General features: G+C 46.1%; 1 protein-coding gene across 1 annotated transcript; it reads left to right on the forward strand.

Annotated features, from left to right (window-relative positions):
- Positions 1–9,765: 9,765 nt before the first annotated feature.
- On the forward strand, positions 9,766–31,996 carry ERH (ERH mRNA splicing and mitosis factor). The gene is made up of 4 exons (XM_086937042.1): positions 9,766–9,861; positions 18,602–18,689; positions 28,511–28,631; positions 31,459–31,996. Exons 1-4 carry the CDS (start codon positions 9,859–9,861, stop codon positions 31,559–31,561), a joined length of 315 nt encoding a protein of 104 aa, XP_086793168.1. The 5' UTR covers positions 9,766–9,858; the 3' UTR covers positions 31,562–31,996.
- Positions 31,997–72,089: the final 40,093 nt, after the last annotated feature.

Consider the following 72,089-nt stretch of genomic DNA (forward strand, 5'->3'; position numbering starts at 1 on the left):
CTGTCCGCGCTGAGGCGGGAGCAGGCACTGCACTATGCCTCGCGCCCCTCCTCTCTCCATCTGCACCACGGAGTCCCCTCAGGCCCGGCTCCACTTACCGGGCGACTTCTTCTGCACTCGCGGTGGGGGCAGGCACCGGCAATGTGCCTCGCGCCCCCGCCGCATATCTCCGCCTCTCTCCTCAAATGCCGCCGGGCTCCCTCAGCTCACGGGAGCCCGGCCGACCTGCGGCCATGCAGCGCCATCTTCTCTCCTCTCCCCGGGCCCGGCGGTGATCCCGGCCATCTTCAAAACACGCCCGGGAGCCAGCCAATGACAGCGCGGCTCCCGGGACCAGCCCCTGGGAGATGCCGAGCCGTCAGCCAATCAGGGCGCGGCCTCGGCGATGACGCGGCGGCGCTGGGCCAATCCCAGCGCGGCGTTACTGGAGGGGCTCATCTCGCTGGGCCAATAGGAGCGCGGCGGCTTCGATCTTCGCTACTGCAGCTCCTGGTCCTCGTCCTGGCCCCGGGCAGTGGCAATCACGGCGTGGGCAGCCAAAGTCAGCCAAAATTAACGATAAGCGAGGTGGGCACTCGCCAGGGCGGCCAAAGCGCTCCTCAGCGCTATAATCCAAATACAGCTCTCTATAGCGCCAGAAAACAGGCAGAGCGCTCCCAGGTGCTCCGGGGGAAGCACAGCGCTTCCTGCAGGCAAATGCAGCTCCTCCATGGTGCAACGAGGTCCCAGAGATTCCAAGGGGCAAGCAAAGTCCCCCCCCCTCAGTCCAGCAAGGCAGAGGGGTCCCCCAGGAGTCCAGGAATGTCCATCAGAGGTCCAGGAGCAGGGCAGGACCCAGGGATTCCCCTGAGCCCCAGCAGCAGCATGCCCCTGGCAGATTCAAGTCAGAAACAAGAACATTTTGGAAGGGGATACAACCCCTTCTTATACAGTGCAAAACCTTTGAAGTCCTTTGAAGTCCTTTGAAGCAGGCAGTGTGAGAACCAGCTGGACTGGTTTAGAGGGAAGTCCCCTTCAGTATCAGGGACAGAGGTGTCAGTCACCCAGCGGGAGGTGGAGCCAGCTTTGTAGTTACACAGGAACAGCCCTTCACTATCAGGTGCCATCTCCTCCCACTTCCCTGGCAGCAGATGCTGCCTTTCATCCATGGGCTGACTTCAGACAACCTCCTGGGCTCTCCAGCCCCTGTCATCCTCAAACCAGACAGTCAATCCACAAGCAGGCCCATGCACTCTGGGCCAGGCTCACCAGCCAATCACACGCTAGCACCAACTTACACAAATATTCCAACTTCCAAAAGTAGTACTTCTAGACTAGACACAGTCATGCTGCATACATCATTTTGCAGCATTCATTCTCACGAGTTCTCTCATACCAAACTCGCCCCTGCACTCCCCACGCATCAGGAACTACCATGGGCATACATATTCCCCATTCATTCCTATGGGAGGGCAGGTCACTCACCATTCATCCACAGAGAGCTCAAGCACTTTACACTGTACCACAGTGAAAAAGTGCGCAGAGGCCTAAAATCACCAACACCAGGTTCCATAAATAGGCTAGGAAAACGCAAAAAGTCTAGGGGGGAACCTGCTTAATGGGCCGGGTCCAACAGCTCTCACTTCCTGCTTCAAACCGACCACCGACCCCTTCGCTGGCTCATGCAGATGAGAGGCGAAAACCCATAGTTGCTAAGGTGGTCCATTTCCCTACAGGGGATGGACTTTAGGGTGGAACATCGGCCCGGAGCTGACCACGCCAATGCTGATGGTCTCTCCCGGTTTTTCCGCCTTAGTGACGAGAACTCCCTAGAGGTTGGGTAGCTCTCCCCACTTTCAGCTGGGGGGGACGCATGTTAGACCTGTCAGCCCTAGGGTGGTCTTTCCCTGTGATTTTTTGCCCTTGCCTCATTTTTTCCACCAACTTTCTGTTGGCTTTAGCACTCTGGGCACCCTCCCATTGCTAATCAATGCCAGGGTGCAGGTGCTCTCTTCCCCCAACATGGCTGCCACTGACCCCTGCTACTGCAGCGTGGTCTGTATAGGCGCACTCTAGTAGCCAGGAGCTGGCTGGAACCCTTAAACAATGTTGCCAGCCTGCCCCTAGCTAGAATAAGGGAAGCTCCTGGAACCTTCCAGAACAGGGGAGGTGACACCAACTGCCACTGCCAACTGCCAACTGCCAACTGACGCTATATAAGGAAAGGGAGGGAAAATTTCTAGTCAGTTGGGGCATCACTGACCTGGGGAACCCACGCAGGAGTTTTAGGCGGGAAGGCCTAATTAGGAACCTATGCTACTGGGAGTGACAGGATTTAGGTGCTGCCTCTTAAGCTGGGTGAGGTGTCCTAAGCTAGACCCCTGATCTGGCCCAGTGGTAGGGAACCCCAGGGTCCATCTGCAGTGACTGAGGAAAAACTCTTCAAGCCTTCAACTCATCCCCCCCCCCCCTTCCACTTCAAGAAACAACCATCTAAGGGCGCAGAACCATCCAAGCGCCAAGGAAACTGCTTTCCTGTGACCAGAGACTGCTGGGGGATCGACCAGGTACTGGACTGTGCTGCCCTGCGCACCTCCATGCCTCACTTGTCTCCCCCCATGACTGAACTGTTTGCCTACCCTTCTGCCAGCACTGTCTGCTGTTTATTTGGCCACGCGCTGTATACTGTGGCCCTGCACAGCGCCGAGAAGCATCTCCCCCAAAGCGCTGGGCTGCCCTGCACCAAGCGCTCTCCTGAGCCATCTGATTTGCCCCCCGAGCGAGCGCTGCAGTGCCTGGGCCCTGCCTTCACGAGACGCTAGCATCCCCCCACTCACCGCCACGGCCCGGAGCCGTCTGTGCCCCCCTGAGGCATCAAGGAATCTCCTCAGAGGACGCAGGAACTCCCCCCTCAGCGGCCCCCATATGCCAGGAGAGGGCCGCCGGAAACCCTGAGAGGCCGCGCTGGGCCAGAAATTATCCTCGTTCGACTGTCCCGGTGCTCTGGTGAAGGGACGCGCCATTGATCCCCCCTCGGCGGCCCCCGGTGTCAGGAGAGGGCCGCCGCATCGTAATCACTAGGCCGCACTAGGCCTGAAGCCTCCCCCTGCCTGCAGCACGTGACGGGGGACTCCGGCCTCGTCATTGGCCACGCCCCCGCCAAGCCGCGCAGCCATTGGCTGCCCAGAACGAGCCTTCTGCCTCGAGGCCCGGCACCCGGGGAAGCGCCGACTCTTCGTGGAGCCCTGGAGCCCCCCTCCGACCGGCCGCCCCCGAGCGCCGCTGCCCCACAGCTGTCCGCTCTCCCAGCGCCGGGCCGAGTGAGGCTATGGGAGGGACTAAGCCCCTCTCGCCTGCAGCAGCATCTTCGCAAGGTCCCCGGAGGGTCGAAAAAGAGAGGTAATCCCCTGGGGAGGAGGGCGGTAGGCCGAGTTGGCCCGAGGTCGCCCCTCCCCCGGGGTTAACTGAGACTGGGCCCTGTTGGCCCCCTGCTAATGTGCCTCAAGATTTTGGAGGATTAAACACTTTCCATTCTGCACCATATTTACAAGCCTGAAATGTTCATAGTGCACCATATTTACAAGCCTGAAATGTTCATAGTGCACCATATTTAAAAACCTGAAATGTTCATAGTGCACCATATTTAAAAGCCTGAAATGTTCATAGTGCACCATATTTACAAGCCTGAAAGGAGAGTGAGATTCACTTCACTGTACTGAATTTTCTTACAGGGGTGGACTTCTATAGTATTCTGATGATCTGATCTGGGTCGCAAAACGATCAGTATTTACAAGAAGAAAGGCTTGTGGTTGATGACTAAAGGCTGTGTTCTTTGAAGTTCTTGTTATACTGAAAAGTACTTGCTGAAATGTTTTATTACTATGTGGTACTTTAATGCAATACTATAGTCGCTTCTTGTAGGATCCTCCAGGTTATTTAATGTTGCACGGCTTAAATGAGCTGATTATTATTTTAAGGATAAGTCTTTCTGCAACTGCCTAAGGAAATGCTTACCTGAAATGCTAATGAATTACCAATGCATTGCTCTAATTGAAAGCCTATATAAAAGATCTTGATTTTTCAAATACAACTACTGGTGTGGTCTCCATTATTGCTCCACTGTGTGTTTCATTGGATTTGTGTGTTAAGTGGCTGCTTTACACGCAAGCCCCTGGCTGCCTTCCTGCTCGAGCCATGCTACCCCCTGGAGAGCTGGCGGTCCCAGTTCTTACATATGCCTTACTGGGAACAGGAGTTCGAGAACCTTGTTTACAAATTTCTGTTATTAAGCATGTGCTTTCCGAACAAGCAAGTACAAAAATAAATTGCTCAAATTAGAAGCCCATTCTGTTAAATTAATAGCAGTGTCTTGCCACGCATATGTGATTCACTATAACACACCACAACATGTATATTTGTAATGCAAATGTTAACCCCTTTACCTTTAAGGATAGATGTTTATTGATACTCATCTCAATGGTACGTATGCCACTCAACGCAGAGAAAAGAAATACTGAGCTAACCTGCCAATATTTAAACCTGTGACCATGAGATGAATCACAGAATAGTGGATGCATTACTACATTGAGCCACCAGGCCAATCTAGGAGTAGGGATTGCACTTTACTTGGACCTGGCATTGGGGCTAGCTAGTTGTTGTGGTGCACATGTTTACAAACTCATCGCTGTTCAGTGTCAGACAGTGTGCATCTGGAGACTGTTAATCTACGTCAAATTTCAAATGTGCTTTGCCTGCCTAGCTTTGACCTAAATGAGTCCCTCTCACTCTTAGTTTTCCAATGCTGCGGGGCTTAGTGCTCATGTCGTCAGCAGCAGTCGAGGGAGTCTGAGAGTCACTCAGCTGATTATTAATAAATTATGAACGTCGCTTTATCTATTTTTTGCAATTTTGGTTAGAGTCTGATACATGAATGCCGTTTAACAATTATTACCTATGCTCTGCAGCAGTTAACTTAGAGTTTCTCCCTGCTCAAATTGGTGTACTTTCTGATATATGTGTTTCCCTCGTCTTCATTGCTTGATTTTGTTTGCGAGAAAGTGTCATTCAAGGTCTTTTTTTTTGTGCATATTTTTGAAATGTCTTTGAAATGTCACTCATATTTACACTGAAATTAGGAAAATGTCACATAATGTTTAAGATTTTATAACAATGCCACTCTTCATGGTATTACCGTTACCCCTGGGCACCATTTTGTATATACATGGGTAAACATTAATGTTCTATCACTGGTTTGCTGAACGCAATAACCCTCCCTACGCTCAGCTTATTCCTTCATCCCCCCCTCTCCTCTTCCCCCTCCTCCCCACGGTTTTCGCCCCGATTTCCCCTCTTACCCATTGCATCTCTCTCCTCCCACCCTCTCCTCCAGCTATGCTGTGCTACCCCCTTTCCCCCCTTGGTATTCCTCTCCACTTCCCTCCCTCTGGCACAGCAGAACCACTCCCCTTCCTCAATTTCCCTTTCTCCCAACCCCCCTCTCTAGGCCAGATGCCCGTTCCCCTACAGCCACCTCCTATCGATGACAGGACCCCTTTGACCACCTCCCCTCTTTTCCTCCCTAACCTCCCACATTCCCATAACTCCACTCAATCCTCCCTTCTCCTTCTACCATACCGCCCGGATCCGTACCGATCTTCTCCTAAATCTGTCCTTAATTCCTTTCCTTCCTGCAACTCCAACATAGATAACTCCCCCTCCGCCTCCGACGCACCTACTCCTACTATCAACCTCCACCTTTCCCCACTTTTGAACCCTACACCCCTACTTCCCTCCTCCACGGCAACCCCTCCCTGCCCTCCCCCTCCAATGCCACCCCCTCCTGTCTCCCTACAACCACCCAACAACCTGTGCTTTACCCTATTCTCCCTGGAAAATAAGCTAGACTCCCTGATCACCTTGATTTCACGGCTTGTAAGTGCCATCTCACTTTTAAGCTCCAAGTTTCCCTCCTTTCCATTCACCCCCATTCCTGTGGATAACCCGCACCATCCCACGAGTTGCACCTCGCCCCCTCACCCCACTGTAACTAAGCCCAACCCCTCATCAGCAAAATTGGTTATCTCACACAAGCCTTCGAATACCACCCTTATTCAACCTGCACCTCCCGATAACCCTATTGTCTACTCTATTCCGACCATCTCCTCTGTCAGAACAAAGTTTCCACCTAAACCCTCCCGAGTACCCCTGTATAAATACAACATCCTAATCACCCTGCAGAGCCCAAGTACCCCTATCACCAAAACAGTCTTGACAGAGCTGCGCTGTCTGCTCCACAATTGCAGATCAGCAGTAAGACATAAACTTCAAATCTCCGATACCATCACCCTTCACAAGGTTGACATGCTCTTCCTCACTGAGACCTGGTTCAACGACACCTCACACTCTATCTTTGATCTCCTACTACCCACAGGCTATTCTATACTCAAGAAAGACAGAATCGACGGCGTTGGGGTGGTGTTGCAGTCATCTTTAGAAACTCCCTTCAACTGAAGGCTCTTCCTTTCAGCTCTTTCCGCACTTTTGAAGGCCTTTCTCTTGAGCTCCAATTGCACCATCGCTCACCCATCAGATTCCATGTCATTTACCGTCCACCGGGTAGCGACCCTTCGTTTTTGGAAGAACTCACTGACTTCATCAGCGACCAATACTCGGAAAGTGACAATCAGACCTTTGTGGGGGACTTCAATCTCCATTGGGGCTCACCGCAAGACTCCTCTACGAGCTCACTTGCCACCTTCCTCTCTGCAAACGATCTTATACAACACTGCACACAGTCAACACACTCTAAGGGCTCAATCCTGGACCTTGTTATCTCCAAAGCAGACAGGCTTTCTATCAATACCCCTATTCATGTTGACTGGTCTGACCACCTCCTCATCCCATTCTCTCTTCACCTTTCACACTCTATAACTCTTGGCCAACCTAAGAGGGCTACCTCTTGGTTCCGTGATGTTAAAAATATTGACATTGGCTCCTTCTGTGAATCATCCTTGTTATCACTTCCAAAGCTAGACCCGAACCTTGATGTTGACGAACTCACCTCCCAATGCCTCACAGTCCTTGCAGTCAAAATCAATAAGGTCGCTCCTCTCCAAAGCAAAAAGGTTAGGCCCACTCCTTCAGCACCATGGTACAACAAATCCCTCTATGAAGAAAGGAAGCAGCTAAGATACCTGGAGAAACAATGGAGGCAAGCGCCCTCCACCGATAACTTAGCCACGCTTCGCTCTGCAAGATCCAAATACCATAAGAACATCTTCCTTGGGAAAGCGTCGCACTTCAGAACCCTCCTTGACTCTGCCAAAAATAGACCCAAAAAACTATTCGATCTCATCAAGATTCCCAACCACTCTCCCCCAACCTCCAAGCTGGAGGACTCTACCAAGAAAGCAACGGACTTTGCTCTATTCTTTGATGAAAAAGTGAAATCCCTTGTGGCTCAGGTAGCTCACCCTACCCCTCCTGGGGAGCGCAAATCCTTAGCCGTTTGGCAGAACTTTGACCTCATCTCTGAAGATGCCCTCCTCAAATGCATCCTCGAAACAAAGCCCTCCAACCACTCTCTTGACCCCATCCCTAGTGCCATTGCTATCAACTTCTATTCCCATTCACTGTCCTATTGGACCACTCTGGTCAACCTCTCCCTCTGCCAAGGCTCCCTTCCTGTCTCCTTCAAAACAGGGCAGGTCACCCCTCTGCTTAAAAAACCCTCTGCTGATGCGAATGACCTCAATAACTACCGCCCCATCACTAACCTTCCCTTTCTTGCGAAGATCACAGAAAGATGTGTAGCGAAACAACTCTCTCGTTATATCAGGGACAATGATCTTCTTGACAAATGTCAGTCTGGCTTCATCCAAAACTGCAGCACTGAAACAGCCCTATTGCAAGTGATTGATGACGCGCTGAGGATACTCGACTCGGGGGGGTCCTGTCTACTTATTCTCCTTGACCTCTCTGCAGCCTTTGACACTGTCAACCACGACACTCTCCTCAACATTCTGCAACAGAGAATGGGCATGGAGGGTAATGTGCTTAAACGGTTTGCTTCCTTCCTCTCAGATAGATCCCAAATGATCAAAATAGCGAACAGCCTTTCATCTCCTCTGGCGGTAGGTCAAGGGGTTCCTCAAGGCTCTATACTTGCACCTACTTTGTTCAACCTCTACCTAGAACCCCTGGGAAATCTCCTAAGTAAATCTGGGATCAACTATCACCTCTACGCAGATGACACTCAAATCTACCTCAAAGTTGCCTCCACCCACGATCTCACTTTCCTTAGATCAACTCTCGACTCCATTCAAAACTGGATGTCAACTCACCAACTGATTCAGAATCCCTCCAAAACTGAATTCCTCCTCCTCTCCTCCTCACTTGCCCCTCCCCCGGTTCAATCTTGGATGGATCAGACAAATCTACTCAACAATAAGCATATCATTGTTGAAAGCGCAAAATCCCTTGGTGTCTTACTCGACAAGAATCTCAATCTAATCCCTCACATCAATTCCATTGCAAAGTCTGCACGATACCAACTGCGACTTCTTTGGGGAATTCGTCGCTTTTTTCCAGAGCATGACCTTAAAACACTGGTGCAATCGCTGGTCCTCTCCAGACTGGACTACTGCAATTCTCTTCTTACTGGCCTCCCCAAATCCCACCTATCCCCCCTGAAATCGGTCCTACACTCAGCAGCCCGTTTCATCTATGGGGCTAAAAGAAGAGAGCACATCACACCGCTGCTATCCTCCCTGCGTTGGCTTCCCATCGAGGCTAGAGCTATCTACAAGACTGCCTGTATCACCCACAAAGCCTTGCACTCCTCCTCTCCTCGCTACATGTCGAATAAACTGAAACTCTCTGGAGGCTCTAGACCATCTCGGAATGCAGAAAATCTTTTGCTTGAACCCCCCACTTTCAAGAAGGAAAGATCGATGGCCCAATCCTTTTCAGGCAACGCAGTGAGAATCTGGAACTCTCTCCCGCCTCAGCTCCGGACTACCTCCTCCTCTCAGGCCTTCAAACGGGACCTTAAAGTTCTCCTCCTCCAAAGACACCTCCAAGTCTAACTCACACCCTTGCCTTCGTTTGAAGGAAGACCTCCCATTACTGGAAAGTCTTTTGGCCAGGAGTATGGTCTTCCTCCCCAGTGTGTTCTGGTAGTTTAAATGTTTAGTAATATCCCAATACCTGTGTATGGTACCCTTTTGGATCTTGCACACGTCACTTTTGTTTTATAACACACTGTTTGCTACCTCACACATTTTGTTTGTTTTAGATACTTGCACAAGTGTCTCCATTGCCTACGTAACATTTGTTCTTGTGATGGTGTCTGCCTTTTATTGCAGTATTATTCTTCGACTTGTATTTTGTACATCTTTGTAACCTGCACCCATTTTACTTTTTTCTCCTGTAATGCACCGATTGCTACCTCATGTATTTTGGTTGCTCACTAGTGTCACTTTTGATCCATGTAACTTATTGTTTGCATTTGTATTTTGTTCCTGTATATCATTATTGGTCCTTATGTGAAGCGCTCTGACACCTTCGGGTAAAGTCCGCGCTATATAAAATTGCATTAATAAATAAATAAATAAATAAATAAATAAAAATAAACGCAGGTTTGCAGCCCGGTTGCGCCATACATCTCCATTCTAGTTCAGCAATGGCCTCCTTCTTATCTTCACCGGATGCGGTGGCTGATTGGACAGCTTTCTTCTATGTCTTTCACTTGTGGCCACGGTACCCTTCTTCTCTTTCCATGTTTTCAAGGCGGGCAGTGATATCACTTCCTGTTTGGAGATCGTCGTTTCCGTTAGTGATTCTTGCGCGTCTGATACCAACGACAGCGAGCTGCGCACCATGGTGAGCGGGGCCGCGGCGGGCGGGCCGGGCGCGGGAGATGGGCCGCGGGGCAGGGGGCGCTGCGCGTGAGGCTCGCGGGACTCCTCCTGCCGCGTGAGGTGGAGGCGGTTTCCAGCACCTGGAATCTTCCAGCGTCGGGAGTGCTGCTCGCGGCTGTTCCGCGTTCTGTCTGCGGCCTAGAGTCCTCCTCCTCCGCTGGCTGGAGCACGCTTCGTGCTCCGGGGTGGATTCGATATCCAAGGCCGAGGGTGTTGTGTGTTGGAGTTCATTTCCCGGTACTCTCTACCTCCAATGCGGACTTTATCGAACGTCCGCTTTTCTAGCCCGGTGAAGGGCACGGTTAGTTAACGCTCGCTGCTGACATCTGTCGTGACTCGAGTTTGACTCCTCGTAGGGCAAGCTCGTTTTCTCTTCTCAAAGGTGTGGGTGTTGGTAATACTTAAAGTTTATAGTGGTCGGAAATGGCAGTAGAGGACGACATGGCGCTTTAAGTAGGATGCTTTACCACTCTCTGCCAGCGTAGATCTATTGACTACGGATTAGATGCCGCTCATTCCTTAGGTAGATTGTGAATCCGTCGAGCAGGGTTGGTGGGGGACCCGTGAGACTAGACCTACAGCGCATTCTTCCCACAATCTGGAGTTTTAGTGAGCTCGTGATGGGGTGTTTTCCCGAGGGAGATAGTCTATGGCAGCTGTCTTCAAAACTGAAATGGGATATAAGGGTTGCAGACCTCTGGCGGGGAGGACTGAACCTTTCACTTACATTGGAATATATTGAGAGGAAGTGGTGCTAACTCATCTGAATTTTAAGCAACATAAAAAATAGGTGAAACATTACCATTTCTCTTTGCATTTGGTCAGATCTGCATTTGCTAGTGCATTCACTTTTAATCGAGCACCTCTTGAGGGCGTTAAGGCTCCCCTTGCTAGTGCCTCTGCCAGCGCACAGTCACAATTTCTGTGACAAGGCACCCATTATCCCACATCTAGCAGATGCTTACAAGTACTTTCGAGGTACATCCTGAGATAACTGTGAAGGTAAGAGCCCACCTGCACTGTGCAGTTCTCTTCTGACTGAATTCGTGGCTTATTTGATACCCCAAGCCTAAAATTCCAATCTCCTAATTCTGTATACTCACTGCAAGTCCAGGCCTCTGTGGTCTCCCTTTACATCTTTGCCCCCACCTGTTCCAGTCCTCTGGGTCTGTAAAGGTGTGACTGCTCTACATGCGGAGGAGTCGCTGCATCCCTGTTGCATGAGATGGCATGTTGGAGTACCGTGGGATGTTTAGAGCTAGGGAAGAGTAGTACCCGGTTGCATGAGAATGTGTGAACGTGTACTACTCAGTACATGTGGCAAGTTATAGTCTAGCGTGTTCTGAGATTGTCATTGTAAGAATTAAGTTTCAACGTCTGCACTGTACTGGAGGCAAATTACACCAGAGTGAGGTATGGTGCTTCTTGTTTTTCTTTTACTGGTCTGCTCTGGGACGTATAATCATTTTGTACAAATGGGAAGATGTATCGGGTGCATAGCACTACCATAAGTGTTTGTCAGTGATTGCAATCTTATGTGTGTTTGTAAAGTTGCTATCACCTGCCAGGGTATCCCGGCGCAGAGCAGTTGTATGTGCATAGACCCTGCATATGGTCAATCAATCTGGGATTTGTGAAGCGCACTACTCGCCCTCAAGGTGCTGGGGTGGGGAAATCGTGCAGCTGTCTTACCCAAAGAGCCAGCTCTTGAGGCTCTTGAAAGCATGCATAGTGGGGGTAACATCTGATGATGAGCGGGAGTTTGTTCCAGGTCTTTCCCGCTTTGTAGGAGTGGGCTCTTCCACCCATTCTGGCTCTGTGGCGGATGCAAGGGGATTTAGCAAGGGCGAGGTCTGCAAAGTCTTCGCTTGGGTGCGTAGGAGATTTTCGCTGGGGTCTGGTGTTCTGGAGAGATTTGTAGGCGTGAGTAACTTGCAGGTCACTCTTCTTGACTGAGAGCTAGTGAAGGTCTCGTAGGTGCTGGGTGATGTGTTCTTGTAGAGGGCTGTGGGCCACCAGGTGTTGCCCCCTGTGGTGGGGGTGGGTCAGAGGACTTCTGTCTGATGAGTTGATCTTCAAACAGCTGCTGCTCATCCAGGAAGTGGAGTCTCTTATTTTTTCCAGGAAGCTGAGTCTGGTGGTGTCTGGTTCCTTTGTGAAAAAGAGTATGAGCTGGGTGTCGTCAGCATAGTATATTTTACAGTAATAGACAATAGTCACAACGGCTAACCACAGGCTCTGCACATCAATCCCTGTCACATTAAATTAGTTGTCCTGTGCATCTGCTTCGGGCAATTGCAGTTTAGCGCCACTGGCATCCAGAAAGAACAAGATACTTTGGAACGAAAGGTGCACCAGAAATGAAGTCGGGATAGCACGTTTTAGTACATTATCCTTCTTTAGTTATGATTGACATAAAGTCAGCCAACGCATTTTGTTCCTTTTGCATAAGGAACTTCATCAGGGCTTGGTTGATCTAGTAGAGTATTCACAAAGATCCTTTGTGGTTGTGGTAATTATAGTGTAGCCCGGGTAATCACCCCACAATAGAGGTCAGTCAAGTCCCGGCTTGAAATCCAGGTCCTCAGTGTTCCCTGGTTATGGCATGCTAGACAGCTACGAAGTGTAGGGTACTAGGCAGAGTCCATATTGTCTGACAATTGCGGCGAAGGTGGCCATGCAGATGTTGAAAACCGTGGGGCGGAGCGATGATTCTTAGGGTACTCTGCATCAGATCTCTATGGGGTCAAAAAGGTAGGGTGGGAGTCTGCTTCTTTGGGTTCAGCCGGTGACGAAAAGCGTATCCAGTCTAGGGTGGTTGCCTGCATCCTGGAGTCTGGAGGTTTCAAAGGCTGCAGTGAGGTCTAGTTGGATGAGGGCCGCTGTGTGGCCCTGGTCAAGGACAGTGTGATTGTAGTCTGTGGCGGCTAAGAGGGCGTTCTCAGTGCTTTGGTTGTGGCAGAATCAAGATTGGGTGGTGTCGAGGATGGAGTTGGCTTTGATGAAGTTCGTGAGCTGGATGTTGACTATATTCTCAGTTACTTTAGCTGCGTAAGGGGGAGAGAGAGATCTGTAGATTTTGAGGTCAGTTGGGTCAGCGGAGGGCTTCTTGAGGAGGGGCTTGACTTCTGTATGTTGCCAGCCACCAGGAAACGTGCCGATTTCAAAGGTGCAGTTGATGGTGCGTCCTAGTAAGGGTGCTGTGGATGCAGCGACTCCTTGGAAGATGTGTGGCGGGCAGGCTCATGAGTGAATGCTCTTCATGGTCGTGGTGGTTTCTTCTGTAGTGACTGGGGTCCAGACGCAGACGGTAGGTTGGCTGGCATTGCTAGAGGCGGGAGAGGTTTCGGAGTCTGGTATCTGTTCTTGAAGTTATCATAGAGGGCCTTGATCTTGAGATGGAAGTAGGAGCCGAGTTTATTGCAAAGGTCATGGGAGGGCATCGTGTCTGGGGCTTTGCTGGGGGGTTCGGTCAATTCCTGTCTGACGCTGAAGAGCTCCTTCGGGTTGCTAGAGTTGGTAAGGATCATGTCCTGGATAAATTCCTCTTGGTGGATCTGATGCTCTGGGTGTATACTGTCATGGCGTTCTTGTAGCAGGTCCGTTCTTACGGGGTTTTGCTGTTTCTCCAGATGTCTGCAGGTGCATCTGGATTCTCTGGGGTTGGTGGTGAACCAGGTGATTTCCGAGCTTAGTTGCGCAGTCAGTGATCCATCTGTGTACTTCGTGGGCTGTAGAGTTGACGTCGGTCAGGGCATGGGTGTGGTTGAGGGTGGAGTTCAGGTGTTCTTGGGAGACCTTGCTGCAATTCCTGCGTTGGGGCGTGGTGTCAGATTGTGTACGGAGGGTTTAGAGGAGAAGTACATGAAATGGTGGTCCGTCCAGCAAGGTTGTGTATTGTGGCTGACATGGATGTTGTTCCCTCCCTGAAGATGGGCTTGAGGGTGTGTCCTACTTTGTGGGTGGGGGTAGTGAGCTGTTTCAGTCTGATGTTGGCGAGGTTGTCCAGGAGGGTGATGGAGTTGGGTTCGCTGGAGTTGTCGAGGTGGAAATCAGGTGTCCGAGCAGTATGTAGTCTATGATGGCGTGAGGAAATGAGGTCAGTGATGGTTGCGGCGAACGCAGTTTGTGGTCCGGGAGGTTTGTAGGCGAGGGTGTCGCGTATGGTTGTTCTGGGGTTGGTCTGGATCTGGAAGTGGAGGTGTTCTGTGGCAGCCGTGGATCTTGTATCTGCGGATGATGGTAGCAATGGCGAAGGTGGCATTGGTCCAAGTTTCTGTGAGGAAGGCGCTGTCTGGTGACAGGGTGTCTAGGAGGTCCCAGATTTCTACTGCATGTCTGTGCAGAGAGCCTATGTGGAGGAGGATGCACCTCAGAGGGCTGGGTGAGCTTGCGTTGGATGGGTGGTAGCTGTGGGGGTAAGAAGGTGGTTAAAGGTGCGGTGTCGGCAGGAGAACTGGCTGTGGGTGGTGTTAGATATCGATAGCTGGCAGTTGTTTATTCCAGGGTTGAGTGTGTGGAGGGCAACAGAATCCTAGTGGTGGGAGGTCAGAGAACCAGGGTCGCTGGTCGCGTACAGGCGCACTTGGCTTGCCTTTGGTGCAGCAGTTGTCATTAAGTAGGGGACGAGGGAGGGAGCGCAGCTGGGAGGTGGGAGCAGGAACTGGCAAAGGGGGAGGGGAGCAGCAACAGGAAAACTGCAAAGAAGGGCACAATACGAGGAAAAAGGAAACTACAGGCATAAATAGACAGAGGCAAAAGCACAATGCACAAAACGGACAAAAAGGCAGAAGAGCACAAACTGGTAGAAAAGCAGGGGACAGGCAGACAGACAAGGCTGGCAGAGTGGACCAGCAGAAGAGCAAGGCTCTCCCACTGGACCACCAGGGATGAGGCGCAGGCAGGAGCCTGCGGGTGTAGGAAGGCCTCTAACACCTACCTGTGATGAGAGGTGCTGGGGGCAGTGGCACAACGACTGAGCTGTGCTAGGGGAGAGCAGAGTTCCCTGACCAGGAGGTCAGAGATCTAGCTCAACCTGTCGTGCAGCGGCTGTCATGGTGGTCGGTAATCTTATTATTCTTGTGGAATTCAAGGAGATAAGAGAAGGCTCTGATGTGGAGTGGGAGGCTGTTGCACACTTAAGAATCAATGTAAGAGATGGCCTGGCCTGATGTGGTTCTGTGTATGTATGGGATGTGTGTGAGTATAAGTCCTGGGTAGCAAAGGAGTCTGGCCTGGTTGGTGGAAGGAGATAAGACAATTGTAGGTAGGGCCTGAGTTGTGTTGTGATTGTGTGGAGTTTGAAACTAGTGCGTTTGTGTATCTGGAGCTTCCTGAGGTGCATTGTAATGCAAGTTCTGTGTGGGAGGTTGAGGATAAGTCTAGAGTTCGGAATGGTTTGTAGTCTTCCTGGGAATTGCTTGGTGATCCTGGTGTAGAGGGTGTTCCAGTAGGCTAAGTTGCTTTTGGCTAGAGCGCAAGTGACAGCTGCTGGTATTTGACTGAATTCTTGTATCTGGCCTACCTGTAGTGTATGGAGGCTTCATCTTATGATGCGGACTGGTGTTGTTCACTGAACTGTTTCTTTGTTTTTTTCCAGTGCTGTATTGCACTTTTAGTTTGGTTTTGCTGTGCTAGTAATTTTCTTTATGTGCTCATTGGGAGGCTGCTGTCATTGTGCTATCTATTGCCTGGCATGTGGTCCTGTTGGTTTGGCCACTTAGTGTGACTGGTTGTTGTGCGTGGTGGGTGCCTAGCTGCTCATTTGGGTGTGATGGGTACTTTGTCCTTGTGGGTGTTGGTTGTGGAAGAAGGTGCAAGTTAGTCTTGTTCCTGCGTCATATTGCTTTATTTCAATATCTATCCTTAATGTAAGGAAAAAAGATGTAGTCTTTTGGCAGGTCTAGGTTGTTTATTTGCGTAAAGAAATGGAACATGTCTGTACATGCTCTGGGTAAGTGGTCATGCTATAGGAAGCTCAGGGTGTGATCATACAAGGAATGTTGTCTATTTCCTGGGTGAAGCTTGGGGTGTAGAGTTATAAAATGATAATGGAGCTTTCAGGCTGTATATGTAGCTTAGTCTAACATAACTAAAAAACCTCTCTTTAGCGCAGCTATCTTCAACAACTAGCGCTATCCTCAATCCTGGAGCAGCACTGGGCCAACTGGCTTACAAAGTTCCTCGGTCATGAATTCCTTGTTAGAGCTCAGGTTGGCCTTTGGGAACTCATACTATTGAAGCAGGTTCTAAAAGGAATTCTTTTGTACTGGCCTCCACGACCAAAAACTAGATTTGCCCAAAAGACCGGCAGTCTCTTAGAAGCGTACATTCTGCTTAGTAATCTTACAATTTTGGGTGACTTTAATTTTTATATTGAGGCCGTAGTGATTCAGATACCTTTTCTCTCCGATCTACAATGTCAGTGTTGGGCGTGTCAAATAGTAGAAGGTACTGCTCATTTAGTTGGCCATACTCTTTACTGGATGTTTTCAAATTATGTTGGCGATAGGCAATAGTTCAGTTAATTCTTCATTGATGTTTTTACACCATCTTTAACAACCTAACTGCTTCGAACAATCCGCGCCAGTGCGGAACGTTCGAAGAGACGGGTAGGGCTGCGACGGCCAGCAGTCATTCGCAGCACCAGGCAGGTAGTGCTCCCCTCGGCCGACCTTAAAAACAATAGCATTTTTTATATAATTACACTGTATAAATACCAATTCATCATACTACACTAAAAAACCCAAACCCCTACTATTTACACTATAAGACACTAATCCAATTTTTCTTTTTTAAGAAACTTAGCCAGTGCACAAGCCACATCAAAGAATTCCATCCTTAAGAGAAGTTCTAGTGCCTCATTCCAACAATATTATATTTTTTTAAACAGTGGTTTTAAAATCAAGCCACGTCGCCTATGAAAATGGCGATGAAGAATTAAAACATGAAAATTGAGGTTATGAAACGGCAGTCCACATGTGCAGTTATTCTCAAGCTCAAGAAGGGTTTCAAATTTCTCAGATCTTAAATAACGCACATTTAATCCTGACTGGAACTTTATTAGTAGTATTCGTTACCGGGCATCTGGGAATGCAGATAAATACGGGAATACATTCATATTTTCCCATGAATCTAACGTATTTTGCAGAAGGTTTGTTCCTTACATATTTCAAGTCTGCCAATCTAGATTCTTTTTTACAGTCCAATTTTAATTCTGCTTTAGAGATTGAGGCTTCAGCTATTTTTAATTCTAGTTTTAAGTTACCTGCAATGTCTTCCAATTTTTTTCTTTACCTTCCTTGCCCACTGTAATTCACTTCTTTCTATTTCAGTGGCACAGCAGTCTGATGGCTCCTGCCAAAAAAAGAGCAGCAGGTCTCAGTCCTTTTTGCTTTGCCAATGCTGGTTTGTTCATGGTGCAGAACATTCTATGTTCAAATTCTGGTTTTATAGGACAATGGGTTAGCTGATCTCATAACTAAAGGTTGGTGGGGGGTATGATATGACTAGAGCCAGAGAACACTGCACCTGCCCCTTTAATGCAAGCTAAGGAGGTCTGCCACTCTTCATAATGTAAGTTGATGGGAACATGGTCCGGAGATCACTGCATGATAACCTCTCTTGGCACGTCCACCCAAAATGAGCACAGATTTGCTTAGCCCTTCTTCCCAGAGGTTGAGGAGAAAGATTAATTTCCCACGATGTGTCGAGCTTAGTTTGGGGAGATCTGCTTCCTTTCTGGGGAGGGGTGGTGTAACGGTACTGGATTACGTGGCATTTCATTGATGGCTTAGCATTTAAACCCCTTGCTGCTTATTTACTCGGTTATTTATCTCCACCTCTACATTAATATATCTTGACCTGAATTATCCCCAACCATGCGCAGTCTCTTATGAGCCATATAACATACCTTGAGCTTTACTGATTTGGCTCATTGTCAATTTCTCTCACCCATAAGGAAGGAAGATAGTTGCCAGTGTAGAGGAGAGGCCACGTAATGTGACTGCCACACTCCTCCATTCAGGAATCCTTAAGTGCTCTTTTGGAACTTCCTGGAGGGCTAACATAATTTCCTTGGGTGGATCCTACGCATAAATGGATTACGTTTTACCTCCCTAGATATGCAGTGTTGGGTACATTGGTGTCTGCCCCCATGGCTCCACCCTCTTCAGTTGCAGAGCCCTGCCAAGCCGTATCCTGCTCAGTTCATCTTTGAACATGTGGTACCCCTTCCCTAGAGCAACCTAGCCACTTGCCTATAACGTGTATGCCCTGTGAGCAGTGCCTTCCATCTCCTACGGTCCTTTTCAACTTTCTTTATTGTTGGGCACGGGCACCTGAGAGCATGTGGCATTGTGGGATAGATGTCAGTGGGCACTAGCAACAACGGTTCTTGTAGGACTCAACAAGGGCTAAGTGGTAGTTGGGATACGGATGTATCTCTTACTCTATATGGGAAGTTGGATCTTGATCTTCAATGACCAGGGCGCCGCTCAAATTGCTCTAAAACTACTATGATTTTGGCTGGTCTTCAGAAGTGTTGATTGTGCCTTTGATAATGACATGGAATTTTCTCAATGTGTGTTGTCCTTTTTGAGTGCACCTTTTTTGGGCACCTCTTTTGTATTGTACTATAATTTTCATGTGTTCATACCATTGCATCTGCTGAAATGTAATCACACTCTTTTCTTTTCGTACAGTCTCACACAATTCTTCTTGTTCAGCCCACCAAGAGGCCAGAAGGAAGAACATATGCAGACTATGAATCGGTCAATGAGTGCATGGAAGGTATGTGCTGCCCATAGGCTGTAAGAATTATAATAAATTGTGGTTTCTATTTGAACCCATTAAGGCCGCATGAGCATTTCCCTCTAGCCAAAGAATGGGTTAAACCACTTTGATATCCCAGAACCCATGTTTTAAAATTTGAGCCCAGAAGACTCTATTCTGCTTTATTAGAATGCAGAATGCCCACTTTCTTTTTTTGCTTTATCTATTCTTTTAACTATTTTGAGGCTAAGTGAGCTAATCAAACTAGGGCCTAAAGGGGTTATAAGCTTGGTCTATGGAGGTGATGGCTGTGTAGTCTTGACAGGTTTTAGCCATAGTTTTCTCTAGGCAGATGTCCTTTAGACTTCTTGAAGAGCATTGAATTTGGTATGATTTAGATAGGCTGAGACTTCTACTGTTTTGCTCGTATGTAGATGAATGCTCGGCTGTCAGACTTGAATTTGAGGATTTTAAGTGCTGTAGCATCCCAGTGCTGTGGTGGCTGCTGATATTTGAAAGTGGTGGTGCGAAAACATTGGGCATGACTTTTATATAGCGAGCGATGTGAACACAGCAAATGGTGCATTTTATAACCAATTAATGTAGCAATAAATCAAGGCTTTTTAAGCAATGGGAATGTATAGTCTTGAAATATTACACATTAAAAACTGCACCATATCTTCCTGCAGAATTTGTTCAACAGTTACTGTAATGTGTAAATTGTTTAGCATGACCACTTTAGCCCTTTAAAATGTATGCTTGCCCAGTCTCTTGCACTGCATGCAGCATTAACTTTGGAAAAATATGCTGTAACAAGACTTCAAGAAGCTCCCACAGATGCAGACTGTAACCAGTCGCATATAGAACAATGTGCCAACAGGTCTTGCAGTGAGATGAAAAATGTGGGTGCTCTCTATAAAGGAACTTGCCAAATATATTTCTGTGATTCCCATAGTGTGCCACCTGACGGGTATTTTGGTTTCTCCATGAGATGTAATTTTATCCAGATAAATGGCACAACAACTGACATACACCTAAAGCCTGTCAGTATGATTGGCTTTGTCACTGGGTGTTAGCGGTTTAAGATAAATGAGTAACAACAATGATTTCTTATTTGTGCTTTGTAAGATTTATATCTTCTTTTTCACTGCATATCTTGTCCTTCTGCACATCTTCAAGCCCCTCTTTCTTCCTCAACATCCTCTTTTCCCTGAATGCACTTCCTCGCATCTGTCACTTCACCGCCCCCAACATGCACTGCACTCCCTCAAATTTAAGCACTTTAATTTCTCTTCCTTTTGCCTTGCAAATAATTTGACATGTGTACCCCCTTCACACACGCATCCACAGAATTTCAGTTGCAAATGGAATGCACAAACAGTGTGCTCTGCAGAGAGGTCAACCCACTGACATCACTTTGTTTGGCTTCAGCCTTAGCGCTCAATCAAAGCCTCTCATAAACACCTGACCTGGCTCAAGCCTTAAAGTATGAACAGAAAAAATACAGATAAACAGCATTATTAAATAGCTAACTAATGCAAGCTTAAGTAAAGCATGAGAATTAAGAGGAACTAAATCGCTGAAATGCATTCCCTTGATGTTTTTATCATTTATTGTTTGCAGGTAAATCTGTTTTTGGCATCAGGGTTAACTTTGGGTATGAAGACATGGCAAGTTTTAATGTCATACATCGGAGAACTGGCCACTGTGAGCACATGTTCCACAGTGAGCACATATCTCTCACTTTGGGCTTGCATTGGATATTTGGATCAACTTAGCACAGGAACAAGAGCAAACCCTGCTTCTTATTTGGATCCATTTCCCAAGGGAGCAAATGCTGCAGCTCCACTTCTAAAGGCGCGAGCGATGTGCAGCCAGGGCTAAGGGTGTCACAGTGCGGAGGTTAGCGTGATGAGGGGTCTTGGCACAATATGCATTACACAGAATTAGCTTGCAAACTCTTACCATTACCGAGAATAAGGCACCGGATCAGACGTACAGGCACCCACTCATGTATGACAAAGGAGTGGGATCTACGTCTGAATGGCAGACGTCTGAAATCACACAGGGATGAAGTCTCCGTCCAAAACCGTGACCCTTATTGCTTCACTGGCCTACAGTGTGCATACAACCCTATATCACAATGGCAATGAAGGGCTTTTAAACGGAAAGCCCAGTGTTGTGTATAACGTTAGGAAAGCTGACTTACTGTCTGGCTTCCATCTCCTGCTCCGAGCGATGCAGGGCAGGCAGCTTGAAACACAGCCCATACTTAGTTACATCCATGTATTTACAGATACGATCGTACCTCTAAATAAATCCATTTTCTTAAATGTAAATGTGTAGGAATTTCAGAAGGGTGCAGCACCTGAGCCCTAATGAAGGAACCACTCCTGTCTCAGTGTTCCATTTAAGGCGTGGTTATTGCTGTCTGTTACAAATGTGTAAAATGTTTTTGTTGCAGGCGACCAAGCCAATATTGCTGTTTCCATAACGGGGAGGCATAATGCATAATAGCAGTTATTCTTGGTGGAAATATAGGCTAATTAAGTAGGTCATAAGAGGAAGGGATAGTTAGCTGGGGAACGTTAATGGAATAAAGCATGTAACTTTTAACTGAGTGAGAGGGTAGAGACTACTGTGAGGTACACGACTGGCATAAAAAGTTTACTATGTAGGTAAAGAATGTTACTTGTATCTTGACCAAGTACCAATAAGGGGATGGTGGGCTAGGGATTTGAAATGTTCTGCATTATGGCCCAAAATGCATTAATGGCATTCTTAGACCTTTCTGAGCTGTTACCTGTTCTGGTGCCTGGGTCGGCCTATTGTATCAGAATACCCTAAAGAAAGGCCACTCTGTAGTTTTTGACGAGGACCTTGATTGAGGTGAGCATGGTTCTAATTCTTTTAACTAATCCAGTGGTGCCAGAGCTGTGATTGATCTCAGATGAGAGAATTCGTTTGGCACTTCATAGCTTTGGTTCAGTTGATAAATCCAATCCATGAGATTTAGGCAGCTTCTGATTCGTTAATAGGCTTGTTAGTCCCTCCTTAGTACTGCCTTGTCTTCGTTTGTAACCTCTCATGAGGACTGGCTCTTATACTTCTGTTATTACACAGCAGGTCTTATTTAGTCTGCAAGCACTATTTTCTGTTTTAAGTTTGTCCTACTGCAGGCACAACATGCTTTCCTGCAACATTCAGCGCCCCATGCGGGTTTTCATTTTCCAAGCAGCCTTGGCCAATAGCGGCCGCTTCTTTGAAATAAAATAGGTCTTGTATTTACAAGAGTTTGAGCTATTGGAATTGTAAATGATAATGCTTTTTATGTGTTAATTATCAAAGCAGATATATAAGGACATGTCTCTTACAATGCCAATAGCTTAAACTCTTGCAAATGCGAGACTTATTGCATTCCAAATGCCCGTTTAGTGGATCAGTGACTGTGGTCGAGCATTCATGAGCGATGTTGCTACCTTTTGGCACCTTTTTAGGTCGAGGGACCGTTAAGCTGCGAAGCAGCTTCCGGTCAGGAGATCTTATGTTGTGTAGTAGGCAGTTTAGACCCGCCTCTCAGCTCCGTTAGCTTCCATTGGCTGGCTTCCTAAACAGAGGCCAGCCATTGGAAGAGAAGTGAGTCACTCCAAACAAGCCCCGTCTTTTTCGGATTCGGGGGCGTAAGTTTTGCTGTTCTTTAGCTCGTGACGTCGCCCGTCACTCAGGACAGCAAAACACGCCCCCGAATTCGAAAAATTCCGGAAGCTTGAGGCCGCCATTTTTTTTTTGTCCGTCGCCGAGTCTTCAAGTGCAGAGGAGAGCCTCCTCCTCGCAGCACCGCAGTGAAGGTGAGCAAACAGCGCTTTCAGGAGCTACTCACCTCCCCCCTTCCCTCTGCCCTCCTCCATGTCCGTCGCCGAGTCTTCAAGTGGAAGGTTGTCTATGAGAGGCCTGTTCGACAGGAACATATAGCAGGACAAACAAGGCATGTTTTCCGAATAGTTTATTATATAAATGTACAGTCCGGCGTCGATGGGTATAAAGTTTGCCTTTTTTTTTGTGCATCTTCTAATGCAGACTTGAGCTGTCAATCACGGTCACTCATTGAGTATGCAAATGTAATGGAGGGTTTGCGCACGTGCGTGCTACCCCCGTGAAGCCATGGTAGAGCCACCACTCTGTTTATTTATTTTGACCTGAGGTAGGACAGACGCACTTGCCCCTCACAGAGCACGTGCGAGGCGATACCACCCCGCTTCTTAGGTGAGGGGTGTTCAGGGCAACCCTGAAGTGAGCTGCGCTCGCCGGTGTTAGCGTGACGTAACGTAATATAACATAATGTCATATAACGTATAACATGTATATATCACATATGGCAAGAAATAATGAAACAGAACTTAGAGTACCGTACATATACATACATATAGCAAAGCGTAACGTAACGTAACATAACATGACACGGTATGCAGAGTGGACTCCTCTGGTATCTGAGAGGGTTATGATCATATGAGATGTGTGACCTCATTTCTTACAAAGCCCTCGAAAGGTAGTGGTATGGCCACACAACGTTATACACGAGCGGAAAGGCGCAGGCTCCTTCCGAGCGTCCCCTACACGTCGTGATTTATATATGATGCGGTGCCGCCGCACCCTCTGGGTTGGCAATGCACAGGGGAGCCTGGGACTGAATATTTGATTAAGGCAGGCGCGCATTAATCATTTCATACGCCTGAATATTTAAGCAAAGCAGGCTTCCAAAGGTAGTTGAGATGACGGTGCAAATAAACCACCCACGTCACACCGGCCACAGTCAAGGTGTGCGTGTCGGGAGGGGGGGTAGGAGACAGGGGGATACTGAGGGTCACATGAGAAGCAAGGAGTGGTAGAGTGGGGCACTGGCAAGAACGCTCCATGGAGGCGTGGGGGGGGGGGGGGGGGGTGTGACCACTGGTGCGCGAGGACGCCGCTGGAGTCTTGTGCGAGCGCCTCCTGCTATGCCCCTACTGAAGAATCTGATTGAATGTGGTTGAGCGGGGAGGGGCAGGGGGCTGCCGGCAGCTTCTTTTGTTCCTGGAAGCCGAGCAGGGTCACAGCCGCTTTGTAATACCGCTCGCAACGCGGTGTGCAGGGGAGAAACACCCACGACATGGCGGCTGCGCCATTGTGACCTCTGTGCAGCATAATTTATTTGGTGATGGTTGCAGAAAAAAATACATTCTGTACAAAATTACACATGCCAGTGTGCGGAAGGTGTTTATTTCCCGTAGCAATAAGCCCCAGGCACGGCTTTGCAGCGTTTTGTTCACAGCCCACACTTTGTCTTCCCAGTGTGGTGTGGGATGCACTCTGACACAGCTCGTGTGGGTGTCTGTACAGGGCTTTGAATGGTCCTGTGAGGTGTAACGCCTAGTGCTTTCCGCACAGATCTTTCTTCCTTCAAGCGTAGCAGGCCTGCACCTTTGTTCCGAGGGATTTAGGGCGGAGGATGCAGCCAGCAGCCTGGCCTGCAGCAAAGCACAAAGGGATGCGTGACCCTGCACTGGGAGACAAAACCCCGCACTGCCTGGCTCTGCCGCTCTCTGGCACAGAGCCGATGAGTCATTAGCAGCAGCGGAATCAACACCCTGCCACCCCTGCTTGTGTGCCTGTGCGTGCTGGTGTCTGCGCGTGTGTGCGTGCGCTTGTGTGGGGGCATTGAGCAGCGTGCGTTTCTTTATGTCAATGCATGTGAACGCGCGTGTGTGTTAATGAGTGCATGATCTTACTGGTGTGCGCGTGTGTGTGTGTACTTGTGTTTGTGTCTGTCCGCGACTGTGTATGCCTGTGCGAATACGTGTGTGTCAGAGTGCTCGTGTGCTTCTGAGGGGGTGAAATAAATACATTTTGTGTTTAGGTTTCACTGGTATGAGCCAGCAATGATAGATTTCCTTTCTCTGTGTTAATTTCTCACTGGGTTGTTTCCCCAACTTCTCCAGTCCTTGGTAGTTTGAGGCACTCTATCTCTTTCTATCTCACTACCTCACTCTCTCACTTTCACTACCTCACTCTCTCTCTCACTACCTCTATCACTCTCTCTAACTAACTCACTCTCACTCCCTCACACTACCTCACTCTCTCTACCTCACTACTCCACTCTATCTCACTACCTCACTATCTCATGACTCGCTCTCTCAAAACATCACTACCTCACTCTTTATCTCACTTCACTTACTCTCTAACTCACTACCTCACTCTCTCTCACTACCTCACTCTCTATCTCACTACCTCACTCTCTCACAACTTCACTTACTCTCTATCTCACTACCTCACTCTCTATCTCACAACTTCACTCACTCTCTAACTCACTACCTCACTCTCTCACTACCTCACAACCTCACTCTCTGTTTCTATCTCACTACTTCAGAACATCCCTCGCCCTCACTACCCCTCTCTTTCACTACCTCACTCTCTCGGTCTCATTACCTCACTCTCTCTCTATTTCACTACCTCACTCTCTCTCTCTCACTACCTCTCTCTCTCTCTCTCTCTCTCTCTCTCTCTCTCTCTCTCACTACCTCACTCTCTCTATCTCACTACCTCACTCTCTCTCTGCTAATGTAATAGGTCTCGCATATGCAAGCAATTAAGCTATTGCCAATATAAATGACAATGCCATTTATTTAGGGATACTAAAAAAATAAAAAATAATGAGCAATGCCAATAGCTCTACCTATAATATTGCCGAGACCATTGCATTGTAAATGCTTGTTTAAGGTTGAGCCTGAGAGTGCATGTGCCTCGCTTGCAAGGCGCTTTTGTTTACAAATTGGGCTTGTAGCCCGCCCATGGCTTACCATTTGTTAGCTGCAGTGTTCCTCTTCATTGCGGCCTACTTAATTGGCCAGTGCTGCCCAGACATCACTTCTGATCCTATTAGTGGAGCAAGTACCAATCACAGATTAATTTGACTTAATCAGTGCCCGTCTGCTGCTCCTGATGCGATTCAGGTACTATTTGGTGGTAGCATGGTTAAAATTAAAGTTTTGTTTTTTAAACGCTGGCTGTGCCATTGTTTTTTTTAAATTCTAACTTTTAGCCATGCTGCATAGACCCCTCGCTGTACAAAATGGCTTGAAGACATTAATAAAGCCAATAGCTTTTGTATGAGCGAGACCAATGTTTGCCAATGTGTCCCTTCCCCGCCTTATAGAGCCTCTTTGGAGATTGATAATTAAGCTTTTGTTGGCATCTTCAATTTAGACCGCTCTGCTTTGTGAGGAACGATTTACCAAAAATTCTGAAACTTGTCCATCACTGGTCTACTCATGGATATTAACGCCTTAATTGATTGGTCAATGAACGTCAACTTGTCTATCTAGTGCAGTGAAGGCATTAAAGTTCTAGAAGTTTGGTTACAGTGCTTCCATGATCTTGAAAGGAGTGGAAGAGAGCGTTCTTCTAAATAGAAGTTTTGGGGGGGGAGTGGGCGGAGAGCTAGAGCTGGCACTGACTAAACAATGGTGCTGTGAACTCATCCTGTGCTGTGAGATGACGCATGGTTTTGCTACAAAGTCTAGGCATGCGTCATTGGGGTATTCAGTGTCATTTCAAGCGGAGGGTTTCTTGCTTGGAGTCTTTGAGTGATGGGGTGTAGTCTTGGACATGTGCTAGAATTGTGTGCAATACCCGTTGTGTGTAGTCTGTTCTTTCTGGAATCTGTGATCCAGGGTGTTTAGATTATGTTAAAGTGGATACAGATGTACCAGAGATTTGTAGGAGTAACCTGGGTAGGTGTTCATCCAGATTATGTCTTTAATTTGAATAGTTCAGCTGTTTCAGGTCGCTATTTTAATGTGCCATAGTTTCCACCAAGGAACATATGGTAACCTTTGGTGTATTTTGTTTTCTGGTTTGTGATTTTTCCTGACATTTTTTCATATGGCCGGGCATTCTTGGCAGAGATGTCATTACAGCATGATAGTCCAATGTATTGGGAGCTAATTCTGAAGAAACGGGGCACAGTAGACTAGTTCACACTATATCCTAAAGCAAGTCTTAATTTAACGCTTGTTTGGAGATGATGCGGTATAGCAACGTGAAATCTAAGTGGCAGTTTATAAGGGTTATTAACGTTAGCTAACGTTGCAGTATCCTAGTTTGTTTTCGCGCACTACCACTCTTAAATTTCTCCTCACTGTAGTGTGGTTTGGGCAACTCTGCTGTCACTTGTGTTGGAGCAACCTAGTTTTTCCAGCAGATGCAGTGCTAAAAGTTCCTACTCCTATCACTGAGCCTGCCCCGTCCAAACTGCTTGACGTGGGCATGGAAGTGGAGAGGGTGCTTGCTTAGAAGCAGTTTAGTTGTTTTGGTTTAGACAACATACAATAAAGAGGGGACGCAGTTCTGGGATGTTTCTTCCTTAAACTTCTACTTCTCACCAAGACCCCAGCGATCCTAGGTGTGACGTTACTACAGGGTCTTCCAACTTTAAGCGGAGATCTCTTGCATGTTGTAATGCGCACATGCAGTTTGTTGAGGATAGTCGGTGGCAAAGAAGGCATTTCACACAGTTCTTTTTTTATTTTATTTGTTATTTTTAACATTCATAGAGCGCACTGTTACCTGGAGGTGTCCTGGCGCTGATGAAATGCTCCAAAAGGGTATGAACCGACGGGATTACTGTGTAAACAACCAAGACTTGATGCCTTTCATGAAGGTCATAAGATTAGTGGTATTTCTCAAGGCAAAGGGCAAGGCATTCCAGACCCTTGTGGCCCCAAACACAAAACTCCTACCCCCCTATCGCGCTTTCCTTATGTGAGGAACTATGACCAGTCGCGAACTCGATGATCTCAACTGTCTGAGGGGGTTGTACCATTGAAAATCTTTCAGACAGGCCGGTCCAACGCCAAGTATTTTCCGCAACATTTTCAAAAGAGAATAAATTGAGGTTAAGGCATTGACCTGGGGCCTAAATGTGAGTTTGTCATCTATTAGAATTCCTAAGTTCTTCACCTTTGCCACAGGAAGGGGGGGGGAACACCCATCTCTTCTGGCCACCATTGCGGGCTCAAAGTCATTACTTACGCCAAATACCATGACTTCAGTGTTAGCTGTGTTCAGCTTTAGGCAATTGTCGCCCATCCACCTACCCACCGCCATCATACATTCCTGAAATTGTAAGGACACTCCATCTTCCCTCCCTGGCAGCACTGATACCACAATTTGTGTATCGTCTGCGTAGGAGGTTAGATTATACCGAAAGATTTAATAATCTGGGCCAAGGAGGTGACATATATTGAACAGTGGGGCTTAGGGAGGAGCCCTGAGGGACCCCACATGGTAGAACAAAAGATTTTGATATGTACTCTACCATTGCCACACTCTGTTCTCTATTAGTCAGAAACTCATTCAAGAGATCTTTCCACCACAGTTTTGTGACACTTTAATTGCTTGAGGCGCCGCACCCCATAGAATTCATGCCAATTTTTACATATTGTTTTATGCTGGGGTGTAGCCTGTTCAGTGAGGTTCTGGTTTAGAAGCAGTGGATATTGCCCCAACAGCTAGACTGAAGCAGTGTTTCTTGAAAGAACCACATACTGGCCACTGTGCATGTCGTGGTTTAATCCGGCTGAATGGTTGCCCCACGCTGCATGTTCACTCTTGGTTTCAGTAAACTGGAGATTTGGGAACATTCAGCAGTGCCCAGCTTGCTGGTGTGAATACTGTTAATTGAAAGGCTACGAGAGAAGGCCACTGAGATGGCTTGTATTGGTGTGAGACTGGGGGAGTGGAGATACGTTATGTTCTGTTGCATTTTGTGTAGTTTGCTGCAATGGTTGCTTTTGTCTCCTCAGGGGTCTGCAAAATGTATGAAGAGCATTTGAAGAGAATGAACCCCAACAGCCCATCCATAACCTACGACATCAGTCAACTGTTCGACTTCATCGACGACTTGGCTGATCTCAGCTGTCTTGTGTAAGTATCCTGTTGAACAAAGAACTCTGGCCTTACTTAGCTGCCTTGTTTTGGGTTAGGGGTGCTGCAATCAATGTTACATCACTGAAGTCAAGGATTGCGACCAACCTAAGCATTACACAAAAATAATGTATAGCAAGTGACTCGCCTTTATTCAGCAGGAGAGGGTATATAGCCGGTTCTGCATTATAGAGTACACTGGTGCAAATATGTTACTAAAGCATGGTAGGGTAGTGCACTGCCATTTATAGACTTCGCATTTTCCATTAACATGGCGACTAAATTTGCGCAGACATGTAGCGCACAAAGATAATGTGGGAACATTTTGTTTCAGTGAATGTAACTTGCACATCAAGTAAAGTGTCTTGATGCTGGTAGCACCTGTTTCCATCACATTACAGTTAATTTACAAATATATACAATTAGTGGTTTAAAAAAAAATACATCCTACAGTCTTTCCTTTCACGCTATCCAGATTTTCACATAGTGCACTTAACAAAATTCTCTCACTTCAGTCAGAAATAAGTGTCCACCAATCTCAATGTTAAAAGAATGAGCAGCAGCTTGTTAGAAGGCGTAGCTTAACATCTGACCTCTTTTTGAACAGACAGAAAATGAGACCATATACGAATGCATCTTGATTTTTCATTCACCTTCTAAACCCCAGCATAGTTATTTTGAGAGTGCTGCAGCAGCCCTATTTTCCACGCCTGTCTCTGTCCGGTCAGCCATTGTTGTACACGTACAGGACAGTTCTGGCAGCTGTCAGATCAGTGCCAACACCTTTACCTTCAGTACAATGAGCTCTTTCACCATTGTGTAGCATACTTTAGTAAAACTCTCCTTCTGTACATGCATTGATAAGTTCAGTTGGTATTTATTTTTAAATAGTCTAGCTTTGCTTTTTTGTTGTTGAAAGTGCGTAAGACCAGGCTTCGTGATGCTTCCAAGGTCCATGCTTCTGAGCGAAGATGTTTGATGGGTTGGTTGAAGTGAAGCTGGTGACTGAGGTGTCCCGCATACCTCAATCACCAGCTTTGCTTCCACCAACCTGTGTTGAGTAGGACTTGAGCACGTGTGAGGTTTGAACTAGAAGAATAGGGAGCCAGCGAAGCTCTGAGGTGTGGAATGGGCTTAGCGTGGGAGGTCCAGGATAAGTCGGGAAGCAGCGCTTTGGATGATTTGAAGCCTGTGAAGATGGGTTGAGCTGCTGGCGTAGAGTGCATTGCCGTAGTCCAGTCTGCTTGATTTGGACTGGCGTGATGGTACGTCTGGTGTCCAGTGGGAGCCACTTACAGATTTTACGTAACATGAGGAGTACGTGGCAGCATGAGGTTTGGCATAGACCTGGGACTTCTGAATTATGGTATCTGTTCCTAGTGTGGTGGGTGGGGTAGGTATGGGTTCGAGTTCGGCGGGCCACAATGGCAATGCAATATTCAGCAGTTTTGTTTAATGATAATTTGCTTACTGTCAAGACGCACTTTCAAACGGTGACCACTTGGTGGCACTGTAGCCTTATATTCTTGCCCTTTTAATTTTAGATCGTGGCCAAATGAAATCTAGCATCTGGTTATTTTAAGTATTGATTGTTCTCGTGATTCATGAATTGTTCATTTACCCAGTTACCATAAATCCGTACATCCAAATACAGACTTATTCATTTAAAAAAGGAAAAAAGTACGAATGCGCTGCGTGTGTTCGAAACCGATATTTCTGTGCTAACGCGTCAGTGCCTGTAGCCGGATGTATTGTCTAGTTCGTCAATCCGCGCTTGGATAATGCCACTGTGTTCTACCGCCCTGACGCTCTGTAGAATAGTTTTAATGCACGGCCCCTACAATGAACCACCCACTGCACGCATTGTAGATTTAAACATTCAATATTTCACACGTCGTGCCGCGATCCTTAGCAAACGATAACTAACTGCCTTTCAATTGCTGATGGCTGCACCCAGTTAACCTGCTGGAAGACTATAGTGGATGTTGGTGTTGCTGTCCACTTAAAAGCACAGACTAGTGCTGCGATTTTTGAGTTTTTTTTGGGTGGAGTGGATGGGATGTCGCCTAGGAGTGAACGTATAAGGTGCTTGAATCTGCATTCCCTTCTGTTTAGATGACTACCTACTTTGCAAAAAAATAAAATCACCCACACCAGGCGAGGCTATAAAGTGTTTTGAGGGTAGAACAGTGGCCCATTGTTTTTTCTTTTCTTCTAAATATCGTGGTGTTTTTTTAATTTCTTACTGCTTGGACATCCGAGCCTATTGCAGGCAAGAAATGTTGTACCTGATAATTGTAATAATTTGCATACTTGGATAGGCCACCCTTTTCATTGCTGCTTCAGATGGGTGCTACGTTGCCCAAGTTGGCGGTTTACCTTTTTCTGATGTGAGGCAGAGTGGACCAGCAGCGATTGAACCTCTTGATCGCCAAGCTATATTGCCCCATTCGTACTGCCATGCGTTCTCCAGCTGTAACTGACATTAATTCTTTTTAGACCATGCGCCAGTCTTTCATTATTTTTTTTCAACTTGGAAGACTAGAAGAACACGCACCTGGCAGTGTGCCCTGTATAGAACCCCTTGGAAGTGAATGGTTGACTTCTATACTACTGACCTTTTTGTTAAAGTGTGCGTGCCCTCCCTCATGCCACTCTTTTCAGCACTGCACCTTCCTCTTTAGTTATCTGTATGTACCTGGATGGTTCCCCTTTCCTCTAAATGGTTGACTTCTAGGCGCCTAACCCTATGGCACGACTGTAGAGGAGTACAAACCCTCCCTCATGTCATGGTGCTTAACTCTGCACCCTCTGCTTTCTCTTCTAGTTACCGTGCGGACACCCAGACGTACCAACCATACAACAAAGACTGGATCAAAGAGAAGATCTACGTGCTCCTGCGCAGACAAGCCCAACAGGCGGGCAAATGACCTGGCGGACAGCACCACTAGCGTCCAATGGGAGGGGGGAGGCTTTGGGTGGGAGGTTGAGCCGATATGTACAGCGTGTAGTAGCCAGTTTTGTATTATAGCAGTACAGTTTCCATTTTGTTCTCGCCCACGACTGACTTTTTCTTTTTTTTTTTTTTTTAAGGGGAGGGTGATGAATGACTGTTTTTGTTCCATTTTATCTTTCTATATTTAAAAGTAAAAAAAGGGTTTAAAGTTGCAGCATGTTCCAGGTTTGTCTGAGGATTTAGAGCAGCTGGCTTTTATTTGGTTTGCCAACACCTTGCCTCTATGCCCTCACGCCTGAGTAAAGGGTATCTGTTTTGTAATTTGTCATCCTCCGAGTGCACCTCTTGAAACGTGTTGCAGAAGATGTTTTCTGGGTAAGAATAATAAAAACACCCACTTAAAACCTTACAGATGCTTTTGGTCTTTTGTTTTTTAATTATCGGTGTACAGCTTCACACAGTGAATTCATTGTCTTCCCCCTCCAAGCCATTCAACTCCTCTGGTCGCCTTCCAATCCCCCTTTTTAATTTTTTTTTATTTTTTACCACTACTACTGTCTTGGTAAGTTAAAACCCCAATGGTAAGACTTTATAACGTATCGGCCGAACGAGCAGACCTGTGGGATCCCATCAAAATCTGAACAGCCTCGTCCGGTGGCAGACAGAAAGAAGATGCTGCTTTTGCTGAACTTCATTGGTCCAGGTACTGATAAAATGTGAAGGTTCTTTTTAAGGGGTCGTGGCATTTAGTGTTTAATTTGTACTCTACAACACAGATCTCCTGTGTTGAATGTAATTCTGTTTGCTAATTTATGCTGCACTTTCCTATTGTTGCTAAAGACCTCTGTGTACTTTGCATCGAGTCTGAATCTACTTTGCATTTACCAGCCTAGTTTGTATTTTTTTTTTTTTGTAACGTCCTTGTTTGTTGTGCCTCAATTGTTTGTTGCTCAGACGAGTCTTTTAGTGGCTATTGCAATTAAGTCATGTTCTAGACTCCATTTTGGTTTGTTGGCGATCTAGTTGTTTCAAGGGAGGTGGGATTGGAGTGGAAGACTCAAGTTTATAGAGACGCTTGCAGCATGGATGCATCAAGGGCAAGCCCATCTGCGTGTGCCCAGTGCCATCCCCCATTCCAGTTTAGGGACAAATCACGTATTTGTTGCCATACCCCTTTCCAGTTTAGGGACAAATCACATATTTGTTGCCATTCCCTATTCCAGTTTAGGGACAAATCGCGTATTTGTCAGCTACTCCACCGTCTTGGAGTGAAACTCTAAATAAGCTTCCCAATTTGCGACACTTTATAATCTTTCTAAAGTTGTCGGTCCTATCTCATGCCTAAAAAAAGGAAAGTGTGCGTTTGTGATATTTTCTTGGAAATGGGCAGCTTATATCTCATGACTTTGGCCTCCCGTTTTTATCAGATTTTGTAGCTATCGAAAGCTGCTCTAACCCTTTTGCAGAGTACGGTACATGCTGGTCTAGTCGATGTGCAAATTTAGGAGTTCCTCTCTGGTCGCCACTTTGACTTTATCATGGGGAGATGTCTTTAGAGTTGGTCAAATCTGGATATTGCAGCCGCTCTCTGGTCCAGCATTAATGTCCTACTTTAGACATGCACGTCTATTATCCCCTTGGCTGCGGCGCTAATTCCGCCGCTGTGTGGGGGGTGAGCGCGGCGCCGCCAGGCTCGTGACGGAACCATGCCGTCATGAGTCACGGGCGAGCTGTGCTCATAACGGTGTGGTTCCATCACAACCCTGTCCGTCCACTCACTAATTTGCCCGGATAGGTGAGGAATCTGTGCCGCATGGGCGGAGCGGCCGCAGCATGACCGAACCACGCTGTCATGAGCACATGCCGCCTGTGGCTCTTGACGGCATGGTTCTGTCATGCGCAGCGAAGGGGTTAAAGTGGAAATGGCATACAAACATTGTTTAAATTATACTTTAACTCAGCTGTCATAAAACTTATACTTCAACACGTAAGGCTTAAGACATAAAAATCAATCCGCTCATATAAGTTAAAATATATCGGCTACAATGGGAATAGGCAGAGTGATCGTAAATGTATAAATAGCTGCCAAATCTATTCGCACAAATACTACACTGGAGCATCTCTGAATCGACGGAGTGGAGTTCTACTATAGTATAGATAGAGATCTAGATAAATATTTAGTATGAGGAAGCCACTCTCAAAAGCAAGAGGAGTAAAGTGCTACTAAGTGCAGATTAAAATGCAGATGAGTGTAAATGTGAAAGAGCCACACAGACATGGTCTTAAATTCAGGTATGTACTGACCAAGTGTAGGGTTTAGTATAACAAGCATTTGCAAAGCAACAGGTCTTGCATTCACACAAGTTTGAGCTATTGACATTGTAAATGACAATGCCTTTTATTGATTTGGTTTTTGAAACCTAAATAAAACACATTGTCATTTACAATGCCAATAGCTTAAACTTGCGTATATGTGAGACCCATTGCATTACAAATGCTTGTTTTACAATACTGCTGGCAAACCTACCTGATGCGCTGAGGTGACCATTGATGGTGGGTGATCTGGCATAGTTATCTTGTCTGAGGCGGTCACTATTACAACACTCTTATTAGTAGCCCAAGATGAATTTCACTGAACATAATTAAGTATGTCTTATAACCGAGAAAGTTGGAGACCCCTCAGCCAGACAATTATGACCCAAAGTCCTGCTTCAAATTACTAGGGCACTGACTTCTACTTATGGATATAAAGCTTGTCTTCATTCCAGCACCAAAAATGAGGAATGCCGCCCCTTTCATTTACACAGTAAATATCCCTTGCTTTTATTCATGTAAATATTGAAAACATACCTTTTTTAATCTATAGAAAGTAATCTGAGATCTAACCAATGATACTCACTCACAAGTGCTTGCCTGACAGTTCTTAACAGCGACAAGAAACTTTGGTGAATGACGTGGTCTTTATAGACCTCAACCATAACCAAGAGCCCAGAGAGGCTCAACGCCTTGTCTGTGATGTGGGTGTTTGCCATCAAGTGTTAGGACCACGAGAAGCTGCATGAATTACACCAGCCACACTGCTATTACCAGTGAAGACATTTACGTATCAAACACAAAAAAAGAGCCGTGTGGTTCTGGTGTGGAAAAGCGCTATCTTTGACCCTGACCTCGGTAATCGTGTTTTATCTGTTGTCCTTTGATACCACGGGCATGTTCACATGCACTATAAAAACTAATTATAATTACTCGTATGGAGCGGGCCGGTTGCTGCGCCTGCGGACCTACCAACATCAGGCGCTCTCTCTTTGACTAATGTCTCACTGCAAGGCATCTCTGGGCCGATGCAGGCAGCCTCATGTGCTCACTGCTTGTAACCTTATAAAACATTGCTTCCCTTGGATACACAGAAATCCGGGCCACATGATGACACTTCGAGAGTAAGAAGCGCGTGCACCAAAAGCATGTTGTGTGGAAAGTAGATTGTGTGTTTTCCAGGTCGCGACTCTTAGGATTGACACCTTTCCCAGAGGTTCAGGTTGGGGTCTGGTGCTGTGAAGCGAGCAATTACCACCTGCCTGCATGTTCGTATGGTACTGTTGTTAAAAGGAGGCCTTAATAGTATCCCCTTTTCGAGCATTAAACCAGGGCACATGCATGTAATATGGATGATGTCCTTCTTACCAGCCTTACACTGTCTGCAGCATACGTCGCTAGAAATCCTGAGCCAAGGTGCAGCATGAGCAAGGCCTGGGTTGAAGCCAAACAATGTCTCAAAGAGCCCCTTTAAGTTCGTTGCCTGTCCATCTTCTAAGTAAGGCTGAGGCTTGGGACCTTTGTATTTGCCTAAGACTGTCGAGGCATCAGATCTGAGAAGATCACTTTATCTTTTACCATAGCTTTTTTCAAAACTCCTAGCGCTTTTTTTAAATGGCTCTAGAAGCGATGTACTTTCCCACAACTGACAGAGAAACAGGTCAATTGCCTGGTCAAGGTACCGCCAGGCGGGCACATATTTGACTATTTCATGCCACAAGGCTGGTTATAGCTGGTTATTCATTAGCGATTTAATTCTCTTTCAGACCTAAACGTAGGCCCCTTTTCTTGACACTATTGGGTTTAATGAACCAAATTCTAATCTTATCTGTGCCTTGCGAATGACTTACATTTTAAAAAAAAAAAATTACTTTCAGATTACATTGTTTCTTCAACCCAGTGCCTCTCGGAGAGAGATTTTACCGTCTCAAACGTTATGCAACATTCTCTGCAATTTTTGAGGAGAAAAAATGAATACTATTCAGATGGGCTTTAGGAGTAAACCTTGAGGGGACAGATAGTTCTCAGTGCCTATTAGGACATTTCCACTCTTAAGCCTGATATGGCTGTTTTTCAAAATATTTCCATTCACCAACCAGAACGTGCTATTTTACTTTGCAAACCAGTTTCCCCTTTTAGACCAATGTCCCCGGCTGTCTTGAAGAAAGCAAGTGAAGTTATCAATCCTGTGATTAATGGTATCCTTGGCGCCTCTCTCTGTACGACTTTCATGCCGGAGTGATGGAAGCTGGCGGTGCTTACTTTTGAGCGGACCAGCAGCCAATCCGAATGTTTTAAGATTGAAGCCTCTCCTTTCTCCCTGCTAAAATGTTAGAAAAACAATAATAGTCATGCTGGATAAGAGTCAGAATGCTGTGCTTATCCTTTTACACTTTTCTGCAGCGTATGATGGTCTCTTGACCTGGTACTCATTCAGTAGCTTAGGGAGATTATCTGTGTCTGGTTTCATTTTTTTCTTGCTAGTGGGAGGCAGGTGATTTCCATTGGCCAGTTTTCCTCGAAAGAAGAGACTTTAACGTACGTGGGTCCGTAGGGCTCAACACTATTTTATACATCTCTAATCACTGACTCTTTTGACATCTCTACCACAGTGCATGCTGACGATACCTAAATGATCTTTAAGATTGACAAGAATTCTTTTGGTTCTGAACTCCATTTTAAGAACTGTTTCACTAGTATCTTCTGCTGGATGGAGCTTAATATCCTAAAGTGTAATAATGACAACCCCGATACTTTTTATTTGGTCACAAGAACATGTTTTCACCTCTGTGGTGGCCTGACAATCGCATGCCGCTGCTACCTCCTCCACCGGTATGGGTTGTTCGGAATTTAGGAGTCAAAATTTGGCTGCCTTTTTCTTCTGCTCAAGTTTTATCTTTATCGGCCACTTTCTTTTTCTTAAGTCATAAAAAATTCCTTCTAACTTCTTCCTCTGAACGCATGGAGAGCAGTGGTCCTTGCGCTTATCACCTGAAGGCCATACTACTGTAATAGCCTTTAACTCCGGATTACTAAATAATCACTGAATAAGCTTCAAGTGGTCTGCAGTCAGACTTGTTCTTAACCTCCCACACAACTCCTGGGTCTCTCAGGGACTCAGGAAATTGCACTTGCTATCTGTTCACAAGCAGATTCTCTTAAAAATCTCTGACCTTGTTTTTGGGAGTTTTTCACCTGACAAGCAGTAAGTACTTCTTTGATCGCTTTATGCACCACAGGACCTGGTTAGCTATCCCTTTTTTTAAGGCTTATAACAAGAGGAAAATATTTTGCTTTATTGGGTTACAAATCCTTGAACCAGCTTTCTAGATCATTGAGAGTTATAGGGAGTAAGCTGCTTTGCCAAGATGTCTTAAGACCTAGCTTTTTTCCTTCTTTAGGCGATTAAATGAATGACTTTGTTTTGAATTTGAGCCTTTAAAAAAAAAAAAAACTTTTTATTAACATACATCAGCTCATTAGTTGTAATCCAGAGGCAGTAATAAATATGGCATAGTAGGGACAACAGGTGAAATTAAACATTGCAGTATATCACCGGTAAATCTAGGGTGAAGGGGGATCGTCCTAGCTAATAGTGCGGGCGGTTGGCATATATCACCACAATAGGAATTCCACAAACCCCATACTCGGGCCCACTTTTTAGGGCAACCCTGAGCCACTTAGTCTTTTCCCTAAACATGGACCAGTCCAGGTCTTTTTCCCATTTATCCACTGTTGGAGGATGTGACGCTCCCCATAACTATGCGGTATCTCTTAGCCAGCATAAGCCCCAGTGTGACCCACTGTGTAAGGTAAGTGTTAAAGTCTTTTGGCTCCCAAATATTCAATAGGCATCTGTGGGCCTCCGGACCAAGCTGGGTGGTGAGCACTGGTAATGGTGTCGTGTATCTTGCGCCAATAGGGTTAAATGAGGTCGCACTCCCAAATGATGTGCATAAACATACACTCATGGCCACTTCCCCACCTACATTCCCCCGTCCACTTTACCCATCCGCACCAGCTGGGGTCCCGTCATGTACACCCTATGGAGGATTTTGAGTTGGACTAGTCGGAGACACGCTGGTATAGCCACGACCCCAGGCGAGGAAACAGCCTCTTGCCATTCCTCGTTCTCCATCTCAATTCCATCCTGTGACCACTTTTCCCCGACATATTATTGATCAGCTTTTTGTATATCAAAGAAAGATTTATCAGGCAGGTATATCTTCCAATGGCAATGATTCAGGGAGGGTAGCACCTTGTGGTAGAAGGGAGCGCAGAGCGTGCCTGATCTGCGCACATCGCAAATATTTTGCCAGCCAAGTCTAATTGTTCTTGCAAGGCGGGAATGATTTAATATCTGACTTTTCCCATAGATCACCTGTGTGTGAGATTCCAATAAGGTCCCACTTGTCGAACCCTTTGGTCTGCGATCCCAGCCAAGGCTGCTGGTGGCGGTGTGCCAGACATGTACCGAATGTTTAGTGGGGCCTGTTAGCTTGTAGTGTTGAGGTTTGGAATAAAGGGCTCTGTTATAATTCCCCCCGGATAGGATCCATCTGGCCATGGCATAGCCTGGGTCCCCCTGTCGAGCATTTGTGCCATGGTTGATGGCAGCTGGATGGGCTGCCTGGTAATATTTCTTAATGTCAGGGAGGCTGATGCCTCCATCGTACCAGTTCAGAGTTGAGCTTGTTAAAAGCGATACAGGGCTTTCCCTCCCACAACAGGTCCTGCGGAAGACTCTCTACCTCCCGAAAGTAAGATGACGGAACAGGATCCAGGGAGTTATGCAGGGCGTACAGTAACCGGGGCAAGGACATCATTTTAAAAAGGGCCTCTTTACCCAATAGGGAAAGGGAGAGACTTCCAGTTAACAATATCCTTCCTCAGCCGGGTCCAAGCTGGGAGCAAGTTTCGGGCTTTCCTAAGCGACTGGTCTAAGAAGAGAAAAATCCTGATATATTTGAAACCCTCAGTATGAATTAGTATGGGGCATCCCCTCGGGGGAACTGGTGGTTTCCCTGCTAGGACAAACAGTAAAGATATACTCCAATGAATAGAATATCCAGAAAATCTGCAGTAAACGGCCAGGATATCGAAGATGACAATCGGAGACCGTCTTGGGGAGGACAAATAAAGAAGGATATCATCTGCATAAAGTGAGATGCGGTCTTCCCACTCCGGGGACCAGCAAAGACCCCGGATCATCGTGTCTCTGCTTATCCACGCTGCCAGTGGCTCCAAGGCCAGTGCAAACAGGAGGGGGACAGTGGACATCCCTGCCTCGTCCCCCGGCTAATTTCAAAAGTGGCTGACTTCTTGTTGTTAATTACCACCTGCGCCAGAGGTCTGGCATATAGGAGCTGCACCCACTGAACGTAGTTCGGGCCAAACCCCATCTTTTCCAATACTGCCCAGAGGTAAGGCCACTCGATGGTGTCCAATGTCATGGTTGCATCGAGAGACTATTATAGCCGGCTCTTGAATGGAGGCTGCCCTGCCCAACACCCTGTGGGCCCAGCGCAGATTGAGTGCTGTGTTTCGATGAGGGATTAAACCGGACTGGTCTGGGTGAACTAAAATCCTGATCACGGTGACCAAGCGGTTAGCCAGGAGCTTATCCAGAATTTTGGCTTCTGCGTTCAGGTGAGATCGGTCTGTACGACCCACAGTCAGTTTTGGGTTTCCCATCCATGTGGATTTTGATAATGGTGGCCGTCTGTTGGTCCGGTGGAAGTAGCCCTTTGCCTCAGGACTCTTCAAATGTGGACTGGAGGTAGGGGCCCATTTGTCCGGCTGGAGCTTGTATAGTTTGATCGGGAGACTGCCCGGCCAGATGGCCTACCCAGATTTTAGGGATCTGACTGACTTCGCTATCTCATCGTTGGAAATGTCACTTTCCAGAAATTTACAGTCATCAACCGGGAGCTTGGGCAGCACTATGTCTGCCAGCAGTTCCCGGGAGCCCTCTAGGGAGTAGGGAGCCACAGAAGCATAGACCGCGCGGAAGTGATCAGCAAACCTGTCCACAATGCTTTGCAGGTCCGTGAGAGGTTCGCCCCCCTTGCTCGGACTTCAGGTACTAATCTGCTTGCCCATTCTTTTATATCCAGCCATGCGAGCAATTTCCCCACCTTATCCCCTAGGTCGTTTGGCTATCCTTGCGTGGCTTTCCCCAGGGTTTTAGCCTGTTCTGTCGCTAATGCCCTATATTCTTGTTGTCGGAGCTGAAGATAGTGGAGTTTATCTGGTGAGACCGCCAATTCCAAGTCAGTCTCCAGTCTACGGATCTCAGCCTCAATGTCAGCAATTTCTTTCTGATTTTCCCTCTTTGTGCCGGTGATCAGAGATGAGGCCTGACCCCGGACCGCTGTCTTCAAGGCCTCCCATAGTTTCTGAGCAGAGGTCACTGAACCAACGTTATCAGTAAAGTAGTTGTCTATTGCTGCGAGCAGTTCCTTGCGGATTTTAGGATTACTCAGGTACCGAGGATTAATAGGGGCCACCCTCCCCACCTGTCTATAATCGAACTATTTGGAGCCAAAGCGGTTAATGGTCTGATACCCCTGGCCAGGTGTTTTATCTCGTGGATGTGTGAAACCTGTGATGCAGGAACTAAAAAGTAATCTATGCGCTATAGGCTCCCGTGGGCCCCCGAGTGGAAGGTGTGTTGCAGTGTGCTTGGGTGATAGGTGCGCCACCAGCCCCATGGTATCCAGGAATTCAGGAAGCCAACATGCCGATGTACCCACCGCCCGGGGGGATGGCGATCCAGCTTCCCCGAAACCACCGAATTCAGGTCGCCCCCCCCAGTTTCAACAGGCCCTCTGGCTTAGCAAGCAAGATAGCCCAAAGGTACCTGAAGGTAGTGGCCTGCAGGCCAAGTGGCATGTAGACTGATAGGAGTGTGATGGGATGCCCCTCCCATGTGCCTGAGACCCCAATGTATCATCCTCGGTCATCTGCCCAAGTAGCCTGCATCACCAGAGGGAAGGATTTTCTCATTATGATTCCCACTCCTCGCGAGCTGGAGGTGAACCCTGCATGGGCCAACCTGGTATATCCCCCTTAATGCATGGCCTTGCCAGCACATATTGCCAATTAGGTGAGTTTCTTGTAACAATGCAAAATCAGGGGCCTGACGCTTGATATATTGGAGGACCACTCTATGCTTAATTGTATCCCTCAACCCATTGACATTCTAGCTTGGGATTCTAATCCCTTTGTCCCAGTGTGTCGCCATGGTAAATTAGTGTCTCTTCATCCTCCAGAAAGTTGCGATATACGTTGCGGATTCAATCAAATCAAAAAAACAAACCAAGAACCCCCCCCAGTTGCGATATACGTTGCGGATTCAATCAAATCAAAAAAACAAACCAAGAACCCCCCCCCTCCCCCCTCACTCACACACACACACACACACACACACACACACACACACACACACACACACACACACACACACACACCCCCTGCTGTCCTACACTCTGGGCTTTGAACTGCCCATCTGAACACTTGCCTGTTGTCCTTGTATAGAACTAAAAGTAGAAGAAAGAGGGGTGGAGCGCCCAGTTACCCCGTCCCCAGCAGATTCAAGTGCGCTTCCCTGAAATAGGTAGATACGCTAAGCCTATGGGAGTTCACCACTGTCATAGATCAGCACCGATGCCATGCCCCCTCCCACCCAATCACAACTCTGCCACAGACGCTGTGTACCCAGTTCGAGTTCAGCTGCAAGTCTGACCTCCCCTTCAGGAAGGCTGATCGACTTCTCCCTCCCTATCGTTTTGGTTGTTCGGGCTTCCAGCTCCCCTGTGCTCCATCCAGTCTGCCACTGCTTTCGGAATCTCAAAGGACCAGGCCCTTCCCTCCGCCTTGACCCGGAGACGTGCTGGAAACACCACTTAATATTTCAGGCCCTTCTCTCTTAAATCTTCACCGCAAGAAACAACCTTTGCTGCCTTTGTACCCTCTGCGTGAAGTCTGGTAAGAAGGTTATGTCAGCATTTTCGTAGTGAAGGGTAGCCCCCCCCCCCCATCTTGGCGTTCTGGAGGACGACATCTGTCTCAGAAGTTCAGGACTCTGGCCAACATCTGCCTCGGGGGAGCGCCCAGTTTGGGACGGCCGCCCGGGACCCTGTGTGCCCTCTCAATGACAAAGAACTTACTGAGACCTTTGGGTTGCAGATGTTTCAGGATGAGATCCTCCACAAAGATGTTCGGGGACTGGCCCTCCGCCTTCTCCGGAATTCCCAAAATGCGCAGGTTGTTGCGCCGAAGGCCCCCTTTGTAGTCCAGCTTTAATTCTGTGAATTTATGGAAGGATTAGAGTTCATTGACTTCCCCCTGGAGCTGTGCGACATCCCCAACAAGACTGGTGGCAGTGATTTCAACTTGCTTGACTTTGTCATTCAGTTTAGCCAGATCAGCCCTGATGAGGTTCACATCAATCTCCATAGTGTCAATCTTATGCTCCAGGGAGGCTTTGACGCCAGTTATGGCATCCATGACATCTTTCAGAGATAATTCTTGCTCCTCTTCCCCCGGGCCACCGATTGAGAGGAGTCTCTCGACTGTCGATGCGGTTACTTGTCCTTGGGTATTGTGTAGCAGTCAAGCTTGTTGGTCTGTGCCGAAGGTTTTACTGCGGTCCATTGCATAATTAACTTTTGGTGCCGACCACACCCAGGGTCTATCGAGGCAAGAGGCTGCTGCACACTTCAACTCCTCACTATCTGTGACCCCAGGGGTATGCTAACCCAAAGTTCTAGATGCAGTGTACACCAGATCAGTCTCCATCCCTCCACGAGATGCCATCTGCAGCTCAGTGCACGACAATGCAGTGAAAAACAGTACTCCGATTCAGGATCCCCCCGGCCCAGACAGACCCTCCTATAGGATTAACCAGGGCGCCCAGCCCTAACACAGAGCAACCCGCCTGGGGGGGCCCCGCTTACCTCCTCTAGAAGTTTCACAGCGCCTCTGGAGTAGCCCACCAAGCCACTCTACTCCCTCAGCTCCCGCCAGCACTGTGGGCCACGGCTTCTACACGGGGAGTAGGCCTCAAATCTACCTCGAGCAGTGGAGCGCCCAGAACCACGGCCCTTGATCTCTGTAGTGAGCTGGGGGAGGGGGGGCGGTGGCAAAGCGCAGAGGCACGCCTCCAAATAGCAAAGACCCCCGACGGCCCAGGCCCTCCTTGCTGGGTAATGGCAGCATTCAATTGCAGGACTCTCGAGCGGGCGTCCAACCTTGGTGCATCAAACTGTAAGGGGAGATGGCGTGTTCCCGTCCCGCCGGTGATGCCGCCTGAGGCCCGCAGTGAAGTGTCATCCCGGCCGCGCCACCTCACCGGCCTTCGATCGCACTGGGGACCCCGGCTCCAGCAGGCCCCAGTCTATCGAGCTCCGCAATTGCAGGTCCAGACGTCGGTCACGAGCGGGGAAGGCTGGGTTGGGTGCCGCTATACCTCCGATTCACGAAATGACAGTCAAAGGCCGTATGAAGGGTCAGGATAGATGTGGGGAAGCTCAGGGTGACAGAGCTTCACACTACGCGGTCATCACAGTTCGATGCGTGGACACGCCCCCGAATTTGAGCCTTTTTGCCTTTGTTAATATTTCTTGAGTTGAGGTGTTGGCAGGTGGCTTGTTTTAGAAAGTGAGTGGTCTTCCAGCAGTGTGTAGCACCTCAAGTTTCTCTGCACTGTACCAGATGAGCACCCTGCTATCTGGGAGGCATGTCTGCTCTAATATAGACATAATTATTTTTTATTTTTGTAAATATATTTTTATTCCAACACAGAGGTATTCAATAATCAGGATACAAAGGCAAACAGGTGCTCACTTATCAACAACATACTCTGGTCGCACCCAAGTGCACGTTACATACCCGTAGCCAGCAGTTATGGTGTACTGTTCTTCAAAATAATAGCACCAATTGCCACCCAGATGATTGATCTGTAAACATATTAGTAACGGCCAGTAAGCTATGAGATACATGGGAGCAGTACCTGAGCTGCACGCTGTAAGAATACCAAACGAGCCTTACCCCTCTCATCCCTCCTCAGTGTGTCACACAGAGCCAAATTTATGATAACAGCAGGTTGTAGCACAAAGGACCACTATACAGATATGCTGATGGGCATATCGGGGAGTTCTGCAGCGTCAGGGGTAGATGTAATCAGGGATACAAAGGTACAGACCGGTATTGGATATACAGAAGTCAGGGTGAAACAGCCGATCTCCAGCCGTTGGGTCCACATCCAGATCAGCATCCAGGGCGATCAGCAAGACTACTAGTGCTTCCCAAGCCCTTGCGGCCTTCAAAGCTTTCTCGCTATTAGCTCAGCTAGCAAGCTGTAATCAAACTGTGCCCTCACATTCCACCCGTTTGAGGAGGTCCGCTTACCATCTCGAAACATGTACTAGTGATCTTGTTCTTAGATGTGTGGAGTAAGCAGTGCAGCTGACCAAGGCCTATTGTGGGTTCTATCTCCCTCTCAGTAATGTCGCACAGTAGCGTAACCACCTCCTCCCAATACTTCCCAAGCTGGGGGGGCAGTCCCACATCATGTGATGGAAAACTGCACCCTCCATGTTGCACCGCGGGCACATCGCTGTATCTGTGCCGAAGTATTGGTTAATTTTTACTGGGATGAGGTACGCCCTATGCAGTATAAAAAAGTGCACTAGCCGGACCTGGCCATTTCGAAAGCTTTTCGACGCTCGTTCAGCTCAGCCTACACCTTCTTAGGGATCGCTTGACCCAAGTCCTCCTCCCACTTCTGCCGCAGTGACTGAGGCAGGGCCTCGTGCGTCATACTGCTTAAAGGTTCTTGCCGCTAGTACTACGTTCTAGCAAGCCATGTAGGTTTGCGGTTCAGACAACTCTTCTCTCCAATGCTTTTGGATGGCCGCGCTGAGTGGAGCAGAAAGTCTCTGCGGGGCAGGTCGGATCTGTCCTGCAATACATCAAAGGGAAGTAGGGTGCCATCCTCATACAGGTCCGCTCAAGTAGACACACTTCCCCCTCCCTCCAGTCGGTCAGTGCAGACCAGTTTGCCTCTGTGTGGTAGAGCAGCACACATGGCCAAAGGGATCTCGGGGGCATAGGGACGCATGATTTGCGCTCTGACTCCGGTTCCAACAAAGCCAAAACGTCAGTGACTCGTTAGTGAATGACTTGAGCCGCAGTGGCAACTGTAAAATAATTCGAGGGAGTACCTGTCCAGGGGCCCTCCCACCATCCCGCTCATCCGGTCCTCGAAATTCCAGCGCTCCTGCTTGGGTAAGCCACTGTAATTGGGCCACCAAATAGTATGTCTCAAAGTCTGGCACTGTCAGCCTTCGGTCTCCATTTTAAGCTCCGTCCTCAGTCTGCCAGCAGCCCAAAAATCGATTGAAGCTGTTAAAATATTGACGCAGGTATCCAGACTGGCAGGGTTCGAATATAATACAGTAGCCTGGGAAGGGCCACTCGGCCGGCCACCGAGAGGCAAGGTCTCTCAAAATTCCAGATCGCTTTTAAGTGCCCCCGTTTTAAACCAAGCGGGGGAATGTTTGTGCAACAATGCCGTCCAAGCTACAAACGTATCTCCCAAGCCAAAACTGCACTTTACTTGAAATAAATAGGGTCATTCTAGACCGTTGAATGCTTTCTCTATCAACTGATAAAAAGGCAGCGGAGGCCGACGGATAGGAGTCAGCCTCTACTATATGAATCAGGCGCCTCACATTGATGGCCGTGTTCCTTGTCAGGATGAATCCCGCCTGATCCCTGTGTTATAAATGGACCATGTTTGGGAGCAGCCGGGCCGCTAGGATCGGACTTAACATCTTATCAGTAGTAAGCTTGGACAGCGGGCGATAAGCGGTCCTGTCCGAAGGCGGTTTCCCTGGCTTAAGCAATGAAATAGCTTCGCGAGTTGTGACCGGCAGTTGCCCCCTGCGCTTCGCCTCATTATATAGAATCACTAACTTAGGAGCGAAGAGATCAATGTAGGTCAGATAAAACTCAATCAGCAGGCCATCTGCCCCAGGGGTCTTTTTCTGCACCATATTTTTGAACTTCTCCTACTGGTATATCTTGGCCTAGCAGCTCCACCTGTGCACAGTAGTATGCCCAGTTAAAGGCTCCCTGCTCCTTTTCTCCGCTGTCAAAGTCCCAATTCCAGCTTTCCTGTTGGGAAAGAGAGAGAGGGTGACTGGGTGGCACTGTCTTCTTCCCGTGGCTGCTTAGGCGGGCATGCGCATTCACACCATTAAACCCCAAATTCAAGTGGTAGTAGGCACCTGCTTTGGGCTGCCACAAACCCTGAGGAAATGTCATCCCCTTTTGTTTACTGATGCAAGGAAAGTAGTGATCCAGGCCCTAATCACCTCCGGACTTGATTTTGGAAATGTCCTATACTTGGGTCTACTGGACTATCTTCTGAACCTCCTGTAAGTGGTTCAAAATGCAGCGGCGAGATTAATCCTTAATCTGGCTCCCCGGACCCATATGTCCCAACAAATGCAGTAACCAGCTGAGTGGACTATACAATAGAATTATCATAAAGGCCATAGAATAAACCGCCATAGAATGCCAGCCTGTCTTGCATTTCATCAATCGCACTTCTAAGCATTGAACCCCCCAAAACAAAACCACACCTTGGTGGTACTCACGTTTGACATGGAAGCACTTTTTCACTCTGGATCAAAACAAATACACTTCTGTCCACACACCCGGTGTAGCACAAAGGTTGTGTTGGCACAACTTGGTGCCTCACATGGGGAAGTAAGTGCTGTATAAATGTTGCAATGCAATGTTAGCAAGTACAAGTTGCTCACACTAGTGATGCCTGTTCTGATAGTCATCTGCAATGGTAATGCTGGAGCCTTTCTGGTTGGATCCAATCAGCTGTGCATTTCGAGGTTACCAACAATTAGGGTAAAAAGCCTTGTTACTGGTGAACCCTTTGCTAAACCGTTTTGTTACCCGACAAGACATTTATTTTAGTGCATATGTGTTTATTAGAAGGGCCCATATGAGGTTCATCTCCGGCTCACGTTTTATTCCTCATTGACCTGAAAATCTTGAATATTCTGTTCTGTGGAGGCCTGACTTTGTTACAACTTCAAGCCTTGATTTCCAATGTTCACTACTCATTGGCTCGAATCTATTGATCATGGCTTTTGTTAGGTACACTCTACCTAGAAACAAGCATTGGCATAGCCAATAGGTCTTTCCTTTGGGACCTTATAAGTATTTAGCCATGCACCTCATTATCCTGGGAGCTACATCTACCGTTCTTAAACAGTTTTAATACATTTCATCCTTGGACGAATGGTACGGAAACCCTAACAGCATGTGAGCATTAAAAGAACATTTTGTATGGGGTTGTATAGTTCACATCTTGTTCAGCCTACACCCAGGTGCGTGTGCAGGCCAGTAGCGTGCCGTCATGTGCAGTAACAGACACTTTGGAAATAAAAACCTAGAATAAAAATCCCTAATTATCTGGGGGGATGGAGGGGGGGGGATGTCTGCGAGCATCCAATCATGTGACTAAAATGAAACACAGCTCTGAACATAATCTCCTGGCACTGAGAGGGGACAGCGGAGGAAGAATGATAGATGTAGAGAACAGAGAAGAGGACTGAGATAGCGAAGAGGGAAAGGGCTGGATAAGAGAACTGAGAGAGGCGAGAGTAGGAAAGAATAACTGAACAGGGTGAGCGCCAGCGGGGTTGTTACAAGGTGCCAATTTAAGAGGAAAGGAGGATATGGCTGAGAGGGAGGAGACGGAGGAGGGTAAAGTATTAACGGACGAAGAGTGAAAGGAGGATTGGAATGGATGGTAAATGAAGGTGGGGGTAAGAATGGAATGTGTAAGTCAAAGGAGGAAGGGTACAGATGGTGAATGAAGGCTGGGACAGGGGTCGGGGAGACATAATAAATTAGAGGGAGAAAGTGAAGGACGGCGTGATGAGTGTGTCAGACAGTGAAGAGAAAAGGGGACAAATTGAATGATAGATAATGGGAGGAAAGACTAAATGGCTAAGGAAAGAAGAATCTAGGATTGAGGTGTGAGTTGAGTGTAAGAGTAAGGGGCAAGTCAAAAGAAGAAAGCGTTGTGAGACGGATAAGGATAGATTCTCATTTCAAAAAGATCCTTCCAGCGCATATCCGTAATACCCCTCATCTTCTGACGTTCCGTAAGTCTCTTAAAACCTGGCTGTTTCCTACTGTCTGAGGTTTAGTCGCTTCCGGGTCTGTTTTTTCCCCTGGGTTTCTGGTTGCGCTGGGACACCTCGTCGCTGAGGCAGCCAAGAGCATTATAAATCTTTTATAAATAAATAAAATAAAAACATTTGTGATCAAAAAACTGCATTGGCATTGAAGCAGTTGTATATGGTGACAAACAAGAGGCCTAAACACTACTGTGCGTTTGAAGTGGTTGCAACACCCAGGATTGTCTAGTGTTGTGCTGGGACTTAAAGGCCCCTAAGTCCTGCCAAAAAATCATTACTGTAATTTAGTGCACTTGTAAATCGATTTAGTGCCTATTGGCCAACTTTGCACTATATAATAAAAAACCCTGCACATATAAATGAGAATGACGAAGAGGCAGACGGGGATATAAGATGAGTAGACATCTTCATCATGGTGATCATAAAGAAGATTGGGAACAAAAATGTCAGCAACGTCTGCCTTCAATAGTGCAGCTCCACCCTGAGCCCTTGTTTTCCGGCATCACTAAGGTGTCACAGATGAAAGTGTGCTTGTATGCAGCCATCCAAAATGATGTGTGCACCTCAATGGGCAGCCATGCTAGGTGTATAAAGTGCCGCAAATTCAGCAGAACGCGTACCACATCCTTTGGAGATGATTGGGTTCAGACAGGTTTCGTAAATGCTCTCTTCAAGGGCCCCTGGTTTGGAACGGACAGCAAACTCGGCTCAGCATTCTAGCGTATAGAAATAAAAAGATATAAGCGAAGCACGAACACTTCTGAAGTCTAAACTGTAACTGGCCATTTGGATTACAGGGTGGAAAAACAAACAGTACAAAGTTTAGCGTTCTAAGAATACCATAAACAAAAACCCCTTTTAAAGCAAAGCCTAAAACCCGCTGAAAGCTAGCAGAGTCCTAAACACACCTGAATCCCAAACCAAATAAAGGCACGCGCATAACCATGCCGGTGAAGAAAGATGACGACATGAAGCGAGCTCCTTGCTGATAAAATAAAAGCTGTGTGACCTCCCAAATCATACAAAAAAGATTTTGCAGCTCAAACATAACACACACACACGGCCTGCTCTTTAAGAGATTAAGTGAATTCATTACGAGCTGCAACAGGCGCCAACGAGCAGGAAACGCAGCGTGGGGTGAGAGGTGGTGGGGGACGGCACGTCTAATTGCAACAAAATAAAAGTAGTGCAGCAAACCTACCTAAATGGTCAAAAGTGAATTGATCCATATAACCGGGCCAGTCTCCAGGGTGGAAACAGAGCCAAAAGGTGGGACAAAGACAAAGGGACCAAAGAAAGATTTTATGAGGGGTACTACAAGGAAACAAAAGCGAGGGGTGTGCCAAAAGCCCATACAGTGAACACCGCACGTCTCGAAGACAGCGCATGAGTGCTGCCTAGACTCGACCTAAAAAAGTCTTCTCAGTTCTTCATTCTGGCTCCCTTTTCCTTCTGCCTGTCTTCCACCAATTGTTGAGTTATTGGCGGAAGTCAAAAGCTGGTGGTGGTTTGGGCTTCAGAGCTAGGTTCCCTTAATAAGACAATAGATATCTCTGCCTCAACCCTCTCTTCCACAGCAGTTGGAATGGATCCATTCATTGGATTTGGGCCGAAGATTGGCCCAAACCACACACTCCCAGGTTTAAAAGTACTAGTGTCCATTGGGCCTCTTAGATGGTTGCATCTTTATTGATGATTTTTCGCAGGAAGTTCCTGAGGTTTGTCTTCGAAGAAGATCATCGGCTGCCCAAGGGACTACCTGTTGGCATGGAATGGTTACGATCCCTTCAACATTACTTGCAGTGGCGGGCTTCTCTGCAGCACTGGACTGAGTGCATTTTACCTTGCAGGCTATTTCCAATTGCATGCTGTCTACTTCTACTCCTTTGCCCCTTTGTGCCTGCACCTGGAGATTGCAGACCAGTGAACCTAGTTGGTGGTGGTTTCTGAAGAAATAGGGGTTCCTTATTATTGGTCCAAGAATCATCATGGATGGAAAACGGAGAAACAGCGGCCCTCATCCTCCTAGACCTCTCCGCGGCCTTCGACACCGTCTGCCACCGCACCCTAGTTCAGCGCCTCTACAACGTCGGAATCCAGGAGAAGGCACTGGAATGGATAATCTCCTTCCTCGACGGAAGAACCCAGAGAGTCCGCCTACCACCGTACAAATCAAAGGCCACCAAAGTCATATGCGGCGTACCCCAAGGATCCTCGCTGAGCCCAACCCTCTTCAACGTCTACATGAGCCCCCTCGCGGCCATCGCACGCCAACACAACCTGAACATCATCTCCTACGCCGACGATACCCAGCTGATCCTCTCCCTTACCAACGACCCGCCGCCGCCAGAGCCAACCTTCACGAAGGAATGAAAGAAGTAGCCGAGTGGATGTCGACCAGCCGCCTGAAGCTGAACTCGGACAAGACGGAAGTCCTCATCCTGGGATCCTCGCCCTCCGCCTGGGACGACTCCTGGTGGCCCCCCGCCCTGGGAACTGCACCCAAACCGACAGACCACGCACGCAACCTGGGCTTCATCCTGGACTCCTCCCTCTCCATGACCAAGCAAGTCAACGCAGTCTCCTCGTCGTGCTTCAACATCCTGCGCATGCTACGGAAAATCTTCCGGTGGATCCCCACCGAGACCAGGAAGACTGTCACCCAGGCCCTCGTCACCAGCCGACTGGACTACGGCAACGCCCTCTACGCCGGAACCACCACCAAGCTCCAGAAGAGACTCCAACGGATCCAGAACGCCTCAGCCAGACTCATCCTCGACATCCCACGACACAGCCACATCTCCGGACACCTAAGAGACCTGCACTGGCTCCCGGTCAACAAGAGAATCACCTTCCGTCTCCTCACCCACGCACACAAAGCCCTACACGATCAAGGCCCGAGCTACCTCAACAACCGCATCAACTTCTACGCTCCCAAACGACACCTCCGATCAGCCAGTCACGCCCTCGCCGCCGTCCCCCGCATCCGAAGAACGACAACAGGAGGAAGGTCCTTCTCCTACCTGGCTGCCAAGACCTGGAACTCCCTCCCGACCGACCTGCGCCTGACCCAAGACCACCTCGCCTTCAGGAAGAAGCTCAAGACCTGGCTGTTCGGGCAGTAGCAGCAACCCCCCCCCCCCCCCCCCCCCCCACCTAGCGCCTTGAGACCCTCCGGGTAAGTAGAGCGCTCTATAAATGTCTATGATTGATTGATTGATGGTGAGTAACTTCTATTTACTAGCGCATTCAGTTAAACACTTGAAAACCATTCCCCCGATTTGTGGGATATTCGTGGAAAGGTGGTGAGAATTTGTCATTAGCTGCTGCTTAGTGTGTGGCCATCCATTTAATCAGTTTATGGTCTGTTTTGGCCACAAGCCAAGAACCTATCAAACAGATACAAACCAATGCAGAATGGCTTTTTCTAAATCTTTATCAGAATTCGTATAGGGCTTCTTGAACAGCCAGCTACATAGGCTTCCATTTGTATCCCTGGCCTCGCCAAGTTGGGGATCAAGGTGTTGGAAAGTCGATCAGTAGTAGTGGCAGATATGCATTTACCACTGGCAATAATATTAACAAAATAAAAGGCTCCGAATAGGTGTTAGAAAATTAATCCCATGGTCCACCCTTGCTAGCTTGGCTGCGAGCAGGCAGGCTTAACTTCAAAGACTGGTATGTAAAGCATTTAAAAACACCAATTCAGTAAATAATTAGGACACAACCAACTGACACAACACACAAAAATCTAATACCAATGTATAAAATTGGAAATATTTTTAAAATGACACCAAAATCAAACGAATCTACTGTAGGGAACTAGCAATATGAATTTTTAAAGAGTAGATGCTATCTAGTGCTTAGAAACCAACAGTGCTACTTTTGGACATTTGGTTGCCTCTAACAGGGACAAAGTCACACTTAGCAATTTTCCTGGAGGATTTCACACCAGACTGGCAGCCTCCTCCAGCAGGCTGGATTCGGTAAGGCACTCCTTCCTGAAGTTCCTCTTGCGGGTCCAAAACACAACCCAAGGGTCTGGAATCTCCAAGATGGTCCTTGAAAGTTTGGGACTTCAGTTCCCACAATCCACTTGGACAAAACCCTTACAAATCCACTGGCAGTAATCCAGGCTGAGGATTCTTTTTGGCGATGGTCCAGGTGAGCTTTGTTAACCTGTAGCTTGCAGGGAGTCTACTCAAGGTACTCCACAGGGCTGTAGTTCTAGGTGGTGCTGGTGGTGCAATGTTCAGAGTGCAGGGCCTGGTTAATGCACATCAATATCCTCAGCATGGAACCTTCTTGCTCTCTTAGGTTTCAAGCAGCAGATCTGAGAGACTCTGCCCCTCTCAGATACTTCGGTGTTCTCTGGTGTCAAGCAAGAGGGTACTCCCTCCTGTCCAACTAGATGCAGGGCAACACCCCAGAGCATGACCACTTCCTCCAAAGTGTGCCACAATGATATCCCAGAAAGAACTATTTCTCCAATTCAGTGCCCGAATTTTTGACAGGGAGAGAAGAGCTGGCTAAATGCACCTCCAGGATAATAATAATAGAACATTTATAAAACGCATGGCTGCACAACTGTGTATCCCCGCGCTGACTGACTGAGGATGGCTAATCTTCATAGTCTCTCCCCCTTGCATCTGCTCATTCCTTCCTCAAGCCTAGCATCTGGCTGGGTTCAAAGAGGAGAGTTGTAAATGAAACTGGTTTCTTCTGCCGGTGTCCTCCTTCAACTGAAGGATATTGTTTACAACCTCTCCCCCTACTCTGGCATTCCTGTATAGCAGAACCCTGCCCTCCCAGAAGAGCTGACTGACCCCAGGAGCTCTTGATCACCTCATCAAAGGAGCCTGGCTAAACCACTTAACTCTGACCAGTCAGGACAGACCACTGGACGGTTGAATTCTGGCTTACAAAGTGGTATAACTTCTTGTCTGTATATTGTAGGAGAAATTCAACAATACCATATTGTTGGATTTATCAGTACCATTCTGGGAAGTCCTTGAATGCTATTTTGTATTATTCTCCTGGCGGGAATTATTAGTTATTAACTTCTTGCCATGTTAACCTACCTAGCAGGAGATATGCAATGGCAAAAAGGACTTGGGCCATTCTTCCAACACCAGGGCTTATTAAACCTATTTTATAAGAGCCCTGCCTATATCTACATGACCCCCCTACCCCTCGAGCACCTAGGGAAGACTTTAGGGCTTCTGAATGTGTAATAATATTGCAGATCCTCCGTCCACAGTCCTCCTAGCACAAACGTCGATTTTGTGAAGCACTTTACCACAATGTGGGTTGAAAAATGTGCAATTTCACTTAACCCAGGGCATCTAAAACTCATTTTTGTAAGAATCCTCTTTATAAATACCTGCCTCCCCCGCCCCCCTTTACACACACCCCTGGGACACCTAGGGGAAAACCTGAGGGTACCTAATATGTCCAAACATTGTAGTTTATTAATTTGTAAGTGCCCCAAACACCAAAGTTGAGTTTGGGCACATTTAGCATTTTAACAGTAGTCCTGTAAAACAGAGCTGCTTTTAAACTGACACCAGGCTCCAGCAGTGCGCACGACCACAAGTGCAGAAAAGGCTACTGGCCTCTAAACTGCTGTGCCCTATTACTAGGGACTTGAAGGTTGTTTCAACCCCCCTGCCCAATTATGTACTATGGATTTATAGGAGAGGTCATGAGAATCACAGGGGTACCCTAACCCATAGTGTACCCTAGTGTATGTAGGTGTTTTACTGTATTCGAAGTGTCTCTTTCAGCATTGCATTGGCCCTGGGCCTGGTTAGGCAGAGCCTAGGGCCAGTCAGTCAGTTACCATCAGTAAGCAAAAAGTTGGGGGGCGGGGGAGTTTGCCCAAGGCACAGGATGACTTTGCAACACAAGGACTGAATCATGATGGTATCTATCTTCTAGGTACTTAGGTGTAAATTTTAACCTAGAACTAGCCCTGATGGAAGAGCTTGACAAATTAGAAGATACAAATGAATCATTTTCTACATTTCTACTCGAGATCAATTCAGAACATTGTGAAACATCATTTGGAACAGTTGAATCAGCATCTTGTAACAACGCACTTCCTTAAGGATCAAACGAATCATTTAAACCACAGATACCTTCATCAGATTGTAACGTGAAATCAGATTTCACTGAATTTTTCACTTTGGCAACACATCTGTTACTCCACCATTTCCCACCTGACACCATGACAGCATGTTTTCCCACTTTGACTATTGTGGTCTCAGGATAACATTTTGAACCTTTTGTTTTGAATGGTCTCCTGACCCTAACTTTATCTCCAACTTTAAACCATTCTTTTTTACATGTCTGCTCTCATCATACCTAATTTTAATTCAATTTGAGATTGTTCTACTTTGCTTTTAACTCGATCCAAATCAAGTACATTTCCCTTAAGCCGGGTTTTGCTGACAACCAATTCTGGAGATAATTCATTAAAAGATTCCCTCCCTCGCAACATAGCAAACGGAGTGACTCCAGTTGTGGAGTGAGGCGTGTTATTATATGACCAAACTCTATCATTTACTGCTTCTTGTACTTGCAAACCTGAAGATATAGCTAGCTGGACAGAGTCTTTTAAAATGCGGCTCACTCTCTCCACTAATCCATTTCCTTGTGGACTATACAAAGCAGTAGTGAGATGTTTAATTCCAAGATTACTTAAAAAATCTCTCATGTTGTGCGAAACAAATTGCACGCCATTATCTGATTCTAGAAATCCCGGGACACCTTCAGACATAAACAGTCTTGTCAAAAATGTGATTACATTTTCAGTATTGGGATCCCTCATGAACTTAAAAGACACCCATTTAGAGTAGTAATCAACAACTGTTAGAATAAATCTGAAACCATGGTTCAATCCACCAACAGGCCCTTAAAAATCTATGCCTAACTTCTCCCAAGCATTTTTAGGAAATTTGACTGGAGATAAAGGAGAATTGACTGTGCGTAAAGACTTCTCAGCATGCATACACTCATTGCAATTGTTCAATAACGTTTCAACACAGATATCCATGCCAGGCCACCAGTAATGCAACCTTAATCTTTTCTTTGTACTACTAATTCCCCATGCCCTTTATGAGCCAAAGCAATTACTTTATCTATGATGGAAATTGGAGGAATGACTAAAGAACCCCTCATGATGAAGTTGTCCTCAAGGCATCCTTAATTTTAGAAAAAGGAAGTATTTCACTGTCAATCTGGCTTTCTCTAGGCCACCCCGCAGAGACAATTTTTGTTTAAAGAACTTGAGAGTTATTATAAGCAGAAGCTTTGATCTAATCAGATTGAGAAATAACTCTCTCCGTCAGTCTCAAACCTTCAATCAAACTTACCACCACCTCTTTGTCATCAACAACAGTATCATATTCAGACACATATAAAGGACACCTTGATAAGAAATCTGCTTTAAAAATTTTCCCCCCTGGAATGTGCCTCATAACAAAATTAAAATCATAAAGTTTGGAGAATAGGCAAACTAACCTAGGGCTGGCATTCCTCAATCCCTTATCATTCCAAATGAAAATTAGTGGCTTGTGATCCGAAATGGGGACAAATTCCCTTCCCCAAACATAAGTAGAAAAGTGTCTGACACCCCAGAAACAAGCCAATGCCTCTTTTTCTATAGTTTTTCTCCGAAGGAGAAAGTTGTCGAGATGCAAAGGCAATAATATTTTTATCTCCATCAACCATTTGACTAAGCACAGCTCCAAGACCAGCATTACTGGCATCTACAGTAATAAAGGAAGTAGAACCATCATTGAAAGGCTTAAGTGCAGGAGCACTTATAATCAAATCCTTGAGTTTTTCAAAAGCTACATTTTGTTCACTAGCCCACATAAGCTTAACTTTGTTTCTTGTTAAAAATATCAATGGTTCACTAATGAGGGCAAACTTCTGGACAAATCTTGAGTAGAACTCGCTCAACCCTAGAAATGACCTCAATTGGTCTTTGTAGGAAGGCCGAGCACACTCTCGAATGGCCTTAAGTAGGTCTTGTTTAGGACCAATGCCCCTATGTGAAATGACATGGCCTAAATATTCCACCTGATCAAATAGAAATTTACACTTTTGTTTTTTCACAGTCATACCATATTTATTTAGAATACCTAAAACCTGATCTAACTTGGCAAGATGTTCTTGGACCGGATTAGTGGATATTAATATGTCATCTTGATACGCCAGAACGTCTTTAACATTGCCAAAAAGCGACATTAAATTTTGAAATACCGAGGCCGCAGAGGCCAAACCAAATGGTAATCTCAAAAATCTAAAGGGACCAAATGGAGTGTTGAACGCAGTTAAATCTCTAGACTCAACATGCAGCTCAATTTGATGGTAAGCCGCTCTTAAGTCTATTGTGGAAAAAACTTTTGTACCTTTAAGTTGAGCAAGCATGTCCTGAATTTGAGGCAAGGGAAAACAATCAACCTGAATATTCTTTTTCAGTGATCTTAGGTCAATACACAATCTAAGTTCGTCACAATTTTTTTTAAGAGCGACCACAATAGGAGAAATCCATACAGACGAATCAATTTGTTCGATGACACCTTCACTGCATAACTGGTCAAGATGATTTTTCAGTTTATCCCTAATACTTAGAGGAACATGTCTGGCCTCGTGAATAGTAGGAATTGCATCTGGTTTCAATATTATCTTATGTTCAAAACCTTTGACTGAACCTAATTTATCTGAAAATACAGCATGGTGTTTATTAATAATGGCATTTAAAGAAGAACAATCAGTAGTTATTGAACTAACCCTCTCGGAACGATCTAAAGAAATGGGGTTATCAGTACCTGTTCCTAATACCATTCTAAATTTCCCTTGATCCTTCCATCCAAGGATATTATATCCTTTTTTTGCAATATAAATCTTAGTCAATTGTTCTATCTTCGAAAGTGAGATCGTCAATGAAATATCCCATCATATCAATCTCTTGTCCATCGAAGGCCACCATACGAATGTCAGGTGGTATTAAATCAACCCCTTGCCACTCCTTAAAGAAAAACACATCTGATAGAATGGCAATAGGAGATCCAGAATCAACTGTGACCTTCACTGGAACATTACCAATTTTTACATCGCACGTAGGATCAGCACCAGCAGAAACTTGTTGAGAATCAACCATGTCAACAGATAGCAATACTTTATTTACAACATTTTCCTCCCTCACCAAACTTACTTTGTTGACATTTGCAGCTTCAACATACATTGTTTTAGGTTTAAATTTACAAACCGAAGTAAAATATCCAACTTTCTTATAATTGGTACACTGCTTCTTTAAAGCCGGACAAGTAGGGGAATTAGCAAGATGAGATTTCGAGCCACACCTGAAACATTGAAGAGCTTTGTCTTTGTCAGATTTTTTCCATTCACTTTTGTTGGAATACCTATCCCGATGATTAATAGTTTGTGATGTTTGTTGTGATACCTTATTCACCATTTCTGAACTGGAAGGTTTATTATGGCTAAGTTCTTTAGAAGCCGAAACAGACCTTTCAATGGCTCTTGCTATTTCTAAAGTCTCAATGAGCAATGGATTCCTACAGCATAGTATCCTCTTTGAACTTCATTGGTGTAACAATTAACAACCAATTGGTCTCTTAGATACTGCTCAATGGGACCTTCAAATTCACAAGAAGCAGCAAGAATTCTTAACTCTGCCAAAAAGTATCACCACTCTCATGTTCTCTTTGTTTTCTAGTATAAAACTTGTGTCTATCGACAATAATACTTGGTTCATCCTTGAAATGTTTTTCCAATCTAGCTATAGCTTCAGTATATTCATTCCATTCATCAGAGGGTGGACGATTGATTTGAGGTTGATGATCAAAAATCCTCTGACCTTCTGCACCTAAAGCATTATATAACATAGAATTCTTACGAGTAGGAGAAAATTTAACACCATCAATGGCTAGGATATAGCTGTTAAAGGACTTTTACCATTGAGACCATTTTATTTTAGGTGTACCAGGTTCTGCAAGAAAAGGTGCGGGAAGAACTGCTGTTTGAATTGCCATGAGAATATAGAGATGAGTGAAAATTAAATAAAATGAAAAATAATAAAAATGAAAAAAAATAAGTGATCAATTAAATACTTACTCAAAATGCTATGCACTGGTTAATACTTGTATGCAACAATATACACAAGGAGACATGTGTAAGACAAATATGCATATCATTAAGTAAATAAATAATGAAACCTCAGATTTCAAAAATTTCAGCTTGGTTCATATCATAGCAACAAAATATACTATATGTATTATAAGTAACTATTGTATTAGTGGTAAACAACTAGGAATGAAATCAAATTCAAAAGTCTTACTTTTCAGCTGTGCGCATCAGCGTAAGTGAAGCGCAGAACATAAAACTTAATAAAGAACACTTCGAAGCTGTGCGCATCAACAAAGAAAGAAATCTTGAAGCTGTGCGCAATAGCGTGATCCAAAGTTGAAGAAATCAATCTCGAAGCTGTGCGCATCAGCGTGATATGAGGACACGCATAGCGAACAAACAAAAGAAGTGTTGCTAGGAAACGGAGAAAATGGCCTCCACGTTGCGTGGTGAAGTTACGTAGTGACGTCAAATGTTGGAGCAGGAACACGAAGTCAAACACCGATCATGGAGTTCCAGGAACGCTCATCAGAGAAGACTGGAATGGTAAGGACAAAGTTATCAGACGTCACAGAAATACGAAGGTAAACAGCATCTATAGAATGGCGAGAGGAAAAAAGTTCTGAAAGATGCCGGTAAGCGTCTTCTGTAACATTCAAATGTCACCCTGAATCATCATCAATATTAAAGCATGAAAAAGTCAGAGTTCAACTTGTGGTCAATATAAATAATAGCCAAATTGCTTATTGCCAGAAATTCAATGAACTCGAAGCAATTGTAAACGTCTTCTGTAACATTCAAATATCGCACTGAGTCATCATCAATAGTAAAGCATCAGGAAGTCAAAGTTTAACTTGTGGCAAACATCAAATGATAGCGAAGTTGCTTATTGCCACAAAAGTAATGACTGGATGCAATTGAAGCAAATAACGAGCCATACTTAAAATTGAACTCGAAATTGAAGCAAATAAAGAGCCTGCACTCAAAATATCAACAGTAACAGGTGCTATTTCTACAAATACGCCTCAATGTAGTGAAGTACAAATTTGGAGTAAAGGATGCTAAATTCTATGAGCCTACATCGAGGTACTTTTGGAAAATTAACATGTACATGCAGCGAAGCTCCCAATAGAAAATAGTTATAAAAGAAATAGGAAATAACTTAGCTTGGTATCAGGCTTGGACTCAATGTAGAAGCAGTCTGTAGTAATATTCAAGAAAAATAAGAAGCAAGTTGATTGTAAATCAGGAACACTGTAGTCTGGCAGGATCTTCATAAAATCTTCATAACAATTTTGGGTGTTGGTTCAAGGAGTGCTGTCTTGACCACCTCGTCGCCAAATTTATGTTACATCCAGTGATGACAAATAAGGATGAATAAGTTGAAAGAGAAGATTTATTCTCAAAAACAAGTACAGCACTCAGATCTGCCAGAGTGTTCATCCATCCAGCTCCAGTCTCCAACTGACCACAGGAGCCCCAACATTCTATTACTGCTAAGCAAGCAAAACATAGATGAAAGATGCACAAAGCAACCAGGAGTTGAAAGATGCATCAAACATACATTACAACCTAAATTGAAGGATGCATTAAACCTACAATTGAATACAACAAAATAATAGGATATAACACTATCTCTGTAAGATATTTATATATATAATTAATTGAACCAATAAGATTCATAACCACCTACTCCAAGGAATCCAATCAAATCAGACAAATACTGAAGAACTGGAAAATCTTAAAATTAGATTCAACCTTTGGACCACTTGTAGGTAATGCCCCGCAAGTAACATACCGACGAGCACCAAACCTAGGAGATCGATTGACTCATAATAGTCAGTCAAATCGCCAAAAATGCTGAAAATGTAATGATGGCTAATGGAAAAATATTCAACATATGGAACTTGATCACCTGTAAAAGCCAATTTGTTGTTTGTTATTGAATGCCTGTGCCAATTGAAATATATCGGCAGCACCAAATGTGAATTGAAGAAGCGCATCTTAGAACACGTCAGTGCTACCATACACAATGACAGCAGTAATGCTGTTGCCAAGCATATAGAGAGCCACCATGAAAGCAACTGGGAAACTTTGAGTTTTTATGGGATTGACATGGTAAAAAACAAGCACGGGGCGGAGACAGAGAAACGACACTGAGGCAAAAAGAATCCCATTACATCTTAACCCCTTTTGGTTTGTACCAAAGTGAAGAAATGTACATCCACCTATAAATGACTTGTATGCATGATTAACCGGGAGCAAATGAACCTTAATAACAATTTTTCTTTTGGAAATGTAGTTAGCATAAGATTAGCAAGACTCAGCCTCTTTTAATCTACGAGCAATATGATTTTTGTTTTTTCACTAGCCTTAAAAATAATTTTTCCTTCACTGGCACTATTAAAAATATAAAAATTCCAAGCTATAAAAGGACTGAGGTGAAATATGCCACTTGAGGCATGTTATCTTCGTATAATATAAATGTATAGAAAAAAGTTTTTCTAAAAATAGCCACCAGAGGCTTTTATGTACACCTAAATGTTGCCCATTAAACACATATGAGTTCAATAAGTAACAGTATACACCTCAGAAAAAAATAGAGATTTATCAGACTTGAAGCTCCGGTCTTAAAAGGGAACTTAAATAACACTTTGCGATGATATATTTAAGAATGTGGCTCTCTAATTTTAATTGAATATTGTTTTGTTTATTCACAAACATTTTGGTTTAAAAATGCAATGTATTCTTATGTAACTACAAAGACCATAATGCCCTCTGTGGTCAATAGCAGGAAATGATGTCAGTCATTGTGGATTTGTTAAATACTGCTAAACAAACAGTGGGCGTTACCGTGATCAAGAACTCAGGGGAATTTGAAACGCGTTGGTGTGTTTTCTTTTTGGAGAATCATGATATTAAACAACCTTTAATTCTGCACGAATATCGGAGTGCGACCTATTTTGTTTCCCGAGAGGGAGATCGCTTTGGAAATAATCAGCGGCTTTGCTCTGCCGCAAGGCCACGCACAGCTGAAAGCAGCGCCTTGTCCGTGACCAGAGCAGCGCAGGAATCAATATAATTAATTCAGACAATGTCTTTCCATAGTCTAGGAATCCTGATCATCTGGCATGGATATGGCCCATCGGGACCTACATTGGATATGACTGACTTTTGAAAGTCCTGGAGCTGTAATCCACCTGTGTCCCTTCTGCAAGTCTTCTAACTTATTTCCTAAACACCTCCCCCCGCACCCTTCCAAGCAATCAGGGAATTCTAACTGCATGTTTAGGTCGAAGCCTACGAGACCGCATAGCTGTCTTGTTTGCCAACAACATCTTGAGGACATTTGGAAAGCTTTCCTGGGAATGCATTCCACCCGTTGCTTACCATTGGCTTTGTTACTCACATTTTCTGGCTTTATTTGTTGTAGGCTGTCTAGCTTGAGCTCTTCCCTTCCGTGGCCCATACCTTATTTACTATATCCTTCTGAGTGCTCCCTCTCTGTAAACAGGCCTTTAAATCTTCTTATGTCACATTTGCTGTGCAGTTAAAGACAGAGGTCAAATGTCAGGCTCTGTCTTCCAGGGAGCTTAGTGTTTTCTTTTCTTTCTCTTACTTCAAAGTAAGAGGATTTATGTGACAATCATGCTGGCTACTGGGGGCAAGTCTGAAGTATGGTGGAAACAAATATTTTAATACGTGCAAAGCAAACCAATACATTAGGTGATGGCATTTCCACACATTATCATTTGCGTGCAGTAAGATCATGTGATAATGTAATAATAATTTCAATTGAAGATGTGTTCTCTGTAATTGCAGGGTGCTACCACGCTGTCTTGCTGTTTTCTTGAGAGCACATGGGCAAGACTTCAAAATACCAGGACACAACGTAAACATGTTGAAAATAAGACTCCACTTACTTTAAAGTACCAAAATACAATGTTAACAAAGCTTAGCACTCATTTGCCAAATAAGGGGGAATATTTATTACAGCAACTATGCACACAAGAATGAGTAATTGGAACTGGGAATACTTCACTGGCTTTCTTAGTTTTCTTGCAAAAAGTGCCAATTGAAAGGAATTTTCTACATTCGGTCGATGAGTCTTGCTCCTCTTAAATGTGTGGGTGGGCCAAGGGCCTGCGACTGGGAAGGGCCAAAAACATAGGGATTGAGGGTATAGCACAGCGAGCTCTAAGCAATATTATTTTTTTATATACGTTTTTAGGCAATTCTGCACTGTACATCCACAAAAGTGAGGTATCATTATTTATTGGGAGACCAAGGGGTACCGTGGGTGGTAGGACATTTGTGTCGGTGCGGTGATCCACACACAAATGTAAGGAAAATTGGATTTTTTTTTTAGCTAAATTTGAGGTTTACTGTGGATTCTGGGTAGGAAAACTGACATGATCCACACAAGCCACACCTCCTTGGACTCCCCCAGGTGTCTAGTTTTCAGAAATGTGTATTTGGTAGGATCCCCTAGATGGCCGCTGAGCCCGGGACCAAAAACGCAGGTGCCCCCTTGCAAACCCAGGTCGTTTTATGATAGATCATTTTGATGTCTCCACAATACGTATTGGGCCCTTTCCTGTCGTGGTTACTTGGCCCACCCCTACAAGTAAGGTACCATTTTCATCAGGAGACCTGAGGGAATATTGGGTAGTAGGAAACTTGTGTGTGCCCGGTGATCCCACAACTTTCCCACACAGAGATGTGAGAAATATTTGATTTTTCCCCCCAGCTAAATTCGAAATTTGCATGAGATTCTGGGTAGGAAAACATTGGTGGATCCGCTCAAGCCATACCACGCTGGACTGCTCCATGTGTCAAATTTTCAGTAATTTCTGTGCTTGGTAGGTGTCCTTAGATGACTGCTGAGCCTGAGAACAAAAATGCAGGTGACTCCCTGCCAAATCAAGGTATTTTTGTAATCTATAATTTTGAAGTGTTCACAGTAATTTTGGGCGGTTTCCTGTCGCGGGCACTAGGCCTACCCAGCATGGCTGAGGAACCTGTTGACCGTCCCAGGCAGGAGATCTCAACCGGGCACACAAAGAAGGCCCTGGGCAGCAGGTCCACTCCGCAGAAGAGTTCCTGTCAAAGCACCAGGATTTTTTTTACTAACACTGAGAGACTACTAGAAGCTCCCCCTCCCGTCGTCTGTGCTGTAGGTGCTGCTACACTCTGCTTCTAGGTCACTAAACTGAGCTGGCCAGGCTCTGATGAGAGTTCTGAGGCAGAATTCTTTGCATTCTCATCCTTGGACACTGTACGCATGCCACATAATATGTATTAGTAGCTTGTCTCTCTCGCTCACTTAAGTGAGAAACATAAAACTACCTGTGTGCGCAAGTAACCTGGGCCTGTCTGCGTTCACAGCTTAAAGGCATGGTCAGACAGACACAAGATGAAATAGTGCTCCCAAAATGTAGTTAAAGCAAAATGGAGTCAGTAGTCAATACACAATCTCACAATGTATAGCTGCCTGTAGCATTACACACACACCCCATGCATTCTCCACTTTGCACCACTCTACTCCACTGTAACCACCCCACAGTGCGTCACTGTACTCTACTCTTCCCCACTCCACCTCTCTACTCTAATCTTTGCCACTGTACTCTACGCCCCTCCGCACCACTCTATGCCACGATGCTCTATGCCACTCTACTCTGCAACTCTGCCCTCTATGCCAATGCCCTATACTCTGTACCACTCCACTGCACTCTATTCCAATTCTCTCTTCAACCCTCTAATCTGCACTACTGTACTCTGCCACTGCACCCTACCTTGCACCACTCCACTCTACACTGAAACAATCTACTCTGTGCCCCTGTACTCTACACCACTGAAATCTACACTGCACCACTCCACCCTGCGCCACTCTATTCTGTACCCCTCGACACCACTGCACTCCACTCTAACTCCACACCACTTTACTCAAAACAATGCACTCTAACCGACTCTAGTACACACCATTGCACAACAGTCCACCCTGCACTCTCTGCCACTGAACCTTCGTACTCTACTAAAATAAACTCTGTTCTGCAACACTCTACACCACTTTATGCCTCTACACTCTACACCACTGCATCCTACATCAGTGCACTCTACCCTACATCACTCCACTGTACAACACTGCACTCTTCGCCATTCTTCTCTGCACCACTGCACTCTACCCTATGCCACTCTACACAAATGCACTGTATTCTACTACACTCTATGCTACTCTACTCTGCATTGCACCACTAAATGCCACTGCACTCTGCCAATCCACTCTTTGCTACTGCACTCTACTGTATGCCCCTGTACTCCACTGCAATCCATTCCACGCCATTCTCCGACACTACTCTGCACCACTTTGACACTGCGCTCTACACCACTCTAAACCACTGCACTCTACACCACCTAACTCAAAACCAATGCACTCTGCACCACTGCACTCTGTGCCAACTACTCTGCACCACTGCACTTTTTTATAATGTACTCTACACCACTTTATTCAAAACCACTGCACTCTACATACTATACTGTCATCTGCAACTCTATGCCACTGCATGCCATACCACTCTACACCATTGCGCTCTTCACCAGTGTACACCATTACGCAGTACATCACTGCAATCTTTGCCTCTCTATTCTACTCTGCAGCACTGTACGCCATGGCTCTCTACAACGTTCTATACTGCAGCACTCCACTGCACGCTACACCACTTTACTCTGTCTGCCTTCTCCTCCACTGAACTCTATGGTCCTCTATACCACTGCACTCTATGCCACTGCACTGGACTCTGTACATCTCAACTCTACACCACTCTAATCTACTCTGGAGCACTCTGCTCTACGCATCTGCACTTTATCCTGTACCACTCCATTCTGCTACACTTCACTCTACTCTCAAACAATCTACTCTCTGGCACTGCACACTCTGCTCCACCCTGCACAATGCAACTCTACGCCACTTCAATCTCCTCTGCACCATTATTCTACGTCACTGCACTCTACGCCAATCTAATCTGCACCACTACTTTGCTCCATTTCACTCTAAGCCACTCCACTATAGTCCACTTGTGGTAAATAAAATTACCGGGACTATTTTTCTATACATTAAATGACAATAAGGATAGCTCAATAAATGAGAGGCAGAGTCCGTGATATCTGAGTCATACGGGCTTTAATTAAGTGGCTCGAGTCACTGGACATCGGGTTCCATCACCACTAAGGTTCAGGAAGGGATATTCAACATTTTATTAACATCACACATTATATATAGTAAAACTGTATAATTGAAATGAATACAGTAGGCGTAACAAGTGAAAAGAGAGAGATAAGAACACATGGGCGTAAAAGAAGGCGTGTAAGGAGGCGTACACGGAGGTGTGTGCTGGAAACGTCACAGAAGTGTCATAGGTGGGTGGATGCATAGAGAAATTCTGCAGGGTCAGCAGAAACCTTTACCATGGATGCGTGCGCAACTGAGTATGACGTGGTATTGACGTGTAACTGGGGAGAGCTGGGGGGCTTGACTTTAGCACTAGTAGAGGAGTCTTGGTGTCTGGGATGTCAGAACGACCTGCACTTATAGCATATCTGATATCTAGTGTTTGGAGGATGTGTTGTCTGAAGTTAAAGGTCTCTCGGGCAGAGGCCGTTCAATACTGAATGCTAGTGCGTGCATATGGTTCTTCATGCATGTACGGGGGCCATGGGCCTACCATGGTAACGGGTTCGGTAAATCACTTGCAAGGAGACAGGAAGGCCGGGCCCTTTGCTCTGCAGCCGGGAATATGTTTACCTATTTTCACTAAACTGGAATGTGCTTTTGCGGAGGCTGAGCAGATAACTGTAGGCAAAATACTGTCTTGGCAGGCAGGCCAGGCCGAGCCGGGCACCGCTTGGCTGGGCAGGAAGTAAGGTAGAGGTCAGGGATGCATACCTAAACTGCAGCTTTCAGAGACGGAAGAGGCTCGGAGCCTCAATTAAGGGCCTGGCTCGACTGAGCCAGAAAAACGTGTAAAACGTGTGCTTTGCAATATTAAAAAGTGCACCATGTAAATGCATTGGAAACGTAGGCTTTGAGGCTGAATTATCGTTTCGTTCATGGAGGACCTGGTAGATGACATGTTAACGTTGGACGCAAATGCAATTGCGTCTTCAATTCGGCCATAGAGGGAGAATGCATGGATGTCATGCACATACATTGAACGTTGGGGTACACGATAGGGGACATACTTGGCCATATAAAATTCAATTTTCCTCATTCCCTCCTTGTCCCCTACGTTCCCTTCAGGATATATCTATTTTCATGAGACCATCTATCTGTTCGTATAACATCATTTGTTCGTCTTTCTTTATTCGGGAACGGGAACGTGAACGTGGACGGGGAATACAAGCAGTGGCGCACAAGCCGCAAATCGCTGGCCCACATTGCAGACAGAGACAACAACTGAATAATATGAGCAGTATGATTCCTAGGAATGACAGTACTCTCCATCCCCAGGCTGATATCACACTCCAGAGCCAACCGGACCATGTCCAGGTGCCTGGATTCTGGTGTATCTGGTGAGCTATTTCATGAAGCCTTGTTATTGCTTTATACACTGATGGTGCGTTATTAGGAATAAACACACAACAACTGGATCCGATCACTCTACAAGCCCCGCCCCTATCGGCCAGGATGACGTCAAGGACAAGGCGGTTTTGAAGAACGACAAGTCTCATAGCAGACTGCTCTTCGGTCAGGTTACCTAAGGCAGAAGTAGTCTCATTCACTACTGCTTCCAAAGTTCTGGTCAATCTACGTATTAATTTACTATTTTGAATGGGGCCTATGAAGAAAAAGAATCCTTTATTGAAATCGGTATATTGCTCCAATGTTGTTTCAGTCTGGTCAACAATCGGGGACTCGATCTCCCTTCTATGTCTTATATGTACGAGGTGTGAATTTCGATGATAATCAGATGGGGCTAGAAAAACAGGTGGCAGTAGGAATGCAATATAACATGTTCCATCCCAATCTAAGGGCAGACGTACATAAACTGTCTGACCACAAATAAAATAGGAATGGCGGGAAGCTATGAAGGAAGACTTTCCTTTATCGCTGAATTCGACCACAGTATTACAATCACTGTGTCCTAGATGTACTGAACCATTCTTTCTAACGCATAATTCACCTTTCACTGGTAAAACTGTTATAAACGGCAAGTCCGAATTAGTCTCGGACTGGACGTTCAGAATCATGAGGTTAAGGGAAAAATTACCTAAATCATACACTTCATTTTCTAGATCGGTCCCTGTCCTTTGGGGAAGGCCGTCCTTGTCTGGGAAACATGCTTGATTCATAATTGTATTCAGGTTCCCCCATATCCAATTGCCCTGGGAAACTTTGGACTTACTGTCTAATGAGGACATTAAAGTAAACCATGCCCCGCACAAACCATTATGTGTAAACGGATAGGGAAAGAGGGGCAGAGCTCCCTTATATTTCTGATAGGGAGGGAGTCGGCCACATACCCAGCAATTCGTGACATTGCTGGTCTGGTGAGAATGGTGTAACATACGGATAAAAGTGTTGTTGCGCAGTGCTAGTCGATAGGATAGTTCGTGAGGGGGCAGATCACTGAAAGTGTGCTCTATAGTGTCATTGAAAGAAGTATGTACATGTGAGCCATGAGGAGGAAAGAAAACATGTAACGTTCATCTTATACATATGATCGTAATACTCAGAAAAAACATAAAAAGCAATGTAACGATGCATCTACTACGTAGATTTTTACAGTATTTCATTTTCTTGACTTTCTGTCTATCTCTCTCACTATTTGGGTCTATCTCATACATGTCAGAAACCTGTCTAACCGCTTCACCCGAGGGGGACTTAAACAATTAAACGCTGTCTGACTTACTAGACCTTAACTTAGTTTTATACTCCTGCTGCGGAGTTTTCTCTAACAAAGGGAGTTTAGAGTCGGTATCAGAATCAGGGCAGTCCTTGGGAAATGTCTCTGGACACAGTCCATGAAATCTTTTGATGTGGCTGGAATGAAGCCAGCCTTTCCTTCCCTCTACTTTCACCGCGGTCCTCGTGGTCATCAGCACCAGCTTCGGCTCCCGCCACCTGGGCTCCAGAGGGCTTGAGCGGTCGAAGTTCCTTATGCATACTAGATCACCCGGAACGATTTCATGCGGTTTCACTTGGGTGTTGTCCGGGAAAGCAGCCGCGACCTGTGAACGACAAGAGAGTAGTGCAGACATCAAGGAAGCCAGGTAATCTGTCAGCATATTACTATCAACATCGGTGATCTTGCGCGGCATAGGTGTACCCCACATATTTGGAGGTCTGCCGAAGACTATCTCATAAGGAGAGAGTCCGGTTCTGGAATGAGCTACCATACGCATGTAAAAGAGGGCAACCGGCAGGGCTACCATCCAATCTACGCCTTTTTCTGCACAGACCTTTGCTAACCGTGTTTTCAGAGTCTGATTATGTCTCTCAACGAGACCAGCTGCTTCGGGGTGTCGTACACAGTGGAATTTCCACTGGTACCCTAACAGGAGTGATACCTGTTTCATCAGTTCGGACGAGAATGGCTGTCCATTATCTGAGTACACGACACGGGCAAGCCGTATCGCGGGAAAAATTCACGAACCAACTGTTTGGCAGTGGTTACAGCAGTGTAATCTGGGACTGGGTACGCTTCTGTCCATCTGGATAGGGCACATACAACTACGAGGACATACTTGAATCCTCGACATCTGTCCATCTGGATATAATCCATCTGGAGGACTTCAAAAGGGTGGTCAGTAGGATGAAATCCACCTTGTTCCACGGGAATGCCTTTGCCTGGATTGAACTGACAACAGATCATGCAGGTACGCACTTTCTGTTTTGCTGCTGCACGTAAATGCTTGTTGAACCAAATATTCTGTATGCTGTCTAGCATGGCTTTCTCTCCTAAGTGTGCTGGACTATGTGCTGTATTAATGATAACTTGAACCATAGAGTTGGGGAGAAACCATGTGGCTTTTCCCTTTGTCATCCATCCCTGATCTGTCTGGACCCCTCCTTGTTCTGTCCATTTCTTGATTTAGTCTGGAGTGGCATGTGTCTGTATGTCGAGTACATCTTGTGTGGGATCCCTGACTGTCATGCAATGCGTCAGTGGAGTTACTTCGGTCTTTGTCGTGTTAGCTGGAATGTCTGTTTGAGTCTGAGCTGTAAGTTTAGCTGTTCGATCTGCCAGGTCGTTACCCTGGGAAATAATGTCAGTAACTTTAGTATGTGCTTTGCACTTCATGATGGCAATGGCTGTAGGCAAGTGTATTGCTTCTAACAGAGCTTGAATGAGGGGACCATGCTGTATCTTGGCTCCATGGGAGGTCAAAAAACCTCTCTCTTGCCAGAGAACACCGAAGTCGTGAACGACTCCGAATGCGTACTGTGAATCTGTGTATATATTTACTTTCAGGTTTTTGGCTCGTATGCAGGCTTGGGTCAGAGCGATGAGCTCTGCTGCTTGGGCAGACAATGTGTCAATACGATGTGTTTCTATGACTTTAGTTTCAGTGGTCACTGCATATGCGGCCACTAACTCTCCTGTACTTGTTCTCATGCATGAACCATCCACATAAAGTGTCAGGTCTGGGTCGGGCAATGCAATGTCTGTCAAGTCTTGTCTTGGTTTCGTAATTGTGTTAATGACTTCCACACAGTCATGTGGTGTAGGGTCTGCTGTAATCGAGGGTAACAGTGTAGCAGGGTTTAATATGTTGCAACGTCTGATCTCTATGTGTGGCTGAAACAGTGTCAATTCATATCCTGTCAGTCTTGCTATGGTCAAGTGCTGAGTCTGTGTCCTGTTTAAGAGAACTTCCACGGAGTGTGGAACCTGTACTGTCAGGGGATGTCCTAATACTATTGAGTCGCTTTGTCTGATAGCTAGAGCTGTTGCTGCAACTGATTTTAGGCACGCAGGCAGAGCCTGGGCTACTGGATCCAATGTACTAGAAAAATAAGCACAAGGCTTGTGTTTTCCTGCTTGATCTTGTGTGAGAACAGATAATGCTGTGCCATCTCGTTCAGTGACAAAAAGTGTAAAAGGTTTGCTGTAACATGGTGTCGCTAAAACAGGTGCTTGACATAGGGCTTTCTTCAGTTCATCAAAAGCTTGTGTATGTTCCTGAGTCCAAGGGAGGACAGTCAAAGTCGCTGCCTCCTGTGTTGTCAACTGTATGAGTGGTTTGGCTAGATATGCATACTGGGGAATCCATTGTCTACAGTAAGAAGTGAGGCCAATGAATGCCCGTACTTCCTTTTGTGTCTTGGGCTGTGGAAGATGTGCAATTAACTGAATGCGGTCTGGTGTCAACTGTCTACCCCTCTTGGACAGCAAGTGTCCAAGGTAAACCACTTGCTGGGCACAGAATTGTAGCTTCGAAGGGGACACTTTATGCCCCTTCTCGGCCAGAAAATACAAGACTGTCAGTGATGCACGTTCACAGTCACGTTCTGTTCGTGCGGTGATCAATAGATCGTCAACATACTGGAGTAGGGCAGTGTCAGTATACTGTCTAGTTGTCGTTTCAGTGCTTGGCTGTAAATACTAGGGCTTTCTGTGAACCCTTGAGGAGCACGTGCAAATTTGAAGCTTCCGCCATTTAAACAGAATCCGAAAAGATACTGGCTTTCCGGATGAATGGGGACACTAAAGAAGGCGTTCTTGAGATCGATTACAGTGAAGAACGCAGCTTCGGAATCAATGGCAGTCAATAAAGAAGAAATGTCTGGGACCACTGGGTACTGGGGTATTATGCATTTATTTAATTCTCGAAGGTCAATCACCAGTCTGTAGACCGGTGGTGCATTAGGGTCAGTACGTTTAAGAATCGGGATGATTGGAGAATTACACACATTGGAGTCAGTTTCTATAACCACTCCTTGTGCAATGAGTTCGTCAATAATTTTCAATAAGGCTGCTACAGCCTCAGGTGGTAATTTGTATTGTCGGATTCGGGGCAGTACAATTCCTTGTTTGAGAGTAACACGATATGGTGTAATGTGCATACAACCTACATCAGTTGGACCTTGCGCCCATAAATGCTGTGGTACATTCTGTAATCTTGGGTCAAAATCTCTTAACACATAATGTCCTTTAAAATCACGTAAAAACAATCTCACTCCTTCCGGAGAACAACAAATCACTGCTCCTAGCGCTTTCAATGTTTTTATACCAAGCAAGTTTTCTGGACATGATTTCGTAAGTAACAAGTCTGTAGTGCGAGACAATGGACCAACTTCTAGGGAAACTGGCTTTGACACTTCGTTAACAATAGGCTTTCCTGAAAATCCCAGGGAAACATTCTGTGAGCCTAAGAGGGGTGCCCCTGGAACCTCGTCATGACTGATGGTAGTTCTGCCCGCCCCTGTGTCAATCAAAAATTTTCTGTCTTTCCCTAATACCTGACTATGTACATAGGGACCCTCTTGATCTACAGGAACCTCGATAAGGGGCAAGCCAACCTCCCTCTCTAGGCTGTTTCATGAGTACTGCTGATAATCTGGGTAGTCTGACTGAGCATACTGGTACATTTGTTGCGTGACATGTTGTGTGGCAGCGATGGGTTGGGGTTGGGGTACAGCTACTGTCTGTTGTGCGTTCTGTGGAGGTTGCGTGTTCTGCGGAACATTCTGTGGAACATGTTCTTGTCTAGGTGGACGCGGTCTTTCTTTCGTCTTGCCGGTAGCTATATTGTGTCTCAAGACGGCACATTTGTTTATATAGTGACCTGGCT

The sequence above is a fragment of the Lissotriton vulgaris genome, chromosome 9 (genome assembly GCF_964263255.1).
Source record: "Lissotriton vulgaris chromosome 9, aLisVul1.2, whole genome shotgun sequence".
Taxonomy (NCBI): domain Eukaryota; kingdom Metazoa; phylum Chordata; class Amphibia; order Caudata; family Salamandridae; genus Lissotriton; species Lissotriton vulgaris.

Coding starts and splice junctions, on each gene's coding strand:
- ERH (XM_086937042.1), top strand. Junction 18,690..28,510: donor GGTCAATGAGTGCATGGAAG/GTATGTGCTGCC, acceptor TTGTCTCCTCAG/GGGTCTGCAAAATGTATGAA. Junction 28,632..31,458: donor GCTGATCTCAGCTGTCTTGT/GTAAGTATCCTG, acceptor TTTCTCTTCTAG/TTACCGTGCGGACACCCAGA.